Source organism: Ascidiella aspersa, chromosome 2 (genome assembly GCF_963924565.1).
Source record: "Ascidiella aspersa chromosome 2, kaAscAspe10.2, whole genome shotgun sequence".
Lineage (NCBI taxonomy): Eukaryota > Metazoa > Chordata > Ascidiacea > Phlebobranchia > Ascidiidae > Ascidiella > Ascidiella aspersa.
In genome coordinates, this window is record NC_139448.1 from 5,104,455 (window position 1) to 5,165,402 (window position 60,948).

Genomic DNA, 60,948 nt, shown 5'->3' on the forward strand with positions numbered 1-60,948 from the left:
GTTGATTGCTGTATTGCCTTTTTAAAAGTATATCATGAATAATAAAGCTCTGACTCTACTAAATTGCTTTGCACTGCATAGTTATCACATGTGATTAAAATAAAATTGTAATGACACCAAGTTACATGTCGAAGACAGGATTGGCAAGGTAAAATAGTATTAGTAACCGTTAAATGTGTTGTTTTCAGTCAGCATTTCATGGCCCTGCCCAAAAAACACTAAAATTGTTATTTAGCCAATTGACAAAAAAGCTCAATTTGTTATAGAGCCTCAATTTGTTATGAATTTGTTATGCTCAATTTGTTATGATGTTGAAAATGAATAAAGAGTTATTCGAAACGTCCAAAATGATACCTACTTCTGTATGGGCTTTGATATTCTTATTACGTCTTACTACAACCTCCAACCATTATGCTCCAAAGTTATAGAGCCAATTTTCAGAAAATACTAAGTTTGTTATACAACCAATTGCCATTGTTTGTTCACAATATAAAACAATCGCGGCAATCACGACAACCAACAATTACTTTTGATATAGTAACATTATACTGTGTGGAGGCTAGCATTCACATATATTATATAGCTTGGTGTAAAGAAACAAAAGTCAGCTCACCGAGAGACACTTTGATGTAGGGCTGCGCCTTTCTACTAGATAGTTATTTTTCATGTTTAAATAAACGTTCTGATTATTGGTAAAAAAACGCTTTTATGATTTAAAAGAATTGGTTCGGTTACGATACTTTGGCACGGGAAGAAGTTATAAGATAAAAATTGGCACGCCGGCATGTTTGAGTTGGACACCCCTGGTTTAATGTTTATTATAGTTTGGAATCCAACCTCAACTAAATCTTTTTCTATAATTTACTAATTGGGGTGTGCACCTGTCCTGGAGAACAGAATAGGCTGTAATAACCTTACAAATGCAATTTGTCTAGTTTAGATAAAGTTCAACTGAAAACTGTACTAGGGGTTTTATATTGTGATTGTGGAGTTAATCTGATTCCACAGTAAATTTCCATAAAATGCACAAAGTGCAACTGCATAAGATAAGGCAAACTTTCCAACTTGGGTACAATGTTCTTTAAGCAGTGGCCTACAAACTTTTTTGTCGCTGCCCAAAATGCTCTTTCAAGAGCTTTTAAAGGCCCAGTACATGAAGCGAATTATATCACAGAGTTTTTGTCATAAAACACTTAATACTAATAATTAGACGTTTAGTGCAAAAAGTTTATAGTTTCATTTAATAAAAATTTACTTTGTAGCATTTATAAGTCACACAGCTCAACATACGATAGTATGCACAGCATTTGGGGCATAAACAGTTTAATGCAGTATAGATTTTGGGGGATGTATAGCATGGTGGCACTATGATGCTACAATGAGCAAAAGTAAAAAAATACTCCTAAGCACACCATTTTTTAAAACACATTACAGTGAATGTGAAAGTTATCAAGAGTCGTTTAAGGAGGCAGTCCATGAGCCAACACAAAAAAGATCAAAACTGAAGAAACTGCCTCAGTGTTTTAAAGTGCATATTGTCAGTGTAGCGATAGTCAGGTTCTTGAAAATATGTAAATTCAAAAAATTCAGCATAGCTCTGCTTTTAATAAATACAGTTCACAGTGCAGCAAGAACATGTCTCGCAAGTATTGCAATATGATTGTTGTGTATGGTTGGGTGTATTTCCAGTAGCTGTGTTAAACTATATTATAGCACAAGAGTCCATCATGGAAAGTATGACAAGTGCACCCACAATTATTTTTAACAGACTAGACCAGCGTTTCTCAACCGGTGCGCCCGGCGCACTGGTGCGCCATGGAAGGCTGCCAGGTGCGCCACAAGCAAAAAGAAAAAATAATGTAGGTCCTATTATATAAAACATATTTTTTACTTTCCAATTAACTTAGCTCATTGATTTCACAAGGCTTTCAAGTGGAAAACTCAATAAGCCTACAAAGCAGCAATATCTAAATCATATAATTAATCTATAACAGGCTTCCATAGTTGGCCTATTAAAACCCCGAAAAAATAACGCCATATTCGCAGTAATAACCACAACAGAATAAGATCTAAAATAGTCTAGATAAGACCTAAACATGTCAAAATAAGTTCAAAATTAATCGGAATAAGACTTAAATGGACAAAATAACGTTTTCAGTCTTAAACACTGGAGTCCCTTTAAAGATATGCAACTATTAAACAATATTTGAAAAATAGCAGTAAGAGAAATACCGGGTACACCTAAAAAAATTCTCGCTCGCTTCGCTCACAAGGTGCGCCGCCACGTTTTCATACGTCTTTAGGTGTGCCACCAAGTCAAAAGGTTAAGAAACACTGGACTAGACCTTCAACCCTTGAAAATGAATATAATAGCAGTTTTTCAACAAATTATATTGGCGGGTGCAGTTTTGACCTTAGTTGCATCAGGTCACCCCAAATTTTCTGGCAGTGCAATCGCAAGATTTCATCAAAATCTGTCATATTTTTCATACGGGACAAGGGCGATGGCGGGTAAGCTAGTCAGTTGCTGACTTTGGTTCGGGGGAAAACGAAATATGCCAGGACAGTTTTAAACTAAGATTTGGTCTATTTACGCACAGCGCACAAGTTACAATTACAAATATGTTGGCTCGCTACATGTTTAGACCTGGGCAACTAGACAAGCCACAAAAAATGATTGCTTAAACGGCTGTGTTTCTTGATAAGTGATAGGTCCAGACTAGTGAAAACAGTTTAATACTAATAAAAATGTGACCGAATGTTGGCGGTAGTCGGGTCACAGACTCGTTCTGCAGGTATAGCGTTATTTGAGTAACAAGGCCCTTTACTATACATTAGGCTGCCCAAAACGGTAGTAAAGACTAGTAAGCAACCATCTTGTATAGGTTAGATTGCGCCTAACATTTTCAACAATATATTATTGCTGCAATGCAATAACAGGGAAAGCTACTTGTACAGACAGTGGCTCTGCAGGCTACATGACACCCTCAGGGCCGAATATAATACACTTTATCATGACTAAAACATAGCTGACAGGAAATGTTAACTGATCAGGTAATTACTTTTTGCCTTTTTTCATAATTTTTAAAACCGTGCTGACAGAAAGACAACTTTTTAAGCTGAATTGAAGTTTTTTAGCTTTACGGTCGCTACAATGGGGAGTCCCCTTATACGAGAGTATAAGTTTTAAAAAAATATTAAAAATTCTACATTTTCGTATTTCCTAGTTATTCGTAAACTAAATATATTTTTGCTGTTTTTATTCATTATTACTTAAGTAGTTCATCTTTGCATCATTCTCGGGTGAAATCGTTACCTTTGTGTAATAAAAAAGCAAAATATTGCGTTTCTCTATAGCCGCTTGCCAGTAAATCACATTCACGAAGATTCGTGAGTGCTATGAACCGAGTGGAATAAGCTCTTTGCATAAAGCAGGCAAGTTTACCCACCAGTGGGTCAGTGGACATCCACGGGACTGCTTTAAGGCCGCAGAAGTGAAATTATAAGACGGCTTGAAGCGACCTAAACGAGTCGGATCGGGTGGTGAACATGTCAAGCTAGGGGGCCTGTGAAGCAGTGTTGTAAACAAGTCATTTTGAAATGACCTAAGTATCAGTCATGTCATTTGTGATATAACTTAAGTTCAAGTCAAGTATTTTCAAAATATATCAAGTCTAGTCCCAGTCATGACACTTGTGAAATAACTTAAGTCCACTTCAAGTCTTTAAAAACAAAACAGCAAGTCAAGTCATTATTAGAGCAAGTCATCTCCAAGTCAAACCACTAATAAAATATTAGAACAATAATCCATTAAAATTGTTAAGCCTCAACTAAAAAATAACAATAAACGACAAGTAGAAATCTAATGCTTTTACGTGGAAGACTTGGTATAAATATCCTAATTTTATAATAAAGGGTGAAAAGACAACACGAATTTCAACTATTTAACTTAATGTAATTTGTCTAAAAGTCTTAATTTATTTGAAAACGGTGACTTTAGTGCACTTGTCAAGTCACACCTTACTGCTGAAAAACCCCCTTACCTGGATAATCTGTCAAGTTAAATCGTGCGCAAATTTCCCAACCATAATGTTTTGTTCTTTCGGGAAGTGATTTCAAGGGCAGTCATACGAGGCAAGTATTTTTTTTATAGGGGAGCGTGCGGTTATTTCTTTCTATTTGGGCAAAATAGCGATTGAACCTTAATTTTAATAATCACTCAAGCGCAATAAAGCAACAATTAAGCATTCTGAGGAACTTTTCAGGGTGACATAACAGTTTTTCGTTAGGCATATTTGTTATAGCAAGTTAGATTTACACCATCAACTCCTTGTAGCTATATAAATTTACCCAAATAAGACATTTGGTAGATTTTTAGTTCCTAAAAATGTTTAGAGCATTTGTAAGCAATGTTGTACTTTTTTTTTTAATTTCCTCTATTTTAGCAAAGTGTAACATTTGATAAGATACTTCATCCCTGTTTCAACGCTACATTTCAGTAAAAATAAATTTCAACTTTCGAACCCTTTAAGGCCCTTAACAAAGATTTTACGGTAAATTTGGGACTCAATTACACGTGACGTAACGCTGCAAGTGCAAATCATTGTTAAACCGCAGAAAAAAAGTAAGAGGGGAAAAGGCGCATTAAACGTAATGCGTCTTGTGCCTGAGGTTTAACCAAACACTTTCAGCAGCCCTGCTTGCTGCGTTAGACATTACATAGTTTAAGCAAATATAAACGCAGTGCACATATGACAGGGATGAAATGAAAAGGAGAGACGAAACAAAGAAAGTAAAACAGAGTATGGAAAGAGCGGAAGTAGAATGACGATTTTTTTAGGGTTATAGGGTGATTTTTCCTGGTCACGTAAAGCCCAGGGTTGTTGACACTTGTAAAACTCTGCAATTCGGCGAATCGACTCAGCATTGCGTCACAGTCACTTGACAAAACGGGACAGTCACATTTTTTCCGCGTCTCGTTCCGCTCACTTATAAAGGCGACCCTTGGTTTTTCGACCCCATGAGAAAGGATAGGTCGCTGCTAATGCGGTCACCGAATTGTCAGTGGGTGCTCAAGTGTAGTTCAAATCATGGTGTTTTTTTCTAAGTTCACTCCAGGTTAGGATTCCCGAATCGGAACTTTTCCCAAACTTTGCTTTACAACGGTGAATGGACACGCCAGTAATTTGCAAATGCTAGGTAGTTTGCTTAAAGCTGTAAATGTTTTGACGTCTTGTAAAGCCCAGGCTTCCAAAACGTGGGTTCGTGACCCCGTGGGGCGCCTTTTACCCTGTGGGACTGTTTTGTGTTCCCTTTTTTTTCGGGGCGCACCGGTAGACCTTTAAAACGTGGCAGGGCACCAGGCGAGCGAAACAAGCGCGAAAATTTTGGATATGCAGTACTTATTTTAAATTGCTTATAACATAGGCTTCACATCTAGTTGCATATCTTAAACGTACTGTTGGATCAATGAGCTAAGCCAAGTAAAATGGTGAAAAATATATACGTTTTAAATATATATATATATTTTTTGCTCATGGAGTACATGGTAAACTTTCATGGTGCACCGGTTAAGTAGCACTGCTATAAGGGGCCGCAAAACAACTTTGACAGGTCGCCAGTAAGGCTAACTAGCGTATACAGAGAGCATTTTATTTATTATATTGTACTTTTTCTTCGTTATGAGTTTCAAATGGTAAAACTAATACAAAACAATGCCGTTAAAATAAGTTTACTTTAATATAGCGAACAACGAGACATGTCATTTCTAAACCTAAGGGTCGTGATGAGTTTTATCAAATAAAACGCGGCAGCAGGCTTAAAAGCTTGCGAAACCCTGGATTAAGGGGTTAAAAACATTTGAGATATCAGTTTACAGTTGACAGATTTCAGGACTGATTTTTTCCCTGTTTTCTAGGCCACCGACATTCGTTCGTGAGACCCGCTTATTTCTTGCCATCTAATTTAGCCTTTGCTGGTCATTGGGCCGTGTAAAAGATCACGTCGTGGTGAGGGGTGCTGTATTGTAGTAAACCTGCCAATTTCCCCTATTTTTGAAATCAAAATTAAGAGGTGCTATGTCGTGTCGAAATTGTGCGCATGACCATGAAGCCAAATTTGTAACCGTTTATGTGTATCATTGATTTGGATTTTTTAGTGGTGAATTCGACGGGGTCCGTGCGGCATTTACCCACTGATAAACACAAATGCTTCCAGCTAATCTAAGCTAATTTCCACCCTTGTTAAATGATCTGTTTTTTTAATGCAAAAATATACCTTTATTATATTGTCTTGATTTTAGAATATTTAATTGAATAAATAACCCTTATTAGCCACACCTATATATATATATTTATTTTTTTTTTTGAAAAAAACATCCATACAAAATTTAATGCGAAAAAAAGGAAAATTTTGGAAGACGTTTAAATTTCAATATCTTACCAGCTTTTTAGAGGAATCACACTATACTGATGCGTATTTCAGATCCCCTTTATGACCGGGCTGTCCAAGAAAATTTGTGACCCTTATAGTATGTGTCCTTCGGTTAAAAATAATTGCCCACTCCTGGTTTGATAAACCCCTTTAGATCGACCTTTGTGTGGCAATTCGCATTCTGCTGTTGTACTTCCATCAACTTTTCGAAGATATTTTTTTTGTTGTAAGTTGAAATTTTTGTGTTTTTAGTTTTTTAGCAAATTTGGCTTGGCTTTTTGCGTTTGTGAGGAGCAAGATGGCATCATGTTATATTTTCTTTACTTGGACCATTGCTGTGCTTCTATATCTGGTAAGACTGGCAATTGTACTATCAATTCGGTTGAAATTAAGGATAGTTATTCAGACTTAAATTTTATGCATAGACCGAATGTTTAAATATTTGCTCTTTTTTAACATTTTTAGGTTTAATTCTACTTCAAATTTTTTTTACCATTGCAAAACATTCAAATTTTGTAGTTTCGTACATTTTTCTTTACCATTACTTTTATAAATCTGATTCTGTATTGTTAAATATAATTGTCTATTCAAAACATGAACAAAAATAATGGAATAAACATTATGAAATGAAATATCAAGTTTTATCATTTACAGCCCTTAAGGAATAATTGGTATTTAGGGCGACCGGCAACCAACATATAAAAAAACTACAAGATCAGGGGGAAACGTGACCATCTTTGGATGACATTGCAGAAAAAATAACGTTTACTTCCAAACGTTTACCCAATAAGTTGAAATCCATCGGGTAGATCGGGTATGCCTACTTGAAGTGTATACCGAAATGTAAATATCCTCTATTTGTGCAGGGCACGGGAGCCGATGCCGTTGACTTCAGCGGTTCAGAGGGTTCACTGCACATTTTCGAAGGTAATGGTGATTGATTCGAAAAATCCCTTGGTCAATACCTTGACTTGTTGAAGCACGTTGTTTGAAAGCTTGTCAAGATTTCAATACAATTTGTCTTTATGCAGTGCCACCTGATTGCCCTTATTAGACAAATACGATCATTTACAAAAGAAGGTAAAAAGGGTATCCGCCATCCTTTCTATTAGCGAACTTCGTGTAATATCACAAGTACCAAATAACCAACAATACGAAAGACCAGAAGCCTTATGCCTCTATAAACCTAAACGTAACTATAAAACTTTCTAACTAAAGCGTTGTGCGTTTCGCTTAAACTAATATCAAAACCGAGATTTTTGTGGAATTCAATGTGTTAGCTTACACTCCAACAACTGGCAATTAATATTAAACTGTTCTACACACCCAATCGCAACCCTTACGTTTACTATTAACTCCGAGCTTTGTTTTTATCAAAAGCGCATTTTCTACATTTATAGGCGTGCTATAAAATTCCTTTCTATTAATCTAAACCAACTTTATTGATTTGAGCAGAGCGGGGAAAAATCGAAAAATCGAAGCAGTGACTCTGTTTTGACACTTGTGAAAGGATGGATCGTAATGTTGTAAAAGCTAAAAGTTTTAATGGTTTGTTGCATATCAGTCCCTACGACGGATCGTCAAAATTGAGTCACCGTCAGTCGTAAAGCAGTCAAAAGAGGTATTTTTTATATATAAACGAAAAACATGTTGAGAAATATGTTGACCAAGCCTACATGACTTAGCATCGACCGTACATAATATTGGTTTAGAAGCAAATGGTAGGGTACAGGAGTTTGACAATTTGCCGTGAAGCACCTTCATTTTAAAGTATTTTTTAGAATTTTTTTGCGAAATACCAAGGCAGGCAATATCTTGAGGTTAATTTCTCTGCATAAAAGAAAAAATGTTATTAAACTGTATAGCTCAAAGCATTGATTTATGTTATTACATCACTGCTCCCCCCTTTACCCTCTAAACATGAAAAACTTTGTTCGCATTTTTCGACAAATGATCGTTGTTTTTCCAGCTGCGAGAGTAAATAAACTTTAGCGATCAAACAGTGGAAATCGCACAGAGCAAATACGCAAACTATAGCCATCGTAATTTACACGGCAAACTGCCGAATCAACAGGAACTTGTCAAAACAAGCCTGCATCTTGTCGCAATCGAAAAACGGTTTGTCGAGCAAACACTCCTTTCAATTGCGAATCTTTACGAAATCACGAAACGACTGACCCAAGTTATAGAAACATTTCGATTCGGTTTGAAAGAGGAAATCGCCCAATGCGTTAAGCTAGTGTTTAACAACCTTTTTCTCACTTGCGTCCTACTTTTACAAATTTTTTTGTCCAATGTTTTTTTTTAACTGGGGTTTTATTTAAGAGTCCACAAAAAAGTTCGCGGCAAAGCATTAAAAAATGCATTTTAATCCTAGTAGCAAATCAATAGAATAGATTTGTACCACCAGCAGTGCTTCTGGCCGATTACACATAAAAAACTTGTTTTGGATGTTGGAACAGGTAATTAATTTTAAGATATTAAAATATCAAGTTTTATTATATAGGGGCCCTTTAGGAGTAAATGATATTTAGGGCGACTAACAACCAAAATCAGCAAACTACAAAGACCAGAGGGAGACGTGACCCTCGTCAGATGAACGCGCAAAAAAAAAACAACGTTTACTTCCAAACGTTTACTCACTGAATTGAAATCTAGTTTTGTTTCGCCTTACCCGAAACTTTTTAAACTAGTAAGGCACAACGTTTTAGAAAAGCCGGTTTAACCATTTGCGTCGTGAATATGCTTTGTGGGGTTAAGCAAACAACCTTTAGAGTTTATTCTACAGAGAGCACTTTTTCAAAGGCTAATAAGTAAATACCATAATATTTTGAGTTACCTCACTGTTTGTATGCACCAAAGTCTCGCATATTCGCACTTATGGCTGCGTGCAATAATGATCGTTAGAACATTGCATTACGCCGCATACTTAAGAAATATTTCGAGATACACAGCTACAGCAAACCAATGGTCCAATGTGTCAAAGCTGCAAAATGTATCTAGACCCCAAAAATAATATAGATTAATCTTTCGACATGGTCGCTTTTATTTCTTTTTTACATGCGTTATTATCCCCGAGTAATAATTAATTATTAGGCTATATTAGTCCTACCATATGTCCTATTTTAGGAGGATTTGTCTTTTGTTCTCAAAGAAAGTAAATGGTCCTCCGGCCGTGGACGCTCATAAATGCCCAAATGTCCTTTTTTTCGCATTTCGAGTTGGTTGCCTATCTTTTCAACAAGACTTTTAGGCGAGACGACAAAAATATTGTAGCCATGAAACATATTGAATTGCTGGTTTAAAAAAATAAAAGACAGCCTATTATAGTTGGATCAGTTTTAAGCATCTTGATGGTTGCATATAATTTTAATGATATTTTGTGTAAACAATTCACGATCCCAGTAAAAATGATTACTCCTTATTGGCAAAAGTTAGGGGGAACCGCAAAGTATTCATGGACAGAATCCGAAAATTAAATTTCATTTGTTGTTTTTGAAACTTTTACTTTGCTTTGTTTTTGTAACTTTTGCCTGCAACTGCCAAGGAAATGTAAAACATCATCAGACTCAAACGTAACAATTCTAATTTCGTTTTACTTGCCGACAAAAAATGTTCTCTTTTTGGGTCCTGAAAATATGGTGGCCCTAGGCCATATTAACTCGTACGTAGGTCGTCGATAAATGTGGCACCAAAATTGTATTGAAGAATTTACAATGGATTTATATTCACCCTAAATATTTGTAGATATTTCAAAGCGTCAAATAATGCGCAAATTGCAGCAGATATGTTACAACTAGATTTTAACACCTTATTAAACACTGTGTATCAAATGCAGAAGGAACGTTTCAAATATAAACGAAAGTAAAAGTTTTACAGATTTATTAATGCCGCGTCAGTGCTCAAGGTAGACCTAAACGGGTAAATACGGTCGTTTTTATTTTGGTTTTTTTGAGGCGTACGAATGTGTATGCTGCATCACTCGCCTATGCCTACTGGAACATATGGTAGTATACATAAAATATTTTATACCGGATTATAATAGTAAGAACCTTCAACCAGCGTTAATAAAGCCGATTCACTGGATTTTACTAAGCCAACACAATGGATGTCAACGTAGGTGGGACCGGTTCATCTTCTTTTCTTAATATGTTAGTCTTTGGGTGAAGTGTGTTCATTTTTTTATTTGCGCCTAGAAATGCCCTTTGATCGTTTAATTTCGCTTTAAACATCCCGATGAACATATGTCTTGCCATGTGCGTATGTTTAATTAACTCTGTTTAAATACCACAATGGAAAGTCCGGTCTAGTCCGTCAATGTGCGTCACAATTAAACCTTCTTCTGCGGCGTGCGAGTGTGGCGCGGAGAAACAGACCGCTAACCACAATATTTCGGAATGCCCTATTTATACTCCCCAACGGGATAAACGGTCCGATCGTTCTGGACTGCGATACTAAACGCTGGCTGGTTGAAACCCACCCAGACATATGAAACTGGAGACAAAAAACGTCCGAAAGAAAGAAGAAGAAGACAATTAAACCGTTTCACTTTTATTTGTTTTCAGGCTTTGATCCTTCTTGGACGGACATTGTCGTTGACGAAAAAGCGGATCATTCTATCCCGGACATAAACAGAGGTATAAGCGTCAGCCTGGTTTTGCATAGGCGGATAAAAAGTGTTTGACCTTATTTTCAACCATGCGCTTTGGAGCACTTTTCTATTTTTTTGGAGGTTTGATTTTATAGAGATGTTTTCAAAGACGATCCCTTTGTAGTTTGGACGAACCACGTTGGGCTTTTTTTTAGGTGTAAAAGAAGCTGTCGTGTGTTTATTTTGCCATTTGCAAACTATAGCCGAAAGTGTTTTCTAACACCCTAAAAAAAAAGTGTTCACTACTTACATGCCATAGTAAAACTGTTCATTCAACCTCAAACCAATAGGCCGACAGCATTTGAAACGATAACCTGATGGTTAACTTGAAATTATAAAAATGATATTATAATGTAAATTATGGGAGCGGCATTCAATAAAAAGGTATAAACAGCACTGGATTTCTTAACAAAAATGACAAAACTAATGAACTTTCAAAGCTCGGTAACAAAGCCTTTTTTGATCCAATTAATTTAAGACACATATCCTCATAAAATCGTGCGGCGGAGTATAATAGAAACTTGAAAGATTTTAATAATACCGGAGAGGTTTTGTCCAGACACAGGAATGCGTGGAGACGATATGATGAGGGCTTCATTTCAGGCTCGGAATGCTGTGAGGGACCCTATTTACAAGTGGAAATTACCCATTCCAATCAAATTTTCCGAAGATCTTTCACTTTTGGTAGGTAGTAACTCGGGCCAATATGAAAGACACAGTAACAAAGTTTAGATTTTTGTGTAATGATTTAGTTTCAGAGGTTCTCAAACTCTTGAAACTTTACCTGGCGGAATCCTTTTGTTGAATCTCTTACGTTTGGTAAAATGTTCAGCTTACTTCATTTCAGATCAACTCTGACAATTGTTTTGACAGGCGTAAGGATTTCAAAATCGGTATTCTGTTATAGCCTATGCGTCGCAAATCAAAAAGTAAAACTCCCCATAAAATGGTAAAATGTTTTACTACTATAGGTGACATTTACATATATTCGGAAAACAAGTTTTGCAGCCAATATACCGGATACGCTATAACTTAAATTAATGCTCGGCAGGTCAAAAAGCAAGCATGCTGTAAGTTTATATGATTTTTCTGGTACCAACAGTCATTTTGGAAACCTTTAACTAGACCAGGATCATGATAAATTTATTTTTTCTTGTAAAGTAAAGAAAATAAGGTAAGTGCTGCGGCCTGTGTTCTTTCCAATGGGCAAGAACTAGGGCCGGGTATGACTGATCAAAGTCAGTAATTGGCCAGAAGTCCAGTTCTCTGGCAACCTGTCTTCAATAGGGAACAGGTGCCGTCACTTAAAGTTAGGGCCCGAGTTGGAATCGCGCATAACAAATGGTAAATAGTTTAACCATTTTTTTGTGCTGTTGGTTGAGGGTTATAGTTTTATACAGGAAAAAAGGCAGTAATCTATTCGAACCTTTAGAAGTTAAATGTTTTGTTCTCGGTACCTTTAGAAGTAAAATGTATGATTTTTGCTCACAACTTACAGATAAGTTTGCAATGTTTTATACCGGTTTTAGAATTTCAGAAGTGTTCAAAATTTTGGTTAGAATTGCGGACGAAACCATACGTTGGTCTTTAACATTCATAGCCTTTATTTTATTCAGACTCGAACGTCAATCATGGAAGGTATTCGCGAGTTCGAAATGCTGACCTGTATTCGCTTCGTTAATCACACAACTGAAGAAGACTTTATCCACATAAAGTCACTTGGAGGGTATGGCGGTTTATAATAGGACCGTACTATTTCCACCAGTAATTCTTTATCTTGGTTAAAATATAGGCTCGAAACAAACACAAAATAATGTTTTTTACCACTAAGTGCTGTAATGATTTGAATCATACCTGTGTCTTAATGTAGACTGAAGTCTCCGATTTGAAATAACATAAGGTTTCCGTGGTCTGTTCGGGAAAACGGTTTGACTTAACCTTTAGTTTTTGGTTGGTAACTTGACTTGGACTCTATTGCTTTTATTAAACGTGATGCATTTAATTTAAAAAAGGGATATATTTTTGCTTTTCCATCAACTGTAATGTGTTTATTATTAATCAGAGTCCATAAGTTGCATTAGATTCAATATTCTATTCATTTTTATGACAATATTAGACTTTTTATTGACTTGCTTTGCCAGGGGCGGATTGAAAGGTGGATGAGTGTGCCTTCAATTTCGTTAGGAATAACGTTTTAAAGTTATAATGTGACTTTATTGGTGGTCTAATTAACAGACACGGCCATTTGTAGAGTTTGTTAGTCACACGACGCAACATGCCAAAGCATGAAGAATTGGTCTGCAACGAATAACTTAACTTTTACAACGCGTTTTAAAGTGCACACCGAAAGCCATCGCAAACTCGCCGAATATGTTGATCAATGATGCAAGGATGGCAGGCTAGTAAACATTTAGGCTGTAGTGAGGTTCGAACTCACAACCTCCGGTCATACCGGCACCACAATCGTTGATCGAAAAGCAGTTTCAGAAGGGCTAGATCACAGTGGTTAACACACGTATATGTGTGCATGCTTTATTTCATTGTGCCCACAAAAATTTCTTTATAAAGGTGCTGGTCGTGGGTTGGTAAAGTCGGAGGCGAGCAGGAACTTTCGATCGGCTCATACTGCTGGTACATGGACATCGTGATTCATGAGATGATGCACGCCCTTGGCTTTCTTCACGAGCAATCACGGGCGGATCGTGATCTTTACCTGAAAGTCATGTATGAAAATATTAACGAAGGTTTGTGTTCCATAGTGTGAACCCGACGTCACCAAATTATCCTAATAAATGCCGGTATCTGTATGGATTAAATATAGGTTATCAGGTTGCACTATATAAAGACAAATTGTTATGAATTGCCGACAAGCTTTGTACAACCGTGCTTCATCAGGTCAAAGTTGAAAATCTATTAACTTTGACTTGATTAAGTACGGTTGTGAAAAAGCTTGTCAAGAATCAATAATATATTTTTTCTTTATTTAGTTCAGCCTGATTACCCTGTTTATAATTCGACAAATACGGTCATTTACAAAGATCTGTAAGATTAGCGAAATTTATTAATTTGAAATAAATCATTATGTCATAGCTTCTAATATCTAATTTGCGGCTGAGCCGAAGTCATAGACAAGTTATACTCAACACTGCATATCTCAAACATTTTACGAACATAAGTGCTTTATAAAACTTCTGTTGAAATTAAAACAGTAAATTTCCCTTACCATCACCCATGATATTTCTTTTTACCATAATATATCACGTTTTACAGAAACCAACCAGAATTACGTAACAAGTGCCTAAATCACATCGCTTGCTTTATAGGCATATCCACAGACACACAAAGGATTAAAATATACTGAGCATACCGTACACACTTCGGACTCGGGACTTGGGTAGTTTTACGTAGTCTTACTCCAGTCCCGAGTCCGAACCCAGCAAAACAAACTGACTCCGTCGGACTTCGACTCCGCAGCCTTGGTACAATATCACGCATTGTTTTTATCGACAAGTTTCAATTAAAAGTTCCATTGTGTTTATCCTCCCTGTTCTGGTTTCTTCAGGTAAAGCGCACAACTTTGAAAAGCTGATTTACGCCGAATCGAACGACCATCGAGTTCCGTACGATTACTATTCGGTCATGCACTATCCCGGCAACTCCTTTGCGTGAGTTAAACTCTGGCACAAGTTTAAAGACACTGTACAACGCTGTCTAACTAACTGTACGCCAAACTGGTACTTTCATTTCTATTTCCTACTGTTCCTGTTTGTTGACTGGTATTATTTTTGAAGGGTTGTATCATCAAGTATTACTTGTAACTGTTCAAATTTCGTTGAGGTATGACATTTATATTAAGTCTTTACAACCATTAGAGTAAAACTGCTTTATCTGCGTTCGTGATTAAGGCAAACCTCCTTAAAAATTGCTGTTTGTCACGAGTGTTTGCTGTTTGTCACGAGTGGTGTTTGCTGTTTGTCACAAACCAAAGGCTCCAGAAGAACATATTGTTTGAACGTTTAACCTCTTTATTGAATGACCCCGTATACAGGTAAAACAATGACATGTGTTGTATTGCTTAACAGAAAGCCGGGCTTGACATCCATGGTGACCCTTAACCCGTATTTCCAGTACGTGATTGGTCGAAAACAGGCCTTTAGTGAAGGTGACCTCACAAAGATCAACAGACTGTACAGCTGCAGTGAGTTTTGTATTATTATTGCCTTTGGTGAATTTGTTTATCCGTACGTTGTATTACGAAAAGCAGACTGACTTTTAAATGCGAGATTTCATTGTAAAACCAAGCGTTTAGTGTTGGAGTTACCTTATTCAACGACTTAACGAATACACTTGAAGTCACTTGTTTTAAATGTGCTAAATTTTTTTTGGAAATGTCCTTGAATTTAGATATTTTAGACAAACTTAAATTAATTGTTTTACTTGAATACATTTTTAGCTGCAATGTCCATTTACCTTTTTACACCTACAATTTGATTGTTTTATGTTCTGCTTTTGGTGCTTGTTATATGTTAAACACTCACCAAACAGGAACGAGTTAATCAATTAGAATAGTTAAAAATAAACAAATATTATTTGGTAAAATGACCTTACTTCAACTCGAAACTCGATTTGCCATGGAAATGAGTTTGACTAACCTCAAGTAAGTACAAATTTATACTGGTACCTGTTATTTGTTGAAAATACCTTGATTGAATAGCCTAAACTTGGCCCCTTACCCTAAAAAACCTACTTCCCCTCTACGGTCTGTCCTACCCCCTAAAAACCACTGACTGCCAAGCCTTCAACAAGCTGCTTTATTTTCCCCACAGCCTATATATGTATACCAACCTCAGTTTCCACTTTTAGGCCAAACAAAATGTATACACATCAATTTATTCTAGGCGACACCTCGCGCTATTCGTACGTTTGCGATTTCGAAGACCCTGGCGTATGTGGTTACGTCATCGACCATTACGTCGGTTGGACGCGGCAACAAGAGACGTGATGTCACTTGACATGACGTCATCAGACTCCCTGTACCCACAAAGCGACGCAACGTATGGAGAAAAAGGAAAGGGTAAATGTGCAAAAAAGTAGTCTACTATTTAGTTTTTAGTCAGGTAAGCAGAAAAGTTTAGTTTATCCTTAAAATATGTTTTAAACAGTATAGGCCCACGTATACTGTGGGCTTCGACAGTAGATTTGTTAAAAGTATAACGTTGAACTATGTTTCTGAAGAGTATTTTTATTCTTTTAAGGTCATTTCATGTTTTTCAACGGATCTTTGGCGAATGAAGAGGTTATGTGGTCACCCTACTACATCTCTAAGGCCGAGAAGCAATGTCTGCAGTTTTCATTCTACATCGATCTAGACGTCAACTCTACTGCGCACATCAGGTTAGAACTTTATCTTAATTTCAACCAAGCACATTATCTTTGCATTCTACTTTTAAAAGTTTCTGTAACTCGTGTTACACGCTAATTAAAACTTTATTAAAGTAAATTCCACATAATTGGTTAAATTCCATTTAATTGGCTATACTCGTTTTGCGTGAAATAATTTTTAAACCTAAAAAATTGTAAATCCTTTTGAAGCCTAAAGCATACTTCTGCTAAATTCCCTATTTTTTCGTTACACATTCTACTCGTTTCCTAACTTCATATTTTTATTTTAGTTGTATGCAAACCTTGCCTATAGATTTATTTATTTCCGCCTAATTATATAAGGCAACAATATCACGTTTTCCCCTTTCCAATGTCACCAAATTAACACTTTAAATGACAACGAGAAAAAGTTGTGTATTCTGCTCTTATTAAGCTCAAAATTAAACTGAACATCACTTCCCAGGCGAACGCTCTTCCAACTTACCCTTATCCTACTTATACAGGGTTGGCTACGGGAAGTTTAACACAAGCAAAGGAACGGTTTACAGCGACGATATAACAGACGTTGGTGTGGTTACCAACTACGTTCCTCGAACTTGGAATATTTATCGTCGCACAATTCAAGCACCCAGTGACTACAAGCTACTGTTGTATGCTACTGCCGGTAACTAAAGTAAAGGTCTTACAAATAAGCTTTGTATACTACTTTTAAGGAATAATTTAGAGTGGGCTGATTGGACTGGTTTTAGCTTCATATTTGCTCATTATAGTTCGCTTCGAGAACAAAAAAAAAAATTCTGGCCTCTGCATTAGGGCATGCCCATAAAAAGGAACAAGATGCTGCAACAACGGTGCTATTGTCGTTTAGCAACTGGCTGCTTTCGGTTTAGTTTTGGGCTGTTATGACCGCGGTTGTGAGTTCGAACCTTTACAATTTTCTAACCGACCTTGCGTCCAGAACCAAAAGAATAAAGTCAAGTCAAGTCAATTAAAAAAAGAGACTTGGCCTTGGCATGTGCAAACTAAATGACATGAACTGGGACTCGAATTTATCTTTGCGTATTTAATTATGACTTGAATTAAGGTTTTGTTACAAATGACTTGATCAACTTGCTTATACCACAAGAATTATTTACGCTAAAATAAAACCTTGCGAACGTTCTAACAACAATTAGGATTTCAAGGTGCATTTGACATTAATCATTCATCTATTACCGAATAAAAGTTTTTAACTATTTTTCCATAACGAAAATATTTTCATCCGAAGCACTTCTTACATCATATCAATGTTTACTCCCCAGGCCCCAATGACGTAATAGCAATGGATGACGTCAGTGTAATAGACCGCGCCTGCGAAACGTCTTACTTTACCATCCACAACGTGTCGGGAGTTTGGGATTCATATCCCAATGGTACCGGTTTCTTTTCACCCCTGATGTACACTGAAGATGGATACGGATTCGTGATGTCTGTAAGTACTGTATATGTTATAAATCAGGGTTTCTTAACCAGGGGTGCGGAAACTGTTCTAAGGGGGTTAAGGAATGCTGAACCAGACACAGGAAATGCATTAGTGTAATTTATTTCTTTGCTCAGTTAAATGTCAAACTAACTGACAGTTTGGTATTGTGTTACTGTGTTATCAGTTACCGATTCGTTGTATAAAAATAAAATTACCATGGATTTGTTATTTAAGCAATTCTAGAACGGGCTGCAAGGATTGGTTGGTGAATTAAAAGGTGTACAGCAAAGAAAAAGGTTAAGACCCACTGCTATAAATGGAAATTATTTGGAAATCACTGTTTAACCACAAATTGCGTCTTGATCAGCTTTGGCATAATTATGCTTTATCAAGTCAAAGTATATGTAGGTTATAGTCAGGGGCAGATCTTTTTTTTCGGGGGTTGTTATGAGAAAGAGTCAGGCATAACATTAGATGTATAATGTAATAACGTTAGATGTATAATGTAATAACGTTGGATGTATAATGTAATAACGTTAGACGTATAATGTAATAAAATTAGCTGCATGGCGAAAAATGAGTTTTGTAACCGCCTATTGTATTTTGGTATATTCAACATCGTTCACTTTCATATATCTAGCTCAACACAAAACCCAAATACTTTATTGACATCACAGTTTTTGTTGATGGTTACTTCATATCAAAATTTCGTTTAAGGTTTATCCAAACGGACACCCTAGAGCTTACAGAGGTTACATGTCGATGTTTTTTCACTTGGTCAACACCCCCAATGTGGACAGCCTGTCCTGGCCCTTCCACAACAGAACAATCCGAATCGCGATGGTGGATCCACTAACTGACGTCATCAAACGCGATGACAGGTTCAGGAACTTCGATACGACACCGGCGGGCGGGCAAGTCTGGGAAAAACCTGTCAATGTACGCATTGCTTATAAACATATAATTTATGTTACTGAATAGCAAAATTAAACACAAAATCGCAAACGTATTACAAATAGTTTTCGGGTAGTATTAGTAAACCGGAGTAGTAAACTGTCAATTTTTAACATCTAATATATGTCCCTAACGATTGACAAAATTCTGATTACCCTCTGTTCTTGGATTGTATTACAGGGATGAAATTCCAAATAATTTTACCTAAACGATTAACATTTTTAGAGATGAGGTCACAAAGTTACGTCATAACAGAAAGTTTAAATAAAACAAGGCACCTTAAAGAACCAGGAGTTATCATTCGATGAAGTGCACTAATACGCTACTTTAATTATATCACATATGTAACGTTTTGACGTACATTTGTGACGTCATCTCTGAACATTTGTGCCCCCCTGGATCCGTCCCTGCATCAGGGGGTGACCAACCCGCGGCTCGCGAACCACATGAGACTTTTCACCAAATCGTTGCCGCTCAACCTTACACACCCTAATAGCCTTTCTTTGCCTATTGTAACCACTTAAATGTATACTTTTATGTGCTTTATATCTTTGTAAAGTGAATTTTTCGCCAATGTAATCCAAACCAAAGCAGTTTGTGCGAGTACACTGTATTCCAGCTGCATATTTGCACACAGGTATGCTTTAGAATAGCGGTTCCCAAACTTGCAAATCGTTGCCGCCCAACCTTGCACATGAGACTTTTTCAAATCGTTGTTTAAATACATACAAAACTTTGGTTGGATGGGCCGGTGAAAAAAAGCGAACTCCATTTAGGAAGCAATTTTTATCCGTCCTACTTTCCCACATGATTTTAACACTGCTCGGTTGTTTTTGCAGCGCTCTATAAATGGAGGATGGGGCATCCCCAACATGTACTTCATCCCAGAAGCGATGTCAGTCTACGAAAAGCACAACTCTTTGACCTTTTCCATCGACGTACCTGGTAAGAAAACAGGCACACTTGCAGGCGTCTAATTGGCTTTGAACGAGGCTTTTCAAACGACTAACAAAATAGTTGAATATTGTATGATCACTGCGGCAATTAATTTTTGATTTTTAAAAAAATACTTGAGTTTAAATCTCAACTCTTTTATTTTCAAGTAGACAATGTCTTGCTCGCAATAAATCCTTTTTGGAAAATCGATTTCGGTACTAAAGCTGCTGTCCAGCGCTGCTCAGTATACCAATGATTTGTTGATTAGGAATTCAATCACTTCGTTCTAGCGCTCTATTCATATAAAATCGCTTTTAAGTTTAGGACGATTTTAAGCATTAAAAACACCGCCTGATACAAGCTAAGCTTATAAGTTGCTTTCTAATACAACAAAATTACGATATGTTTTTTTATAATAAAGTTGTAAAAACGCAGTAATAATAACTACAAACAATAAAAGAAAATTGAAAAATGCAGTTTTGTTACAGAACAACAAAATAAAGTTATGGAAAGCAAAAAAACATGGCAATCCTCTTGTGTACCGGCAAACTGGATTGGCAACTACTTTTTTAGCTGTTTAAAATCATGTTTTAATTTCAGTTCCGAGTCAGTTAAGGGAACTTTTGCCTGCTGATGGCAAGAATTTCCCAAGCCAGACAGAATGGACCACCACCGCCGAAACCACACCTGAAACCATAACTGAAGCCACACCTGAAACCATAACTGAAACCACACCTGAAGCTGGTACAGATCAATCACCTGACACTAGTCCTCAACCTACTGTGGGAATGACACAACCACAAACTACGTCCAGTGGATCAACCTTTTTTTCTTCAATCAATTTCTTATCTATGCTACTGGGCATGCTTTTTGCTTTAAACCTCTTACTTTGAGATTGTTTGTGTTTAAATGGTTCATTTGTTATAGAAAATGCTTCACATTTTTTATTGCTATTATTGTGCCAATGCGCTTTTTCTTGTCTAATTACTGATTCAAATCCAATAAATTTATTTACGCTATTTTATTTTTAGCATAAAGTGGTGTATTTATAAACGAATTTATATTAAGCTTTTCACTTATCCTATATATAAGCAGTATCGTTTAAAAAGTAAAAAGAGTTAAAAATGTACCACAAAGGATATTTTTGTTAGATGGTGTACTTTACAATATTGTAATTTTGTTTAGAAATGCACGTTGAGAAGTCCTTCAATTTTGTCATTTTTATTTTTTATTTCTTTCCTTTCAAAAATGTCTCTCAAATATATCTAACTATTAATTCTCCTATATAGTGACATCAACCTATTTAAAATATAAACAGAAGTGGTACATGAATTCGAATTTTGTTTCGGACAAAATTTCGTGAACTTTTTTTCCAGTTGGTTCCTTTTATCCAGTGACGTGCGGTGGGGTTCCTAGATGGTAAGGCACTAATTTTGTCAAGCCACGATTTTCTTTAACAATCAAAAAAACGGAATCGTATAAATAAAGATAAAAAAATTAGCGGCATGCTTTCACGTTCATTACAAAAATGAAAACAAGATACAGGGAAAGTATGAAAGGTGATTTTTTTAAAGCACAGCCGTAGCCAGCCAAAAATCTAGGGAGATGGGGTCTGGGCAAAAAATATAAACTTTTGTTGTTTAGTTTTTGCCATTGTATGAACTGCGTATCGAACACAAATAAATACGCTAGCAAACCGTTTCGAGCAGCAACTTACTGAGTTTTAGCGCAATACCAAAAAATCATTCAGAGAGCAAAAACAAAATGACTAAAAAGTAAAACTACATCAATAAGTAGCCTATAGCGAATTTAATGATAACTAAATCGTTTATGACGTAACAGTGCATGACAATTGAAGTTCTGGCATGCCTGTGATCGACTTTTGTGGTACTGCAAAACAAATATTATTTAGAGTACACAATATTTATAAATTTTTAGGGGGTCATGGCCTCTGTGGCCCCCTGGCTGAGCCTATGACAGTCACATCCACTCCTTTTTTACCAATCTCTCTGAAAGTTGCGTGTTATTTTTTTGTCCAGTCGTCTGATGCAAACCTTTTAAATGGAAAACAGATTGCGTTTATTTATGACTCTAACTTTAGATTGATTGAAAGTGTAAATTTTCCTGCATTTTAGTTAAATTTTATATAAAAAACAATCCTTTACACTGCAAGAAGTCAATGTAGAAATTTTTCATAGCTGGGACGTCACATTTGAGGCATGCCTCAAATCCTAGCTAAATCGTTTTTTTATGTTTTCCGAGAAAATTAGGAAAGAAAAAGGCACGCATAATGCAGTACATAAAACTTTTGTGATCTGAAGGCAGAAGCTAGACGTCACATTTGAGGCATGCCTCAAATCCTAGCTAAATCGTTTATCATGTTTTCCGAGAGAATTGTGAAAGAAAAAAGCACGCATAATGCAGTACGGTACATAAAACTTTTGTGATCTCAAGAGAGGCACGGCTTGGCACTGCCTCTCTTTGAGTATTTCAACTTTCAACGATTCTGAACGCTTGATATGAATAACGCAACAGAAATTGGAAACAATAACGCTTTAGGTATAGAAGTGTAAAATTTGCGGGAGAAAGAGTATGGACTACAGGAATCCATTCAAATTAAAGCACCCAAAAACAAGCAATGTGTACTGTACTTTAGCAAATAATATATATTCTGTGATAAACATCTCTTTAATATATGTTTCGCTTTGCCAGATGTTGCCTCCCCTGACCGCACGTCCCTGTTAAGGACTTATAATTAACATCAAAACCAAGGGCCGTATTTTGACTTGACATGACCACAACGTCTTTTCGAAAAATTAACTTTGACTTTTTGAATTTTTTATTAAACAGCTTGCTGTGAAATTAGTTCATTTAGCTCAATTTTTCCACGTACAACAGTTTGCTTACTATGTGTTAGTTTTGGGTTGGTTTCTTGTTGTTCCTATTCCCCAAAATCGCACGAATTTACCTATTTCAATAAAGTTTAAAATTTTATGTTATTTACAACGACTTTTGCGTTATTCGCAAATGACCTGGCCCGAACCTAAGTGATTTCAAAAAGCCTTGTTTACAACAATGTTACAAAGCAAATCGATGTGACGTAAAAAAATTAAAGCGAACGGTTTGATGTCCAAACGTTTATCATTTTCATTAATTAGGTTTGAGTTTAAACTACACATTTGAATTGAATTTAAACTGAATATTGAATTTATAGTACAACACAGTTCTATCCTTTTCAGAATGTCTCGCTTATGCCTGTAATCATCTATAAATAGCGCGAAAGCATGCGGGGTCTAACCCATTCAGTTTTTTCAGGTGGTTTTCGAAACTAGCGCACATTACAGGAAACCAGCTTGCACCACTAAACAATTCAGCCGAAAACGTAGGTCACGTTAGAAGCGAAAATATTATACATTTTTCATCGTAAATATTTCACCGTACTGAGGTTTTATTTTACTTTTTTTAAACAGCTCGAAAGAAGAGAGATGCTAAGGAAACATTAAAACTCATAGAAACCAAGATGTCAACACGAGAATCTTCAAAAATAGCAGTTATTGAAAAATTAATCACTTTTAATTACTCAAAACCGACCGATTACGTCATCAAGTCCACAAAATATTAAGTCGTAAAGCCTCAAAGCCAACGACGAGTATTTTTCTATCTCAAACTGTGGCTTTTGGTCCTTCTACGCCTTGTTTGACAAACGTTTTTAACTATAGGTAGCATGCCGCTGAATTGAAGTTTGAAATACCAAAACCAGGTATTACGTCAGCAAAGTTTTGTAAACATTTAAATTTTAAATACTTTCACTATATTAAATCGAAATAGCATACGTAAACATCATTCTAACAGAATTGTTTATAATTGGCAAATATTATGTGAATTTTGTATGAAATTATAAATACTTTCAGCATATAACATTTTATTATCTATCGAAAACGAAGCAAATATAAATTTTTAGGCGATAAAAACTAAAATGAGCTTTATAGAATTGTCGTACAGTTTACGATCGTATCTATATTTAGTAACGAATTGGGCCGACAACAAGAATTAACCCCACGTGCTGTAGCTTAGCGGCCCTTGAGGTACCCACAAAAATAATCTAGTATAATTTTAGCAATTGCTTGAGAACGCCTGAGTCCTGACTTGACAGCAAAAGTAGCCTTGTTTTGTTTTTTGCCGTCTTTCCACCTGTTCTGCTTGGCTTGAGATCATCACGCGTTTTACGCCGTTGCAGAGACGTTTTGTTAAGCAGCCATTGCACAGTGTTTCCATATTGTGTTTACTTGCACAAAACCTTTTTCTTAAGTTTTTTAGGGTCACGTCGCGACTCTGTGTCCTGCCAGTCTAAAACGTTACAACTATACAGGATTGATGTATTTAACCTATATGTTGGTTTATTTCCTTTTTAGGAGGGGGGTCTCAAATAAAACTAGCACGTTACCTGCTTTGCCATAACAACATTTCAAAAAATATTGCGCTGTGAAAGCGGGTAACGTGCTATTGATTCAATTTACCATAAAAACAACGTAATAAGAAGATTTAAGCTGAGCTACGCCTGTGCATGTTAAGCTTGGTTAGTAAAATAACGTTTATTTTATATAATAACAGTTGTTTTGTGATTCTCTAGAATTCGAAGTATTACGATTTCTGAAATTCGTATAGATAAGATTAGTAACGACATACAAAACACCGTGGGAACACTTGAGCATTTTAAGGGTAAAAATGTGATTAAAGGCCGGGTTAACTACCAAATATTAAAGGTAAAGGGACCTACTATAGTTTAGCAGCACACACACTGGCGCTGCAAATCAGTGGAGCTTAGCATGACGTCGATAATTTATCAAGTTCAACCCGAGACATACTCCCTAACGTAGTGCTTTTCCCACTTGTGAAGTTTCCTGCTGAATGATACCACGCAAAATCGTCAATCGATATTCCATTAAATTTGCTTATTGAGTATTTATTACTTTGTTATTTATGTCCATTTTAAATTTCGATTTAGCTTCTTTTTCATACTGAAATAGCGCTATTTGCATTTGATGATCATGGCAAAGGTCACTTCATGTAAAAAATTAAATTCGGAGATATCTGTAATTATTTATAATTCACTATAAACTTCACATAGCCTAATATTTGCCAATTATAAACAATTCAGTTAGAATGATGTTTGCGTATACTATTTCGTTCTCTATAATATTTCACAATATGAGAATGATGTTTACGAGTGTTATGTCGTTCTAATATAGGTGAAGTATTTAAAATGTAAATGCTTTCAATACTTTACTAACGGAATCCCTGCTTTCGATATTTACAACTTCCAATTAACTGCATTCTACCTTCAGTTAAAAAAAGTTTGTCAAACGAAGCGTTTAGTTTCGAAAGCCACAGTTTAAGATTGCGAAATACTCGTCGTTGGCTTGACACTTTACGACTTAATGTTTTGTGGAATTTATGACGTAATCGTTCGGTTTTGGGATAGTAAAAGTAATTCACTTTACAACAACTTTGCTTTGGTGGATTCTCGTATTAACATATTTAATTCTAAAAGTTTAATTGGTGCCTTATCATTGTTTAAAAAAAAAACAAAGTCAAAGTTATAAGTAAAAAAAGTTGTCATAAATTTCCTTTTGTTTTTGTAAAAGGCCGCTCCGTCATAAAAATCTTAACGGGTCCGTAGTGCAAAAAAAGGTTTCCGACCCCTGACTTAAGGGGACCTTATCATTGTTTCACATTTTTTTTGTGGTGAAATATTTACGATGAAAAAGGTGAAATATTTTCGATCCTAACGTGACTAGCGTGTGGTTTCGTACTTCGCCTTTTATAGTGACGCAAGCTGGTTTCCGAATCTGTGCTAGTTTCGAAAACAACCTGAAAAAACAGAATGGGTCGGTTTTGCGTTATTAATAGATGATTACAGCCATGGGCGAGACACCCTGAAAAGGATACAACTGTGTTATACTGTGCTTTAAATTCAAAGCCCAGTTTAAATTCAATAAGGCATTACATTATATCATTCTCTAAAATGATATTTCGTGTTTTAAGAATCTATTACGACATACATACTGTACTTGTTTACCCTATTTGAAAATAAAAACAACAACGAGTTGTCTTGCATTACTTTCGCACACAGTATACGATTTTTATTGCTGTTTGCAAGTTATGTGTTTTAGTCTGTACAAATTTAGACTGTCACATTTTATTTTTTATTTTTCGTCTAAAGCAGGGGTCGGCAACCTACGGCCCGCGGCCCGCCGATGTAATTCATCCGGCCCGCCGCCTCTTTGACAAATTAGACACGAGTCTATTTCACAAACTTTTCTATTGCACAAACGACTATTTCAAGTACCTAATTGCGAAAAATTTTCGCGCTTCGCGTGAATGCTAATTCTACGTCCGGTTTGTTTACGTTTAGATGCTGCCTATTCAACCAGACCAGCGATTTTTACCGATGCGCCGTGGAAGACTGGCAAGTACGTCGCCCCAAACGGAAAACGTATTAAAAAATATTGGACATTTTTTATTTTTATTTTCGGCATTGTAATAAAAACTTGCAAGAAATTAAAAGAAATACCGGTGTAACCCCCCCCCAAAAAATCGAGCTCGCTTCGCTCGCCAGGTTTGCCTTGACTTAAAAAGGTTACCAAACCCTGAGCTAGATTAACTTTAAATGTTATCGCGTTCCTTCAAATTAGTTTTATTACACTTTTCATTAGTAGTATGGATAACGAACGTGTGAACTCGAATTTCAAACCAAACAAACGTTTTTTTTTCGCGCTTTGCGTCAACACCTTACGGCCCCTGTTAATGTAATTAAGCATGTTTTTAAATATAAAAAAACGAGCCCCACCTGATTCATAGTTGTTCTAACATTTCAATAACACAATTCTTAGTTATCATTTTGTGCGGCCCGCAAAGACCTTTTTGAGTTTGGTTTTGGCCCGCGACTAGAAAAAGTTTGCCGACCCCAGGTCTAAAGTTTTGAAGCGGTTACGACACTGCATTTTCTTGACCTTCTGGTTTCGGTACCTTGAAATCCCTTGTAGCCGAATGCCGGCTCATTTAGAAACGCTTCTCAAGCGAAGCATTCCAGTTTCAAAATGGGGTGACTTACCCCAAGAGTGGGTTCCCTTTTTTGGTTCTGATGATGACATTGGGTTTTTTAAAGACTAAAAGTACAAAACTTCTTCATAAAACTAGGACTTAATCAGAATTTTCTTTCGAATAACAGAATCTGTCTAAATCCGAATGGCGAAAAACAAACGGTTCTGATTGCATGACAATGATAAAGATTAAAATAAGTACAGAACTGAGTAGGCCTAAACAGAAATCAGTTGGTTTGGATGCTATATGATGAATAAATTTCGCTACTGAAAGTATCATGAGTATAAAAATTAGGACTTTAAATAAATTTTCAGTACAGACGGTAAATATTAAAGCGCAGAGCATACTGCATTTAACTCGATTATATCCATTTATGTGAAAATTAACATGACCAACTTGGCTTTCGCTACAGGAAAATTGAGTTTTATCTTTGTAACAAAATTATTATCTTCAATGGACGCTGGAACCTTACAAAAACAAAAGGCAACAATTTGCAAAACACATATGAAAGAATTTCCAATAATATTTTTATATTGGTTCACTTCTACTAACATTTAGGGATGTACTACAGGACTAGTTGAACGTGTGTGCTCTTCATGATTGTGACATATGGAAGGTGGGCTCTTCGAAATATTTATTTTATTTCAATATCCGATATCATTTGACAAATTACGACCGTTTGTAATAATACCAATTACGTTTTTACCCAGATCAAATAAACAAACAATTGAAAGTTAAAGACCACATTATCAACGTTATTGAGGTATAGTCCTTAGAAAACCAGGGTATCTTCTTCAGATAATATTTTCAATATTTACCACCAGGTTTTCCATTTCACGACGAAAACGCCACTTTAATCACAAACATGGCGAACAACTAAACTTCAACATGAATCGGAAAACTAACTGAAATAAAACCTATACAGTATCGGTTATTGGGCCTAATCTGATAATATCGAACATTCCATAGAAAGGTTAAATCAATTCTGTAGGCGGCGACATTGTCTACTGTACTTCAAATCTCGCGTTTGTACCCTAATAGCAAATTTAACTACTGGTTCCTAGACTTTATAAGTTCTGTGCGATACAAGTTTTTTAAATCGTCCTAATCAGTTTGCCCAACCTGGATGTAACATCCTATTAATCGTCTTCGTTCTTCTGTTGACGATTGACTTACATTTTGTTTTTTCTGCAAAGTTATTAAACGACTTCGAGTCCCAAAGGGGTTCTTGTCAAACCGTTCTAACTTTTACTCACATTTAGGTGTGGATCCTACGGGGAATAATGTTATCGCTGAAGACAGTACGGAACATTCGATTCCAGAAATCAACAAAGGTATGACAACAAATTGGCCGCTTTTTGACAGCTCCGAAAATGTTTAGCTCATTTGGGGGGCTCGTTTTTCTCTCTGTTTTTAATTTAAACGTAGGTAGCCTGGTTGTAATTGGAAGTAAAGTTTGTTTAGAAGCGTGCTACGATAAATATTTTCTTCTAAAAGCGGAATTTAGAGATTTTTAACAGTTTTAATTATGATGGAACATATTGTAGTTGTTTAATGCAGGATTAATACCGTTCATCTAAATTTTTGAATACCTGCCTATACCTTGCAACAAAATTTAAAAAAGAGGAATATTTAAAAAAAAATTGTGACAGTACCGGTTTTGCTTAAATCTGGAAAAGATCTATGTGGTCCATTTCCTTTATCTAAGCTCTTAATCATCCTATACCACTTTACTTTTATCGTATATGGTCGCACGTATAGCGTTTACATACAAATTTTATTTTAAAAGAAAGTTTAAAGATGTAAATATTATAAAAGCAACCAGTAACTGTGACAGTCGTATCAACAAAAGTCTCAATACGTTATTAACAGTTCGATGGGTGTATTTTTTCAGACACGCACATGCGAGGAAGTGATATCGTGCAGAGGCCATCGTGGAACCGAAATGCCCGGAGAGACCCAGTCTACCTGTGGAAGTTACCGATTCCCTTAAAGTTTTCCAAAAAACTTTCTCTACGGGTGAGCCCTCTTTTTATGCAGACTGAAACAATTGTATTGAGTATTTTGAGGCGATTTTAATGGTTTTAGATTTGTTTTGATCGTTCTTGCGGAGTAAACTAGGGTAAAATACAAAATATTGCCACAAATATTCATATTTTAAAAACTAGGGTAAAATACAAAAAATTGCCACAAATATTCATATTTTCAGTTTCTAACCTTTTCGAGGGTTTGTTAAGTATTTGTATCTCCAAATTTAAAGGACGATTACCAAATCTACAAGATTGCTATCGCATTCCAATCGGTTTTTATCGAATTTCCTAGTTGTCGGGAAGTTGTTTAATGTTTTAGTTGAACACTGCTTTTAAACCTTTTTTTCCGTCCTGCATCTTCTCTATTAAACCCTTCAAATACCCAAAAATACCACCGCCAAAAAAAAAAAAAAATTCGGGTATTTTATGAAGCTAATAAATGGTTTGCTTAATCTGGTTTTGAAAAAATGTGTACAGTACAATTAATTAAATAACATTGGAGTAGACAATATTAGAACTGAAATCACACATTGCCCTGCGAAATGCGTGTTAGTTTTAGATAACTGTAAAATGAGTACTGCTGGCTCTAATGTTGCAATAAATTCGATTAAAGTTAATTCTTTTACTTTATTAGTGCTTTCTTACTGATGCTTTTTCACTTTGAGATATTCAAAATGTTTAAAATGCTACCTATACTTCTGTATAGGCTTTGATATTTTTACTACAACCTCCAACTATTATATGCTTTAAACTTTTACTCCATGTTCAAAATCTTAGAGCGTTTTGAACCATGCCTGGAAAAATATTTCAACGTTGAGTTTAGAAAAAATATATTTTAACGTTTGCGCTATTTTCTTTAAAGGCTCGAACTACGATCATGGAAGGAATTCGCGAGTTTGAAAAGTTGACCTGCATCCGCTTCGTTAATCACACAACTGAAGAAGACTTTATCCACATAAAGCCACTAGATGGGTATAGACATTGTTTGTGATAAGATTGAACCTACCGCTTATACGTATTGTTCAGGGTTGAAGCATACCTCAGCGTTGTAATGACGTAAGACTTAGGTCAAAGACCTGATTTTGGTGCAATTAGATCACAATGAGTTGACTTGACTTTTTCTATACTTGACACTTTATATATTGGAACAAATTTGACTTGACTTATGTCGTATGAAACAAGTTAATGCCCTGACTTTACTGCACTTAGGTCATTATTTTAAAACTATACTTGAGTTAACGCAGTAATTAACCCTTAATTTTGGGGCAAAATGACTTAACTGGACTTAACTATACTTGAGAAATGGCTCGACTTGGACTACAAAACGTATACCTCAGTGTTCTATTGATTTAGTGGTCTTACTTTAGTACCACTATTTTTAGATTACTTGACTTGACGTTTCTACTTGTGACGTGTCAAATTACTTAACAACAGTCTTAAGTTTTTAAACTAGAAACATTTTTAGTAAACACATAGTTATTCAGCTCAACTTGTGGCATAAAATTGTCCTGCTATTGGTTTTGCTGCGCAAAATATTTCTTGGAATGGATAAATTGTCGAACATGCGTTATTTAGCAAATCATTTGACCTGGAATTTCCTGTAAGTCATTTCAAAAAGACTTGCAAACACTGGCATACCTTTAACAACTTCAAATTGAATTAAACAATCCCCTTTTCATATTCGAAGGTGCTGGTCCTCAGTGGGCAAAATTGGCGGTGAGCAGGATCTTTCATTAGGTTCGGGATGTGAGTCCATGCCCACCGTGATTCATGAGATCATGCACGCACTGGGCTTTTATCACGAGCAATCACGAGCGGACCGTGATCTTTACTTGAGAATCATGTTGGATAATATTAAAAAAGGTGGATGTTTTTTTTTTGTGGGCTTTAAATCTTGTTCAAGTGTACAGCTGTGTTGTAAATTGCTATTCATTGTAAACTCCACATTTTTAGAAGTTACTTTAAACAAGTAAAAAGTATAGTATGTAAAAAGAAACCTTATTGCTCGCTAGTGTTGTAATGACTTCAGTTGCCGTTTCAAAATGACTTTGATGGACTATAGTCTTTGGTGCAAAATCACTCGACTTAAGTCTTTTGAAGATTCGGCTTGACTTTAACTGATACAATTGAGTTATGATTTAAGTCAAAATTAAGTATTTCATAAAACAATTTTTTAGTTTGTTTTTTTTGGGGTCAATTTTGCATGTAAAACAACTAGCGTTTGATATATGTTGGGTTTTTGCTATTTTTTAGTTGAGTTATTGTTTAACTCATGACGTGGACCAGGTATTCATTCAAAAAGACTTGACTTGGACTTAGGTGAGTTTAAAAATGACTTGAACGGGCCTCAGTCATTTCAAAACGACCTGTTTACAACACTGTTTCCCGCACAGAAATCGTGGGGTTGTGTATCAACCGCGGCAGCTGTATTTTTAGAGGAAGTGGGTGGTTGTCATTTTGCTGTAGTAAACGGTGTTGGTACTCCTAGGCTGGTTTATCGGCTTGCACTCAAATTTAAGTGCAAACGGCAATAAAAAATTATTGTTTTATCGCTTTAAAAAAAAAATTATTGTTTTATCGTCTTGATTTTGTAAAGAAATTTACGAAAAATGATTTTTTCCCAGGTCCCGGTTATTGTCTTGGCTTTCGCAAATCATTACAGGTACGGTATGTCACCAATGTGGGCTACTGAAATATTACATATTGCTTTTATCGATAAGTTTCACTTCAAAGTTCATTTTGTGTGATCTTGCACTATTCTGGTTTCTTCAGATAATGCGTACAACTTCGACAAGCTAAAGTACACTAAATCGGACGACCACCGAGTTCCGTACGATTACTATTCGGTCATGCACTATGGAGGCAACGCTTTTGCGTAAGTTTAACGTTTGTCTGAATTGAGAAATATTGCTGGCCTAACTTGATCTCTTCTATTTTTTATGGTAAACCAATTGTATGAAAACCAATTGTTGTGACTGCTGGGGTGATTTTACAGTAATTTTCACTGAACAAACAGTTGTCGAATTTGATTTAAATCAAACATTATTAAAATTAGTAAATAACAATCTTAGAACTTACGTACATTATGCAAAGATCTGTCATGCAGACTGATAATGAATTTAAAAGCCAAAGAGGTCGAGTAGATCGACATCATCTTGATATAGACGTTTCAATACGCACTAGAATCACCATCAATTAATGTGACTACGGAGTAAATCAAAGCAACACCAATAAAATGTTAATAAGGTGTCAACATTCAATTCCGGACTACAGTCTTGGATAGCGAGTAGCCGCAATCTACATTAACTGAAAGATAATAATAAGTTCGTATCGAAAAAGTCATAATCATGATGTCCATTTACTCCACCTTTTTGGCTTTGGAATTCATTATCAACCTTTGAACTGCTGTTATGCATTAATCTCCGGGGCTGTCAAATGCCCTTTTTCGTTTGTAAAATATATGATCCAACCTCCGTTGGTTATATGAACTTACTAAAGTCTGGATAAGAGAAAACTTATTTATTCTGAAATGTGAAACGGTGTCCCAAAAAGTTTAGAACTTTTTTTACAAAATTCCGAATCTGATGGAGGGTACACACCAAGTACCAGGAAATTATTAAAAGGTAAAACTAAATTTAACTTTTCGGGCCGTAAGAAATGTAAAAGCGACATCCGGTATGAATTTCCTTTTAACCTTTCAATTATCTTCAAGGGTCTGCAATCAACTTACAGGAATACCTTAAGGTCAAAGCACAGTACCAACGGTCAAGCATAATAACTTCTGTCCGTTATTTCAGTTGGTTAAGTTGAGATCCAGTCAGTTCCAGTTACGTTCAGTTGGTTAAGTTTCGTTAGCCTCGTTTGGCTTAATCCCACTGCTTTTGTACACATCGTCTGCCAATAGAAGCATTTAGCAGAGGCGTGTTAACGCGTAACATCTCCGTATTACTTGTTTATAGACACGGTCAAATGTTTAATGGGGCCAGGTCTGCGTTTGCGTCACGTCATTAAGTTGGTTCTATAAACTTAGTTTCGTATAATACCAACAAATAACAATACGTACCCTACAGTCGCATTGGTAGCAATACTAGTGGTATCGATGCGATACCAAATTATTTTAGAAATTTAAGCCGTGTTTCTCGATCGAACGTAGCTTTTCTACATTAAAAGGTAAACTCATCTAAAAAAGAAGGGTATAAGCTATATGTGTCTAAACGTTTAGTGCTCAAGCGAATTTTGTAACCTGTAAAAAATATTTTTTAAAGGTTTTTGTAATTTTATCTTTGTTACTTGTGTGAGCATATAGTAATGACGTCATGCGGTGTTGGATCGGAACGCGATACTTTTTGTCAAAAGGGTCGGATATCGGTATCGGAATAAAATGTTAAGTGTTGGACATCTTTACTAATACTAATATACTGTTGATACCAAGTATTGTATGTATTATAAACTTTATAATTATTACCTCAGTTATGTTAAATCCTCTTTTGTCAGCGTTTATCAAAAAAACGATGAAAATTTCAAAAAATCATGTTTTTATTCTTTAGAAAGGAATATGGCCTAACAACGATACAGACCCGTTATTCGGAATTCCAGTCTGTGATTGGTCAACGACATGGTTTTAGCGAGGGTGACGTCACAAAGATAAACAGACACTACAGCTGCAGTGAGTTTTTACAATTAGTGACTTTGGTAAATTCGCTTGTACCTTTCCGCAGAAAAAGAGTGAATTAAAAAAAAATTCCAGTTAGTGTTACTTTTCTTGGAAAATGTCAGATAATATCAGATTGGAGCCGATTACATCCTGGTTTTGGTGCATTGTCGATGCTAGGATGATAACTCGACATACAAACCTTTGAAGCAAACATACAAACCCTCTTCTCTCTCCTGGCCCCTAGCTGTTGACCCATGACCTCCTGACCTCTTCTGTATCCGAACACTTCTCAGAGCACTACAAGAAAAAAGTTTTTTTCTGTCTCTTCTGTTTCCCCTGCTGATCCCTTGCCCTTGCTGACACTGACCTTTACTGTCCCCTGACCCATACTGAACCCATACTGAACCCTGACCTACTCACCCCAGACCCTTGCTTACACATGAGCCCTGCTGACCCCTGAACCCTAAAGTCTTCTAACCTCTCACTATCCCCTGACCCACGCTGACACTGACCTTTATTTTTCTGACCCACGCTGACACTGACCTTTATACCCATACTGTCCCTTTACCCCTGAACCTAAGTGTCCCCTGACCTCAACTGTGCCCTGGCCTTACTGACCCCTGCGGACACATGACCCCCGCTGACCCCTGACCACTAATATCTCCTAACCTATTACTGTCCCCTGACCAACGCGCTCACAGGCCATTAATGTTCCCTGGTACTGAACCCTAACCCCTATAGTGAACATGACCCTTGCCAAGCCCTAACTTTAATTTATCCCTCGTGTCACTTTACCCCACTTTTCCTACCGCTATTATTCGCAAAGTTTCGGCCCTGCTACTCAACTTATATGAATATATCCCAGGCGACACCTCGCGCTTCTCCTACGTCTGCGATTTTGAAGACCCTGACATATGCGGTTACGTCATCAAGACGTACGGCTGGACACGACAACCGGCTGTGATGACGTCAGACCAAGCGAACCCGAAAAGTGACGCAACATTCGGACAAAACGGAAGAGGTTAATGCAACGAAAGGCCATTGTGGAATGATTTTAAATTAAAAAAAAACTATTTTGGGAGAAAAAGATAAGGTGTTAAAGATTCTTCACAACAGACAACCGCATTGTCGTTTTTGTCGTTATTTGGTTACATGTTTTACTATTTCTTAACATTAGACACTAATATAGAACCAATATAATAGAAACATACGGAATTAAATATTAGTGGTACCTGGATTTAATATGCTAATCCAATGGTTAAATAATAAAAAATTAAAGCTAGTGGCCGGGATTATTTATTTTGATATTTACATTTACATTTTTCAGGTCATTTCATGGTTTTCAGTAGTTTTTTGCTGAATAATGAAACTATGTGGTCACCCTACTACATCTCCAAGGATGACAAACAGTGTCTGCAGTTTTCATTCTACGTCGACCAAACTGCCAATTCGTATACTCAGATAAGGTTTGGAAAAAATACCTTATTCGCAGTGAACCAGTTTTTGGGGTCCAAGAAAGCCTCATAAGTCTTTGTGCAATATTTTAAAAGTGTGATGAAATTTTTAAGAACATAAAACTCTTTAAAGAAACGCCTTTAAAATAAACCCGGTAAACCCATCTATAGTTATATATTTACGCTAGAGTTTTACTAAAAACACAGGATTTTAAATTTTATTTGTTTTATGACGTCATCCTTCCACGCAAACCAAAAAAATGTTTAGGGTCACTGTGCAAAATGTTTCAGACACTCCAGTCTGATTGTGTTTTGAACAGCGCACTCTCCATTTAAAAAGTTTGAATAGCTTAATGGTGCAAAATCTTCCAAATATATGAACATTTGTGGGTGGATGAATTTCTTGTAACCCCAATAAGTGGATTGCTAAATACCCACCTCAATTAGTTACGTAAAGGGGAGGAATACGGCTGTATAATCTGAGCCGGACTCGGGATTGGCAAAATCGCAATTTTGGCCGAATTTAAACTCGGGATCGGGTTGAGTTTTTGGGCCAGAGACGAGCTCGGTAGTTGGCTGTTGGGTTATTTTTAACTGACTGTTTCTAGTAATATACAGAGTTATAGAAACAGAAAACTTAACCCAACCACGGGAGAATTAAAATGATTTCAACTGAGACAAAATAATTGTATTTGTATATTTTTTTTTATATTTATTTGTCCTGGCCTCCGGGTACTAACTGTCGTGTTCTGTTTCGAAATATACAGAGTTAGCTACGCTAAGTTTAACACAACCACGGGAGAGATTAACAGCAACGAAATAACAGACGAAGGCATGGTCTCCAACTACGTTCCTCGAACTTGGAATATTTATCGTCGCACAATTCAAGCACCGAGTGACTACAAGTTGGGACTATTCGCAACTTCAGGTAAAACGCTGTGGAACTTGTACACTTAAAATCCGATTTTGTTAAAATGTTAAAGACAAGTTAACATTGTCATAATTTTTACAGGGAAGTCATGTTTTTTCAACATATTGACAAAAAATTTGATTTTGTCAACATTTTTTTCAGCAAAATTTATTTGTCAATGTTGTAAGAACAAAATCATAAAATAAAAATAAACTCAACTTTGCGCCTTTTACAATTGACTTCACTATTGCGACAGCTTTAATTTATATTAAACAGTTCCGCTACAACGAACGTTCACAAATTCAAGCGAATTGTATTTTACGCTGTGGTTATATCAAACTGCAGGTTCACAACTTGACGTAATAGCAATCGATGACGTCAGTATAACAGACGGGGCCTGCGATACGTCATACTTCACGATCCACGATATGTCGAGCGTTTGGGGAAAATATGCGAAAGGCAGTGGTTTCTATTCTCCAGTGATGTATACCGACGATGGATATTCTTTCGTGTTGTCTGTAAGTAAATGTGGACGGTGTGAGTCAATGTTGTAAACAAGTCATTTTGAAATGACCCAAGTCGAGATCAAGTCATTTAAAACATAACTTAAGGCAAGACTTTTTACATGAAATCACAAGTCTCAGTCAATTCATTTAAAATCAACTAAAAATATCTCAACTAAAAATGACCAAAAACGTGATGGTCAACAAGAAAATTATTTTACGTGCACAAATTCAGATAAACATCCAATTGTATTAAAAAATGTAATTCTAGCCCACAATACTTGACAAAATGACTTAAGTCCAAAGCAATCCAATAGTCCAAAATACTTAGAGTCAAGTAATTTGTCTTAAAAACATTGAATTTTTGACAAAAGACATTTTTCAATTGAAAACAGTGACTTAAGTCAAGTCAAGTCATTGACTTCAGACATTACAGCACTTGTGGGTTATCATTTTGGTTTTGAAACAGCGCTGTAGAGTCGGTTTAAAATAACCCCCTCCTGAGTCCCTCTCCGGCCCAAAAAATTAACCTGACTCCGGCCAAATGTGCAATTTTGTCCCGAGTCCGACTCCGACTCGGAGTTCCACCCATATACGTCACTAATATAAGATGGATATTCAGTAATCCACTCATAAGGGCTTTATAAAATTCATTCACATATAATATGCATGATTGAAACCTCTTTTTTTAATGACCTGAAGTTTTACGTCATGGCGGGATATCTAAAATAAGTAATCTTAGGAAATCTAACGTTGTCGTTTGATGTAGTGCTGAACTAGTGTGCAACTAAAAACTTACACCACCACTGAACTAAAATTATTGAGGCAAATGACTTAAGCTGAAATAAAAGGTCCGAATTAAAAAAAATTCCGATATAATTGGGGTATTTAGTTTTAATAAGTCATTCTTTTATTTACTGCATCACAGGTCAGGGCGATTGATTAAAATCCGACCACATTTTTGACCGGTGCTTATATTGCTAACATTGTTTTTGGGTTAGGGTGCGAGTTAGCATTTGGGTTCGGGTGGTCAAGTATTATTATTATATTTAGTCTCCCATATTATTTCTTCCTCGCAAATTCAATTTTGATAACTGTTTCGGTACTGTAAAAAACAGAAGGGCTTTAAACCAACACCCAGGTTGCCTTAACCTGTAAAGGTAATAGGGCGATTATTTTTTAATTTAAAAAACAAGAAATGTTGACCTAAAAATATATTTTTTGACCTATTTGAAATACATTGATTTAAACAACTTATTGTCGCGGAGCCTAATGCGATAAACCAGGCCTGTGTGGTTAATTATTATGCAAGCTCCTGCATGCTGCATATTGCTCTAATGAAGACATATTACAGTTAAAGTGTCGTTAAAGATAACTCAAAACATTTTTTCGATAAAATTTTAACTGAACGACAATTTTAAAAAGATGAATATATATATTTTTTTTTTTGTAGGCTAAACCATTTATATGCATTTTTAATCGATTATGACTTGAAACAATTTTGACAAATTTTGACCAAACGTGTAAATTTTGACAATATTTTCACTTTTTTTGACAATTTAAAAAATAATCGCCCTAGTTAGAAACAACATAGTTTTGTTTCAGGTTTATCCAAATGGAGATTTCCAGGCGAACGAAGGTTTCATGACGTTGTTCCTTCACTTGACCCACAATTACTACGTAGACACCCTGTCCTGGCCGTTCCACAACCGAGTAATCAGAATAGCGATGATGGATCCGCAAACTGACGTCACAAAACAATCAAATAGGTTTCTATATTTAGAAGCAAAGGCAGAGGGTGGAAAAGCATGGGAAAAACCAGAAAAAGTACGCGTCTGTAGTGACTAGAATTGGACAACTGGAATTATTTATCTTTTAAAAATATATTTGAACTAAAGTTAGACCATTTCAGTTTTTCCAAATTAGATCATTTACGCTTCTTAATTAAGATTAGAATTGTGATTACTAATTTTTGAAAACCAGAATATAGACTAGAATTACATTTAATTATTCACAATTATTTAGTTTAATTTGCAACTTGAATTTATTCTCATAGCAATGTAAATGGATATTGGATACAAAGAGTGCAAGTAATTGACTTAAGTCATTATAACATTAATGTTAACACACCACTTCCAGTTTAATATTCCAGCGTTGTCTCTTCACTTCCGCAGGGAACCATTAATCAGGGAATTACAGCAGGCAGCTACAACACTTTCAGCGTTGCAAAAGCAAAGAGCGTCTACGTCAAAAACAACGCACTGACGTTCTCTGTCAAAGTAACGAGTGAGTTTCAAGTCTTAAACACCATTTTATCCTAAAACTACACCATACATACAATGTGCCCTTATCAAAGGGAAAATCCAGACATGCTCCATCCTTATATATGTATTGTAGATACATTACATAAGTTTTATCTATTTTACTACGTAAACACAAAAATACTATTTGTAATCAAAAAAACAATTAGCATCACCATACTGTGAATAAACCTAAAAATCGAGTACATAAATCTGTAAACAAACAAAATTACGCTAATTGGAAAAAAAAAGAAAAAAAAAAAAGAAAAAAAGTATTTTCAAAGTGATTTTAGTCCCAGTCAACTCTTTTGTAAAATAGCCTAAGTCCAAGTCAAGTCTTTTTCAATAAATCACAAGTCAAGTCCCATTCAAGTCATAATTATAGCAAGTCAATTTCTAGTCAAGTCCTTGTCATAAAAGTAAAGCTTGAACTACTAAAATGGGTAAACTAACTTGATACGAGCAATTAAACAACTATAAACAAAACACGCAAAATATAGCATGCGAATTGTTTTTTTTTGTAAAAAAATTAATATATATAACCGAATTTTATAAAAAATTGTTAATGAAAACTCATCCAAAGTCAATTGTCCGAAAGATTCTAGTCAAGTCAAGTCATTTTAAAACAGTGACTTAAGTCAAGAAAATGACTTAAGTCATTACAACACTGGTAAAAATATATATTAATGTAAAATAAAATTTAGCCAAAGCAATTATACATATTGAAGATAAAAACAGATATTAAAATAAATTACCTTTTAGACTTTAGAATTTTACTACCTCGAAGCAGCAAACTTGATATACGGTAAAAACTTGATATACGGTAATACCTGATTTTTTTTTCTTTTTAAGCTGCGAACCAGTTGCGAGAGCTTTTGCCTGACGATACGGCCAATGAAATTCAAACGACAACCTCAACCGCTTTTTCAAGCAGCACTTCGACCACAACAACAGTTAGGATGACACAGCCACCAACTACATCCAGTGGGTCCGGTCTTTCTTCGTCCATCTTTTGCGGATCCACATTGCTTTTCGTGGTAGTGTCCAAGTTTGTTATCACTTAAGTCAGGAATAGCCTATATTCCTTTAAAAACATCCTATCCTGGTCACACTTGTTTTTTTATTTTAGTTTTACTGTTTAATAACATGGATGGACGAGCAAAAACCTGCTGACAATGGTTTCGGATTCCATAAAGATATGCCCTTTTTTGTATTTAAGTCAATGACTTGGCTGAGCAGAAATTTAGGCACTGATTTTAAAAACTTTACTCGACAAACATGCTTCTTGCAAAATGATTTGACTTGAATAAATTGGCTTGACTTGAACTTTGGTCAATTACGCAATCATTTGACTTACTTTTAGGTGCTATCCTACTTGAATGCATTTTTATAAAACCGTGTTATTTGCGATAATTATTAAATCAAAACCTGGTAACTTTCTATTTGTTTCTTTTTGCTTGACTTGGTAAACTAATGGCTTGGATTATGACTAAATTTGGTATTTGTTGAATGTGACCCGGCTTGGACTCTGAAATCGTTTTAAATATGAAACACATCATTTTTTTGTGAAATGCTATTACCACGCTACAAAACCAAATACGATGCATTAATTGAAGTTTAATGTAAGCCTCTTATCTTGGATGTTTGTTGTTGTATACTGTATATACGTGTATATATATCAAGTCGCATATTGATGAACAAACTCTTATTTTTTCTTTACATAAATTTTGACTGAATAAAAGTATTTGTTCTGTCGATTATATTAGTCAAAATGTTCAGATTTGGGAAAGATAAGTTTCCTTCGACAAATCTGTAAAAATAACCTTAAACTAATTTAATTCAAGCATTCTCCCTCTTTGGAGCAGGAGATAGCATTCAAAATGTCAATACGAGAATTCAGCAAAATTGCAAAAAGTAAATCACTTTTAATGACCCAAAACCGAACGATTACGTCATTAAGTCCACTAAACAACAAGCCGTAAAGTCTGACGTCAGTGACGAGTTGTTTTGCATTCTGAGACTGTGACTTTCGAAACAAAAACGCCCCGTTTGACAAACGTTTTTAACTAGAGGTAGAATGCCGCTGTATTAAAATTCGAAATTGCGAAACCAGGTATTACGTTAGTAAAGTTTTGAAAACATTTAAATTTGAAATACTTATATTAGATCGAAATAGTATACGTAAACATCATTCTAACTGAGCTGTTTATTATTGGCAAATATTATGTGAATTTTAAATCAAATTATAAATGGTTACAGATACCTCAGAATTTAATAGTAAATATAAAGTGACCTTTACCATGATCATCAAATGCAGTCAGCAACATATCATCAAATGCAGTCAGCAACGCCTTTAGACAACTTTTTCACCTTCAATACGCTTAAGTGACACCATTGATGATTTGTTTATCAATAGCCAGCCTTCTTAATTGAAAATTGTTATTTTTTTAGTATTCGTAATGCAGCGAACCTTAGAGAACGACCAAAAAATTCCTGGTTTCAGCATTGCGAATTCAGCGGCATTCCAGGCTACTTACAGTTAAAAACGCTGTTGAAACGAGGGGTAGTAGTTTCGAAAGCCACAGTTTCAGATTGCAAATCTAATTGTCTACATCAGTGATTCTCAACCGCGGCTCTCAGAGCCGCATGCGGCTCTCAACTGAACATTTTGCGGCTCTCTAACCGAGTGAAAAATTAGTTACAAAGTAAGTAAGAGAAATCAAGAATTAATGAATTGTATCAGCAAGGATCCCGAGTACGAAGTACTAATGTTACCGGGTACTTCCATCCGGCTCTTTAAAATAATTTTGTGGTTTGTTACGTCACAATATATTTAGTCCTGATCGACAAGCTATGGCAAACACTGTTAATTAGTTAGCCTAGGCTAGCGTAATGTATATTTGTTGTTTTCTAGTTGCTTTCTTAATGTTTTATAATTATATCCCTACTGTTGTTTTTTATGCGGCTCCTTGCAAACCTTAGGTTTGAAATGTGGCTCTTGCTCTGAAAAAGGTTGAGAATCACTGGTCTACATCAACGCTTCTCAACCGGTGTGACATGGAAGGCTGCCAGGTGCGCTGCGAGCAAAAGGAAAAATAATTTAATATATATAACATATATTTTTTACTTTCCTAATAGGCTTAGCTCATTAAATACACAGTACTTTCAAGTATAATACATAATAAGACCTACAATGCAACAATATCTAAATCAGATAATCTATATTACCATAGTATTAAGACCACCGACATAATAACGCCTTTTTTTAATCGAATTTTTTAATCGAAAATAGACTTAAATGGACTAAATAACGCCCAAGACTGTAGGGTATGGGAATGGGATGTTTGGGGGACACCTGTCTGGCATTGGCCATTTGCTGTCGACATTTGGTCGCCGCTGTTTTGGCTTATTGGCGGATAGTTGGTGGGGTTAGCAATTGGGTTAGGGTTGAAAATATTGCGGGAGTTAGTGATAGTTATGGGTGGGGTTGGGGTTAGATAAAAGGTTGTATTGGCCATATTTTGGCCATTTAGGCCTCATTACAACTATTAGATATTAGTCCCCATTTACGCCTTATTCCTTACTGTATTTTATTACGAGTTTGACGTTGTCCTAATTTTTTTTAAGGCTGGAGCCCCAAGATATGCAACTATAAAGCCTATATAAAATAAAAGAGAAATGCTCGTACAACTCAAAAATTTCGCGCTCGCAAGGTGCGCCGCTACGGTTTCGCGCCCTCAAGTAAAAAAGGTTAAGAAACACTGGTCTACATTGCTTAACTTACGTTGGCTTGAGACTTCACGACTTAATATTTTGTGGAATTTGTGACGTAATCGTTCAGTTTTGGGTCATTAAAAGTGATTCACTTTTCAATAACTTTACTTTTGTGGATTCTCGTATTGACATCTATATTGCTATGAGTTTAATTGGTGCCTTATTAGTGTTTTGAGTTTTTTTTAACTAAAGACAAACAGTGTGGTGAAATATTTACGATCATAAGGTGACTAGCGTGTGGTTTCGTACTTCGCCTTTTATAGTAGCGCAAGCTGGTTTCCGAATGTGCGCTAGTTTTGAAAACCACCTAAAAAACAAAATGGGTCGGCCCCACATACTTCTACGTTATTAATAGATGATTACAAGTATAAGAGAGATCTTGAAAATGATAGAACTGTGTTATGCCTGAGCTTTAGATTCAATGTACAGTTTAAATTCAATTAAAATTCAAAGTGTGTAGCTAAAATTTAAATTCAATTATTGAAAATGAAAAACTTTTGACCATCAAACTGTAGAGCGCATGACTATAATTTACCGACTAAGAGATTGTGTTTACAGTAACTTTTGTGATGTATTTGCTTATGCCACAGATTTATTGCCTACTCGCTCCAAAGTGCAAAGTAGTTACTGGCTTGCATTATCTCTGTGCTGTCAGCTCAGGGATTTGTGTATTAAGACCGCTATCTGCTCGAAAGAAAAACTTCTTCTCAGTTATCGTCTTGCTGTTCGCAACTTTGATATTGCAAGTAGCATCTGCTATATGCTAACTTGTCCGCCTTCTATAGTTTCAACTGGTTGTTCGCTTATCAGATAATACAATTCTATTAACCTATACGTCTTGTGGTTGGCTAACGAGATATACGCACGCAACCCTCAAGCAATCTTAAAACGAGAGTCAGAAGCTTCAACTCAACAGTTAAACTTGTGCCCCACAAAACCGTTCACTCAAAGTTACGTCACTTCGTTGCTCAGTAGTATTTTTGAAAACAAGTCGTTTCGAAATCACTCAAATTAGGATGAAGTCATTTGCAAATAGCGAGGGTTGAGTCATTGAAAATAACATAAATTTTTAAACTATTGAAATGGGTAAACTCGTCCGATCCTGGGAAATGGGATTAACACGCAACCAACAAAAACTCAACACATAGTAACTAAGCAAACTGTTGTTGGGTGGAACAATTGAGTTAAATACCCTAGTTTCACAACAAGTTGTTTAATAAAAAGAAAACGATTGAAGTCAAAGTTATTTTGCCCAAAAGACGTTATGGTCATTGCACAAGGCATTACATTATTGCTTTTAATATAAAATTTTGTGTGTTAAGAATCTGTGCCGACATACGTATTTCCTTTATTTACAAATAAAAACAGAAATGAATTGTCTTGCCTTACTTTTGAACACAATGTACCAGCTCTGTGCAGGCTATGTGTTTTTATCTGTACGAGTTTGAAGGTCTCACATTTTCTTACTCCGTCAAGCGTGCTGAAGCGGTTACACAACGCATTAGCTCGATCTTGTGGTTTCGGTACCTTGAAATTCCTTTGCAGCCGAATTTAGAAACGCTTCTCATGCGAAACATTCTATAGTTTCGAAAACAAGTCAAAATGGGGTGACTTACCCCTAGGACGGGTTTGCATTTTTTGGTTCTGAGGATTACATTTGGTTTTTCAGAGATTAAAAGTTCACAATTTCGTCATAAAACTAGGACTTAATCAGAATTTTCTTTCGAATAACTGAATCTACCTTAATCCGAATGGCGTAACGTAAAACAAATTCTGGTTGCACATCAATGATAACTATAAAAATAAGGACGGAAGTAAACCGAACATCGTTTGTTTGGATGTTACATGACAAATATATTTCGCTACTAAAATCATCATGAGTATGAAAACTGGGGTTTAAAATACATTTTTAGTATTGACGCTAAATATTAGAGCGCAGATTATAATTCATTTAACTTGATTATGCAGTATCAAGCTATTTTAAAACTGCAACGTTATGAAAGGAAAATTCAACAATGTTTAAAAACATGGAAGAATTTTTATTTTATTTTTTATTTTGGTGCACTTCTACCATAACTGTTAGGGATGTACTGCACTGTTCGGACTAATTAAACGTTGTGTACTCTTCAAGGTTGTGATGTATGAACGTGGTCCTTCGATACATTTATTTTAATTCAATATCCGACATTTTTGAAAAACTACGACCGTTTTTAATGATACCAATTACGTTACAATTGAGATCAAATAAACAAACATTTAAACCTTAGAAGACCATATTATCAACGTTATTGAAGCAAAGTCCTTGAGAAACCAGGCCTCTACTTTAGTTAAGTAATCGTTTTTATGTTTCCCAGCAAGTTTTCAACTCTAGGAATAAAACGCAACCTTAATCACAAAACATGGCAAAAAAAGAAAAGGTTTATCAAACTTATGTGTTCTCGTTGTGCTATTAGACGGCGCAAAAGGCGGCATTTGCGTTTTCTTTCGTAATTTATAAAAAAAGCACAGTGTGGATGATGCATAAGCTCAACAAGAACCGAAACTGAGGTAAATTTGCAATGGTAAGGGTTTCGTGGCCTTTTTCGCTGAAAGTTTCCCGAATTCGGCAAACTCGTTTCGATCGCATGTCTTCGTGGGTATAAAAAGCGAAACCTAACCTGTACACCTCGCCATAACTAGAGGAGGATGTATATGCATGGTGTAGAACACTGCATGTGACATCGCATCCTAAAGAACGTCAAGTCTAAGGGTTTTGACTTTTTCTGAACGGCCTAGTTAAGCTATTGTTGCCAGTGTTGTATAAAATAGCAGGTTAGTAGTGTTTTACCGGCAACTACTGCGTCGCCTATTGACCTGGAGGTGTTTATCACATAGTTTTGCCTCTAATTTTGGTCCTAAATAAAGTCGCACTATTTAGGCATGTGGAGCACTTTTTAGGTTTAGGAAATTTGGCGGCAAGCCAAATTATGCTCAAAATGATAACAATACTAAAACGTGATTTGAAAGAAACGGCATTTGGAAAACGCCTTCGCAATTAAGATAAACGATCAGGTCAAAATGAGCTTTAAATCTTTGGGCGGATATATTGTTGACCTACCAATTATGTTGTTGTTCTACCTCAAAGTTTTCGAGCCCAGCTAATCGTTCCTTTAATCTAAACCAGGGGCACTAAACGCTTTTAATAACGGATGTGATCATTTAGCAATTTAACAAATATCTATTAGAAAAAAAAGGTTTATTTTAATAATCTGAAAAGCGATAAAGTGTCATAAAATGAGCTTTCCAGGTCGCTTTACAGTTTTTCATAAGGTGATTGTACTAATTAAATCATAAGGTTATATTGCTATTACCTAATAAAGTCCTCTATTGTTATCTGCTTTGAAGACAAACCTTAAGCATGAGAACGAAAACCGTCCTCTATGCCAGTGTTTCTGAAACAAGTGAATGGTTCACCCCAGGGTAAACAAAATTTTTGCAGGGGTGAACTGTCAGAAATGGATGATAGCTCTGCAGTAAATCGAACTTTAATTATATTTTTCTGTAAGTAAAACGTATTTTTGTTAAGTCTCCAATTGCCTTTAACCTGTGCTGTTTACACATTTTCGAGAAACACAGAAGATGGCGTCACACTCCATTTTCTTTTGTTGGACTCTTTCTCTACTACTTATGGTAAGATATTGCATGATTTTAAACCACGTAAATCCAAAAATAAGTGTCATTGACTGCAAGGTCAGCATATAAATAAAAACTTTTTGCAAAAGATTGACCACAAACTCAACAGCGTTTATTGTCGCCGTTTGTGGTGTGATTGCCTATGATATTTTTCATTTTTAAATAGCGCAAAGAAATAGTACATGTAACTGCACAACTTGATTAATGTGGGTTGATAAGAGGAACGAACAGTCAATCCTATTAAGGACACTTTTAGGACTGAGTAAAGAAATATTATTACACTCTGCAGTTTGTTTTGAAATGCCTGGAATTGTCTTTTATACGCAGAGCATGGGAGCTAAAGGGGTTGACTTCAGCGGTTCAGAAGGATCGCTAAACATTTTTGAAAGTAAAGTATCACCTTATAAGAATTTGTCAGCTTATATTTAAATCAATCTGTAGGCGGCGACATTGTCTACTGTACTTCAAATCTCGCGTTTGTACCCTAATAGCAAATTTAACTACTGGTTCCAAGACTTTCTAATCAGTTTGCCCAACCTGGATGAAATATCCTATTAATCGTCTTCGTTCTTCTGTTGACTATTGACTTACATATAATTTTTTCTGCAAAGTTATTAATCGACTTCGAGTCCCAAAGGGGTTCTTGATAAATCTTTCTAACTTTTACTCACATTTAGGTGTGGATCCTACGGGGAATAATGTTATCGCTGAAGACAGTACGGAACATTCGATTCCAGAAATCAACAAAGGTATGACAACAAATTGGCCGCTTTTTGACAGCTCCGAAAATGTTTAGCTCATTTGGGGGTCTCGTTTTTCTCTCTGTTTTCAATTTAAACGTAGGTAGCCTGGTTGTAATTGGGGATAAAGTTGGTTTAGAAGCGTGCTACGATAAATATTTTCTTCTAAAAGCGGAATTTAGAGATTATTAACAGTTTTAGCTATGACGGAACATATTGTAGTTGTTTAATGCAGGATTAATACCGTTCATCTAAGTTTTTGAATACCTGCATTTACCTTGCAAAAAATTTAAAAAAGAGGAATATTTAAAAAAAATTGTGACAGTACCGGTTTTGCTTAAATCTGGAAAAGATCTATGTGGTCCATTTCCTTTATCAAAGCTCTTAATCATCCTATACCACTTTATTTTTATCGTATATGGTCGCACGTATAGCGTTTACATACAAATTTTTCAAAATTAAGATTTAAAGAAATAGTCAAATGAATATTGTTATGTCAAAGCTATATTGTCTGGTAAAAAAACGCTGCGAAGACTATTATAAAAGCAACAAAAAAATAACCGTAACAAACGTTGATGTCAATAGTTTAAAAGTAACCAGTATATGTAACTGTGACAGTCGTATCGACAAAAGTCTCAATACTTTATTAACAGTTCGATGGGTGTATTTTTTCAGACACGAACATGCGAGGAAGTGATATCGTGCAGAGGCCATCGTGGAACCGAAATGCCCGGAAAGACCCAGTCTACCTGTGGAAGTTACCAATTCCCTTAAAATTTTCCAAAAAACTTTCTCTACGGGTGAGCCCTCTTTTTATGCAGACTGAAACAAATTTATTGAGTATTTTGAGACGATTTTAATGGTTTTAGATTTGTTTTGATCTTTCCTGCGGAGTAAACCAGGGTAAAATACAAAAAAATCTTAAAAATATCATTTTTTTAGTTTTTGATCATTTCGAGGGTTTGTTAAGCATTTGTACCTTCAAATTAAAGGACAAGTCCAAATCTACAAGATTGCTATCGCGTTCCAATCGGTTATTGTCGAATTTCCTAGTTGTCGGGAAGTTGTTTAATGTTTTAGAGTTGAACACTGCTTTTAAACCTTTTTTTCCGTCCTGCATCTTCCCTATTAAACCCTTCAAATACCCAAAAATACCACCGCCAAAAAAAATTCGATATTTTATGAAGCTAATAAATGGTTTGCTTAATCTGGTTTGAAAAAATGTGTACAGTACAATTAATTAAATAACATTGGGGTAGACAATATTAGAACTGAAATCACACATTGCACTGCGAAATGCGTGTTAGTTTTAGATAATTGTAAACTGAGTGTTGCTGGCTTTAAATGTTGAAATAAATTCGATTAAAGTTAATTCTTTTGCTTTATTAGTGCTTTTTTACTGATGCTTTTTCACTTGAGATATTCAAAAGGTTTAAAATGCTACCTATACTTCTGTATAGGCTTTGATATTTTTACTACAACCTCCAACCATTATATGCTTTAAATATTTACTCCAAGTTTAAAATCTTAGAGCGTTTTGAACCATGCCTGGAAAAATATTTCAACGTTGCGTTTGAAAATATATATTTTTGCGCTAATTTAAGGCTAGAACTACGATCATGGAAGGAATTCGCGAGTTCGAAAAGTTAACCTGCATTCGCTTCGTTAATCACACAACTGAAGAAGACTTTATCCACATAAAGCCACTAGATGGGTATAAACATTGTTTGTAATTAGATTGAACCTACCGCTTATACGTATTGTTCAGGGTTAAAACATACCTCAGCGTTGTAATGACGTAAGACTTAGGTGAATGACCTGGTTTTTGTGCAATTAGATCACAATTTTCAAATGAGTTGACTTGACTTTTTTTATACTTGACACTTTATATTTTGGAACAAATTTGACTTGACTTGACTGATGTCGTAGGAATAATTTAATGACCTGACATTAGTGCAGTTATAGGTCACCATGTTTAAACTACTTGAGTTAACGTTAATTAACCCTTAATTTTTGGAGCAAAATGACTTAACTGGACTTAACTATGCTTGAGAAATGCCTCGACTTGGACTACAAAACGCATACCTCAGTGTTCTATTGATTTAATGGTCTTACTCTAGTACCACTATTTTTAAATTACTTGACTTGCCGTTTTTTACTTGTGACGTGGCAAATTACTTAACAACAGTCTTAAGTTTTTAAACTAGAAACATTTTTAGTAAACACATAGTTATTCAGCTCAACTTGTGGCATAAAATTGTCCTGCTATTGTTTGTTGCTACGCTAAATATTTCTTGGAATGGATAAATTGTCGAACATGCGTTATTTAGCAAATTATTTGGCCTGGAATTTCCTGTAAGTCATTTCAAAAAGACTTGGGTTCAACACTGGCATACCTTTAACAACCTATAAAATTGAATTAAACAATCCCCTTTTAATATTCGAAGGTGCTGGTCCTCAGTGGGCAAAGTTGGCGGTGAGCAGAATCTTTCATTAGGTTCGGGATGTGAGTACATGCCCACCGTGATTCATGAGATCATGCACGCACTGGGCTTTTATCACGAGCAATCACGAGCGGACCGTGATCTTTACTTGAGAATCATGTTGGATAATATTAAAAAAGGTGGATGTTTTGTGTGTTTTTGTGGGCTTTAAAACTTGTTCAAGTGTACAGCTGTGTTGTAAATTGCTATTCATTGTAAACTCCACATTTTTAGCAGTTAATTTAAACAAGTAAAAAGTATAGTATGTAAAAAGAAACCTTATTGCTCGCTAGTGTTGTAATGACTTCAGTTGCCGTTTCAAAATGACTTTGATGGACTATAGTCTTTGGTGCAAAATAACTCGACTTAAGTCTCATGAAGATTCGGCTTAACTTCAACTGATATAATTGAGTTATGATTTAAGTCAAAATTAAGTATTTCATAAAACAATTTTTTAGTGTGTTTTTTTGGGGGTCAATTTTGCATGTAAAACAACTAGCGTTTGATATATGTTGGGTTTTTGCTATTTTTTAGTTGAGTTATTGTTTAACTCATGACGTGGACCAGGTATTCATTCAAAAAGACTTGGACTTAGGTGAGTTTAAAAATGACTTGAACGGGCCTCAGTCATTTTAAAACGACCTGTATACAACACTGTTTCCCTCACAGAAATCGTGGGGTTGTGTATCAACCGCGGCAGCTTTATTTTTAGAGGAAGTGGGTGGTTGTCATTTTGCTGTAGTGAACGGTGTTGGTACTCCTAGGCTGGTTTATCGGCTTGCACTCAAATTTAACTGCAAACGGCAATAAAAAATTATTGTTTTATCGCTTTAAAAAAAAAATTATTGTTTTATCGTCTTGATTTTGTAAAGAAATTTACGAAAAATGAATTTTTCCCAGGTCCCGGTTATTGTCTTGGCTTTCGCAAATTATTACAGGTACGGTATGTCACCAATGTGGGCTACTGAAATATTACACATTGCTTTTATCGATAAGTTTCACTTCAAAGTTCATTTTGTTTGATCCTGCTATGTTCTGGTTTCTTCAGATAATGCGTACAACTTCGACAAGCTAAAGTACACTAAATCGGACGACCACCGAGTTCCGTACGATTACTATTCGGTCATGCACTATGGAGGCAACGCTTTTGCGTAAGTTTAACGTTTGTCTGAATTGAGAAATATTGCTGGCCTAACTTGATCTCTTTTATTTTTTATGGTAAACCAATTGTATGAAAACCAATTGTTGTGACTGCTGGGGTGATTCTACAGTAATTTTCACTGAACAAACAGTTGTCGAATTTGATTTAAATCAAACATTATTAAAATTAGTAAATAACAATCTTAGAACTTACGTACATTATGCAAAGATCTGTCATGCATACTGATAATGAATTTAAAAGCCAAAGAGGTCGAGTAGATCGACATCATCTTGATATAGACGTTTCAATACGCACTAGAATCACCATCAATTAATGTGACTACGGAGTAAATCAAAGCAACACCAATAAAATGTTAATAAGGTGTCAACATTCAATTCCGGACTACAGTCTTGGATAGCGAGTAGCCGCAATCTACATTAACTGAAAGATAATAATAAGTTCGTATCGAAACGTCTTAATCAAGATGATGTCCATTTAATCCACCTTTTTGGCTTTGGAATTCATTATCAACCTTTGAACTGCTGTTATGCATTAATCACCGGGGCTGTCAAATGCCCTTTTTCGTTTGTAAAATATATGATCCAACCTCCGTTGGTTATATGAACTTACTAAAGTCTGGATAAGAGAAAACTTATTTATTCTGAAATGTGAAACGGTGTCCCAAAAAGTTTAGAACTTTTTTTACAAAATTCCGAATCTGATGGAGGGTACACACCAAGTACCAGGAAATTATTAAAAGGTAAAACTAAATTTAACTTTTCGGGCCGTAAGAAATGTAAAAGCGACATCCGGTATGACTTTCCTTTTAACCTTTCAATTATCTTCTAGGGTCTCCACATTGTTGGTTTCAAAAACTGCTTTTGTATTCCCATATCTTTCACCCCAAATGGCTCAGGACCCCAGCAAAACTTACCCTAGATATTAGAGACGTTCGATATGTATTTAGAGACGTTCGATATGTCGGATCGAAGTCGATTCCCGATGCGAAGTGGCAGTGCAGGGTTAAACTGTTTGAATTTAAAGCTGTTGTTAGTTTCTGCTATGATTGAAACCGGCATTATTTCTTGAGTTGACTTGAAGGTGGCGGGATCTAACATTTAGCCACAGCAAGGTGTTAAACGTTTCTGAGTTTATTGAACAACATCAGAACTGCAATCAACTTACAGGAATACCTTAAGGTCCATGCACAGTACCAACGGTCAAGCATAATAACTTCTGTCCGTTATTTCCGTTGGTTAAGTTGAGATCCAGTCAGTTCCAGTTACGTTCAGTTGGTTAAGTTTCGTTAGCCTCGTTTGGCTTAATCCCACTGCTTTTGTGCACATCGTCTGCCCATAGAAGCATTTTGCAGAGGCGTGTTAACGCGTAACATCTCCGTATTACTTGTTTATAGACACGGTCAAATATCGGGAAAAACTGTCACATATTGGACATCTCTACTATTATCAACTTTATAATTGTTACCCTTGTTGTGTTAATTCTTTTTGCCAGTGTTTATCGAAACAAAAATTCTTGGTTTTACTTTTTAGAAAGGAAAAAGGTCTAACAACAATGCAGACCCTTAACCCTGCCTTCCAGTCTGTGATTGGTCACCAACCTGGTTTTAGCGAGGGTGACGTCATAAAGATAAACAGACACTACAGATGCAGTGAGTTTTACAATTAGTGACTTTGGTAAATATTGGGCGGCTATGGGAAAACAATGCCAACTAAAAAACAATGCCAACTAGGAAAGTGATGTGGTCTACGCTTGTACCTTTCCGCAGAAAAAAAAAGAATTTTAAAAGAAAATTTTAACTCCAGTTATTGTTACTTTTCTTGAAAAATGTCAGATAATATCAGATTGGAGCCTGGTTGTGGCGCAGTTTCCGATACGAGGGTGATAACTTGACATACAGATCATTGTAGCATTTATGACCTCTTCTGTCTCCTGAACTCTGACCCCTACTGTCACCTAAAATCTACTCTCCACTGACCTCTACTGACACTGACCCCTACTGGTCTTGGGTTGACACTGACCCCTACTGGTCTTGGCCCTGTTGACACTGACCCCTACTGGTCTTGGCCCTGTTGACACTGACACCACAAACCCCTGACCCCTGAATCCTGCTGACTTTTACTGTCCTTCGACCCCTGAACCACCTACAAGTCACCTGACATCTACTGAAGCCTGGACCCTATTGACCCCTCACCCACGCTCACACTGACCTTAACTGCTACCTGACCCCTATACTGATCTTACTCCTTGTTAAGCCTTAATCTTAATTGACCCCTAATCCCAACTGTCTATACCCCCCACTTTCCCACGCTGGTTATTCCCAAATTGTCGGCCCCGCTTCACAACTTATATATATTTATTCCAGGCGACACCTCACGCTTTTCATACGTTTGCGATTTCGAAGACCCTGACGTATGCGGTTACGTCATGAAGCGTTACGGTTGGACCCGACAACCAGCCGTGATGACGTCAGGCAGAGCGTACCCGCAAAGTGACGCAACATTCGGACAAAACGGAAACGGTAAAGTGCAACGAAAGGCGATTGTGGAATTTTACTAAATTAAAAAAAAACTATATTTTAAGAGTTTTCCATACAAGCTTGTATTATCTTCAGTTTTGTGACCGAGATGTAATTCAAGCAATACCATCACAATTGCGTCCCACCTTTTATAAGTGATGCTTGAATTACTTCCCAGTCACATTAACTGGTGATAAAAAGCACGTATCAAAACGTCTTAATCAAGATGGTGTCGATCTACTCGAATATTTTGGCTCTGAAATTTATTATCAAGCTAAAAAATTATAGATGCTTAAAAAGAAAAGAGGTGGTAGACTCTTTGGAACAGACTGTGGCATCTCTGTTTCTATCGTTATTTAGACAAATATTTTTTATTCCTTTACACTTACATTTTCATATATAGCACCAATGAAATAGGATATGAATCATAGGAACATAGGTACATATAGATACATAATTAAATATGCGTTGTACCAGGTTTTTCCATTTTAATTCAAAGGGTTAAATATAAAAAAGTAATAGCTATAGCGGTCGGGTTTATTTATTTTATTATTTCCAGGTCATTTCATGGTTTTCAATAATTCGCTGATGAATAATGAAACTATGTGGTCACCCTACTACATCTCCAAGGTTGACAAGCAGTGTCTGCAGTTTTCATTCTACATCGATCGAGCCGCCAACTCGAATGCTCACATAAGGTTTGGAAATAAACCTTATTTGCGGTGAACTAACTTTGGGGGTCCACGAAGACCTCATACCTCTTTGTGTATTATTTGAAAACTGTAATGAATTTTCAAAAGAAACAAGGAAATTTAAATAATCGCTCGGCTTCTCGTTAAATCCAATTATATTCAACTTTACTTGTGAAAATATTTCCAAATATCAATGGTGGGTGAATGAATTTTATGGCAACCCCATAAGTGGATTGCTAAATAACCACTTCAATTTAGTCAAGTTAAGGGGTGTAATAGAAGTTGTAGGGTCTGAGCCGTACACAGGACTCCCCGAAATCACACATTTGGCCGGGTTCGAACTCGGGATTATTTTTTTGGCTGAAGTTAGACTCGGGAGTTAGCATTAGGATTAATTTTGACGGATTCTGAAGGCCTTGGGTTACATTGGCCTTGGGTTACTAAATTCACAAAGTTAGCTACGACAAGTTTAACACAACCACGGGACAGGTACAATGATTTGTGCTGAAAAGAAAATATTAAATTTAAAATTATTTTGGGGTATTTTTAAATGACTCCCAGCCCTGGCCTATGGGGTAACTCATTTTTGCGTTCTTATTCTAAATATATAGAAGTAGCTACGGTAAGTTTAACACAACCACGGAATTGGTTAAATGATTTGAGCTGAAAAGAAAATATTAAATTTAAAATATTTTGGGATATTTTAACTGATTCCGCAGCCCTGGCCTATGGGGTACCTCATTTTTGCGTTCTGTTTCTAAATTTACAGAGTTAGCTACGCTAAGTTTAACACAACCACGGAAGAGGTTAACAGCGACGATATAACAGACGTTGGCATGGTCTCCAACTACGTTCCTCGAACTTGGAATATTTATCGTCGCACAATTCAAGCACCAAGTGACTACAAGTTAGGGCTATTCGCAACTGCAGGTAAAATACTGTAAAAGTTATAAGTTTAAATTCAAATTTTGTTAATATGTCAACAAGAAATTAATTTTGTCATAATTTTCACAGGAAAATTAATTTTGTCAACGTGTTCACACAAAGTGTTTTTACAGCAGAATTTGAAATGAATTTTGTTAATTTTTTGTCAATAGTTTTAGAGCGAAATTCATTTTATGACATTTTACAGCAAATCAGAAAACATCAAAAGTCGTTTTAAAAATACGCCTTTTATCCGTAAACAGGAGTTTTTAAACATATTTTTTTCCAATTGAATAAATTATTGTGGCAGCTATTTACATTAAACAGTTTCGCTACAACGAAAGTTCATAAATTTAATCGAGTTTTTCTTAACGCCGTGCTAATATCAAATTGCAGGTTCAAATGACGTAGTGGCAATTGATGACGTCAGTGTGACAGACTGGGCCTGCGACACGTCATACTTCACGAGCCACGATATGTCGAGCGTTTGGGGAAAATATGCGAAAGGCAGTGGTTTCTATTCTCCAGTGATGTATACCGACGATGGATATTCTTTCGTGTTGTCTGTAAGTACATGTGGACGGTTTGAGTCAATGTTGTAAACAAGTCATTTTGAATTGACTGTCCAAGTCAAGCTTTTTTGCAAAAAAATATTCAACAAATACCAAATCAAGTCCCATTCCAAGTCATTTGATGCCGAAGTTAAGTCCAAGTCAAGTCATTTTAAGTCAAAAAAAAAAAAAAAAAAAAAAGCGTAATAGACATCAAGCAAATTATTTTACTTGCACGCATTTAGATAAATAACCCAATTGTAAAAAATTGAAAACACCCAATTTTAGGCCAAGTAGCTTGGCAGAATGACTAGAGTCCAGTCAAGTAAATTGCCCAACATACTTATATCAAGTCATTTGAAAACAGTGCCTTAAGTCAAGTTCTTAGGAAACCTAAGGTTATCTTTTGAAGTAGTGCTGCACTAATTTGCAACTAAAATCTTATTTTACCTTCAAAAAGATAGCAGATGGCCTGATAAAAAAAATTACCTGCAAAAATGTTTTCACCAAGCGCCATTTTGAACCGTTCCTCATTTCCACCACTAGACTTCAATCATTGACGACTTTAACTCCAATGAAATGATTAACTAAAATATTTCCGATAAAATTAGGGTATTTAGTTTAGTTTTACTAAGTTATTTCTTTAATTGCTGCATTACAGGCTCGGGCCTGATCTGCAATCCTGTGCCACATTTTCGTCTGGGTTTATATTGCTAAGAATATTTGGGTTAGGGTGAGAGTAAGCGTTTGGGTTTGGGTGGGTCAAGTATTATTATTATATTCATTCTCCAATATTTATTTCTTCTTCGGAATTTCAGTTTTGCAACTCGTTTCGTTTGTGTTAAAATAAATGTGGTTGAATTATAGACCAGCGCCAAGGCTCGTCCAGTCTATAATAAACAGCACAATTTTTTTCAGATTTATCCTAATGGGGATACCTCGGAAAACGGAGGTTTCATGTCGCTGTTCTTTCACTTGACCCACAATCCTAATGTGGACAACTTGTCTTGGCCGTTTCACGATCGAATAATCAAAATAGCGATGATGGATCCGCAAACTGACGTCACAAAACAATCAAACCGGGTTCGATATCTGGAAGCGAATGCATCGGGTGGAAAAACATGGGAAAAGCCAGAAATTGTACGCGTCTTTCTTGAACAACCGTTTTTGTTTTATCTTTTAAAAAATATATTTGAATTATCAGACTAGATTAGAATTAGCTCATTTACGTTTTCTTGAATTAGATTAGAAATAAAATTAGGTCTACCTATTTTTGAAAACCAGAATATCGATTTGAATTACATTTAGTTATTCACAATTAATTTAGTTAAAATTGCAATTTATTCTTATAGAAATGTAAATGGAAAATATACTAGTGCAAATACGTTTTGTCATAGCGTAAAATCACATTTCTTTCTAGCTGAGAAACAACAAATGCCGTTTGACAAAGTAGCATTTTTAGTAAAATCCGAATTAGATTAGAACTAGATTTAGCTGTATTTTGCTCTTATTCGTTAAATTAGAAAACTAGTCTGGTAGTGACTGTGCCATTATGTCAAAATATCCTATGCGACAGAATAGTTTTTGTAGAAAAGACAAAATCGTCGTACTTTCACTGATTTACAGCAAATAGTAAACTATTCTTTTTAACTGCTCAACTAAAAGTTAAAAAGTTTTTTCGTTTCTAAAACAGTTGATAAAAGCGAATCAAAATTTTATTATTTGAAACGTTCCCGAATCAAGTCATTCGTAAAATAACTTAAGTCCTAGTCAAATCTTATTTATTGAAATGATAAGTCAAGTCCTAATCCAAGTCATCTATTGCCCAAGTCAAGTCGTAGTCAAGTCATAATTAGAGCAATTCAAGTCCTTGTCATAAAAATAAAACTTTAACTTGTTAAAACTGTTAAACTCGTCTCATTTTAAAAGCAAAAACTCAAGTAAAAAATAACCTAGACACAACAAGCAAATTGTTTATGCACAAAAATAAAGAAAATAATCCAATTTCTTAAAAAATGCATAATCAATTTCAACCTCATGTCAGGTCATTTGAAAACAGCGACTCAAGTCATAACAACACTGTCGTTAAGAAACGCACCACTAGTCATGAGGCAACATTCCAACGGTGTCTCTTCACTTTCACAGGGAACCATAAATAGTGGACTTGGCTGGTACAACGCTTTCAGCATTGCAGAAGCAAAGGCGCTCTACATCAAAAACAACGCTCTGACATTCTCTTTCAACGTATCAGGTAAGCTTTTTGTCCTAAAACTACACCATATATACCAGTGGTTCTAAACCTTTTAGGCTTCGTGGTCGTCTTTGGAAGGTTTCAACCCTCCTGCCCCCCTGCTTATAAAAATACCTAGCATTGTTTACCATATAATGGAGTGTTGCTCTTTCAGCAGTTCATATAATAAATCGACGTATCGACGTGCTATACAGAACGTCTTCATCGGGATACTGACGTACTCATGTAAAACAAAATTCCTTATAAATCGACAAATAACAATTCGTGCGCTAATTAACTACATTGCATTGCACCAATTTGCACCTCTTTGATATAAAATGCCTGATTTTTGCTTTTCCAGCTGCGAACCAACTGCGGGAGCTTTTGCCTGCTGATACGACCAATGAAATTGAAACGACGACCTAAACCGCTTTTTCAAGCAGCAGTTCGACCTAAATTTGGTATTTGTTGAATATGACCCGGCTTGGACTCTGAAATCGTTTTAAATATAAAACACGTTTTTTTTGTGAAATGCTATTACCACGCTACAAAACCAAATACAATGCAATGTTTGAAGTTTACTGTAAGAGAATTCAGCAAAATTGCAGTTAGGAAAAAGTAAATCACTTTTAATGACCCCAAACCGAACGATTACGTCATTAAGTCCACTAAACAACAAACCGTAAAGTCTGACGTCAGTGACGAGTTGTTTTGCATTCTGAGACTGTGACTTTCGAAACAAAAACGCCTCGATTGACAAACGTTTTTAACTAGAGGTAGAATGCCGCTGTATTAAAATTCGAAATTGCGAAACCAGGTATACGTTAGTAAAGTTTTGAAAACATTTAAATTTGAAATACTTATATTAGATCGAAATAGTATACGTAAACATCATTCTAACTGAGTTGTTTATTATTGGCAAATATTATGTGAATTTTAAATCAAATTATAAATGGTTACAGATACCTCAGAATTTAATAGTAAATATAAAGTGACCTTTACCATGATCATCAAATGCAGTCAGCAACATATCTTAGTAATAAAAAGAAGCTTAAGCGCAAATGTAAAATGGACATAGTAAATTACAAGTAATAAATACTCAAAAAGCAAATGAAATGGACTATCGATTGAAGATTTTGCCTGGTATTACGTAGAAAACTTCACAAAAGAGAACAACTGCTTCGTTTACAGACGGGCAGTATGTCTCGGGTTTAAAAATTATCTTACGTCATGCTAAGCTTCACTGATTTGCAGCGCTAGTGCTTCGCAACTGGTGTGCCGATAAAGCATAGTATGCTTGTCGCGCCCTTAAATCTTAACATTTGTTTATTAACCCGGCCTTTAGACAACTTTTTCACCTTCAATACGCTTAAGTGACACCATTGATGATTTGTTTATCATTAGCCAGCCTTCTTAATTAAAAATTGTTATTTTTTTTGTATTCGTAATGCAGCGAACCTCAGAGAACCACCAAAAAATTCCTATATTAAATTAACGTTATTTTAGTAAACAAGCACAAACAGTTGTTTTTCTAGCCTGTCCTGCTTGCATCATTGATGGGCAGATTCGGCGAGTCTGTGATGGCTTTCGGTGTACTAATGATACGTAAGCTGTAATCGTTGATCAAAAAGCAGCTTCAGAAGGGCAATATCTTAGTTGTTAACACACATATGTGTATTCATGTTTCATTGAATATCTGTAATTATTCATAATTTGATATAAATTTTACATAGCATTTGCCAATTATAAACAATTCAGTTAGAATGATATTTACGTATACTATTGCGTTTTGTAATGTTTCATTCTAGGTTAAAGTATTTAAATGTTTTTAACACTTGACTAACGAAATTCCTGGTTTCAGCATTGCGAATTCAGCGGCATTCCAGGCTACTTACAGTTAAAAAACGCTGTTGAAACGAGGGGTAGTAGTTTCGAAAGCCACAGTTTCAGATTGCAAAACTAATTGTCTACATCAACGCTTCTCAACCGGTGTGCCATGGAAGGCTGCCAGGTGCGCCGCGAGCAAAAGGAAAAATAATTTAATATATATAACATATATTTTTTACTTTCCTAATAGGCTTAGCTCATTAACTACACAGTACTTTCAAGTATAATACATAATAAGACCTACAATGCAACAATATCTAAATCAGATAATCTACATTACCATAGTATTAAGACCACCGACATAATAACGCCATGTCTAAATAAGTCCATAATTAATCGAAATAAGACTTAAATGGACTAAATAACGCCCAAGACTGTAGGGTATGGGAATGGGATGTTTGGGGGACACATGTCTGGCATTGGCCATTTGCTGTCGACATTTGGTCGCCGCTGTTTTCGCTTATGGGCGGATAGTTGGTGGTGTTAACAATTGGGTTAGGGTTGAAAATATTACGGGAGTTAGTGATAGTTATGGGTGGGGTTTGGGGTTAGATAAAAGGTTGTATTGGCCATATTTTGGCCATTTAGGCCTTATTACAACTATTAGATTTTAGTCCCTGTTTACGCCTTATTCCTTACTGTCTTTTATTACGAGTTTGACGTTGTCCTAATTTTTTTTAAGGCTGGAGCCCCAAGATATGCAACTATAAAGCCTATATAAAATAAATTGCAAGAAATTTAAGAGAAATGCTGGTACAACTCAAAAATTTCGCGCTCGCAAGGTGCGCCGCTACGGTTTCGCGCCCTCAAGTAAAAAAGGTTAAGAAACACTGGTCTACATTGTCTAAAACTACGTTGGCTTGAGACTTCACGACTTAATATTTTGTGGAATTTGTGACGTAATCGTTCGGTTTTGGGTCATTAAAAGTGATTCACTTTTCAAAAACTTTACTTTTGTGGATTCTCGTATTGACATCTATATTGCTATTTTTACGATACTCGGCGACCAATTTTACGACCTTATATATCGTAAATAAAAATTTAGCGTGAGTTCTGATTATTTACATCTTAGCGCTAATGTTCTGCCGCAGTAAGACTATCTGCCTGATTCTCAAAAAACCAAGAAGCGTAAATAACATTATTAATTATTGACAACAAAAACGAGCTTAAGCATTACAGTAACTTACATACATTATCGACCAAACAATAAACAACTATAATCAAAGACTTTTACATAACATTTTCCCTTATCATAGAATATATCTTCAAAACGGCAGCAATACATAGCGACAAAACGCTAACAATCTATAACATTCTCGAACAAAAACTTATATCTAAAACAATAACGAAACATAATCAAACCATTTTGCTTAAATTTCACAATCCTCGCGTGACCTCACATGCTATAGTGACACACAGATTCGCGAGGTGAATATCGTGGTAACCGGCGCCTATGAAATGCACGAATGTTTATAACCCGTCGGGGTGCTGTGTGTGTTATTTAGTATTCTCGTATTGACATCTATATTGCTATGAGTTTAATTGG

General features: G+C 35.8%; 3 protein-coding genes across 3 annotated transcripts; all 3 read left to right on the forward strand.

The window, feature by feature from the left end:
- The first annotated feature begins 6,689 nt into the window (after positions 1–6,689).
- On the forward strand, positions 6,690–21,104 carry LOC146163276 (meprin A subunit alpha-like). The gene is made up of 15 exons (XM_083383059.1): positions 6,690–6,784; positions 7,299–7,359; positions 10,998–11,069; positions 11,643–11,767; positions 12,700–12,809; positions 13,652–13,827; positions 14,646–14,748; positions 15,166–15,281; positions 15,982–16,059; positions 16,339–16,477; positions 16,969–17,129; positions 17,767–17,936; positions 18,645–18,866; positions 19,721–19,826; positions 20,418–21,104. The coding sequence occupies exons 1-15, from the start codon at positions 6,731–6,733 to the stop codon at positions 20,708–20,710; spliced, it is 1,986 nt and encodes a 661-aa protein (XP_083239185.1). The 5' UTR covers positions 6,690–6,730; the 3' UTR covers positions 20,711–21,104.
- An 8,704-nt stretch (positions 21,105–29,808) lies between these two features.
- Positions 29,809–40,529, forward strand: LOC146163277 (meprin A subunit alpha-like). Its single transcript, XM_083382121.1, has 11 exons — positions 29,809–29,923; positions 30,639–30,814; positions 31,724–31,826; positions 33,499–33,617; positions 34,471–34,626; positions 34,933–35,071; positions 35,827–35,987; positions 36,315–36,487; positions 38,078–38,299; positions 38,647–38,758; positions 39,625–40,529. Exons 1-11 carry the CDS (start codon positions 29,829–29,831, stop codon positions 39,834–39,836), a joined length of 1,668 nt encoding a protein of 555 aa, XP_083238247.1. The 5' UTR covers positions 29,809–29,828; the 3' UTR covers positions 39,837–40,529.
- A 5,558-nt stretch (positions 40,530–46,087) lies between these two features.
- On the forward strand, positions 46,088–60,453 carry LOC146163278 (meprin A subunit alpha-like). Its single transcript, XM_083382098.1, has 15 exons — positions 46,088–46,215; positions 46,546–46,606; positions 46,896–46,967; positions 47,634–47,758; positions 48,563–48,672; positions 49,406–49,581; positions 50,490–50,592; positions 52,133–52,251; positions 52,966–53,121; positions 53,678–53,816; positions 54,580–54,740; positions 55,131–55,300; positions 56,204–56,425; positions 57,431–57,536; positions 57,877–60,453. The coding sequence occupies exons 1-15, from the start codon at positions 46,165–46,167 to the stop codon at positions 57,939–57,941; spliced, it is 1,836 nt and encodes a 611-aa protein (XP_083238224.1). The 5' UTR covers positions 46,088–46,164; the 3' UTR covers positions 57,942–60,453.
- The last annotated feature ends 495 nt before the right edge of the window (positions 60,454–60,948 follow it).

Coding starts and splice junctions, on each gene's coding strand:
- LOC146163277 (XM_083382121.1), top strand. CDS start 29,829: ATGGAAGGAATTCGCGAGTTTGAAAAGTTGACCTGCATCCGCTTCGTT. Junction 35,072..35,826: donor AATTCGTATACTCAGATAAG/GTTTGGAAAAAA, acceptor CGAAATATACAG/AGTTAGCTACGCTAAGTTTA. Junction 38,300..38,646: donor CATGGGAAAAACCAGAAAAA/GTACGCGTCTGT, acceptor TCACTTCCGCAG/GGAACCATTAATCAGGGAAT.
- LOC146163278 (XM_083382098.1), top strand. CDS start 46,165: ATGGCGTCACACTCCATTTTCTTTTGTTGGACTCTTTCTCTACTACTT. Junction 46,216..46,545: donor CTCTTTCTCTACTACTTATG/GTAAGATATTGC, acceptor TTTTATACGCAG/AGCATGGGAGCTAAAGGGGT. Junction 55,301..56,203: donor GATATTCTTTCGTGTTGTCT/GTAAGTACATGT, acceptor AATTTTTTTCAG/ATTTATCCTAATGGGGATAC.
- LOC146163276 (XM_083383059.1), top strand. CDS start 6,731: ATGGCATCATGTTATATTTTCTTTACTTGGACCATTGCTGTGCTTCTA. Junction 11,768..12,699: donor CCGAAGATCTTTCACTTTTG/GTAGGTAGTAAC, acceptor TATTTTATTCAG/ACTCGAACGTCAATCATGGA. Junction 16,060..16,338: donor CGTCATCGACCATTACGTCG/GTTGGACGCGGC, acceptor TATTCTTTTAAG/GTCATTTCATGTTTTTCAAC.